The sequence below is a fragment of the Convolutriloba macropyga genome, chromosome 7 (assembly GCF_964194025.1).
Source record: "Convolutriloba macropyga chromosome 7, txConMacr16.3, whole genome shotgun sequence".
Classification (NCBI taxonomy): Eukaryota; Metazoa; Xenacoelomorpha; order Acoela; family Convolutidae; genus Convolutriloba; species Convolutriloba macropyga.
In genome coordinates, this window is record NC_134474.1 from 43,526,738 (window position 1) to 43,598,826 (window position 72,089).

The 72,089-nt window shown below is 33.0% G+C and overlaps 2 protein-coding genes across 7 annotated transcripts; one reads left to right on the forward strand and one right to left on the reverse strand.

Annotated features, from left to right (window-relative positions):
• Window positions 1-21,209: 21,209 nt before the first annotated feature.
• On the reverse strand, window positions 21,210-25,371 carry LOC142342889 (nitric oxide synthase 3-like). The gene is made up of 3 exons (XM_075394537.1): window positions 24,254-25,371; window positions 22,141-24,027; window positions 21,210-21,783 (listed from the first exon to the last, which is right to left on the reverse strand). The coding sequence occupies exons 1-3, from the start codon at window positions 25,070-25,072 to the stop codon at window positions 21,457-21,459; spliced, it is 3,033 nt and encodes a 1,010-aa protein (XP_075250652.1). The 5' UTR covers window positions 25,073-25,371; the 3' UTR covers window positions 21,210-21,456.
• A 23-nt stretch (window positions 25,372-25,394) lies between these two features.
• LOC142342890 (uncharacterized) lies at window positions 25,395-53,985 on the forward strand. Of its 6 annotated transcripts, XM_075394541.1 has the most exons (7): window positions 25,395-25,573; window positions 34,282-34,486; window positions 35,432-35,570; window positions 43,454-43,616; window positions 44,229-44,387; window positions 48,862-49,049; window positions 53,380-53,971. In XM_075394541.1, exons 3-7 carry the CDS (start codon window positions 35,442-35,444, stop codon window positions 53,515-53,517), a joined length of 777 nt encoding a protein of 258 aa, XP_075250656.1. In that variant the 5' UTR covers window positions 25,395-25,573; window positions 34,282-34,486; window positions 35,432-35,441; the 3' UTR covers window positions 53,518-53,971. The 6 variants fall into 6 exon arrangements, with proteins under 6 accessions (XP_075250656.1, XP_075250658.1, XP_075250655.1 ...); XM_075394540.1 differs by lacking the exon at window positions 34,282-34,486 and having other exon boundaries at window positions 25,396-25,573; window positions 53,380-53,970; XM_075394539.1 differs by lacking the exons at window positions 25,395-25,573; window positions 34,282-34,486 and adding an exon at window positions 25,611-25,678 and having other exon boundaries at window positions 35,462-35,570; window positions 48,889-49,049; window positions 53,380-53,985.
• Window positions 53,986-72,089: the final 18,104 nt, after the last annotated feature.

Consider the following 72,089-nt stretch of genomic DNA (forward strand, 5'->3'; position numbering starts at 1 on the left):
GTTGCATATCAAGTCACATGCATGGACACGAACTGTGAGCGATGGGCAAATGAACAAGTCTTTCATTCAAAGTGGGGTAAATATACTCCCTTTAAACATAAATTCTCTTTTCGGCGGTTTCATGCTAAATGGTCTCTTTCTGGCAACTTTATTCATAGCCGCCGTCTGCCTCTCAACGGCTATTTAGGCGCTCTCCTGTTTGCACTTCAAAGAATTTGATTTGTATTGGGGCGCTGTCTATTGTCATTTCAGAGAATTTGGATTGTATTGGTGTGCAGTCTTTTTTTAAAGATCTGTTCGCACATTTTTATCTTTGAAGTCAAATTGAAGTGATGATTTTGATCCCGCCGAAAGAGGAAGTGGAGCGAAAAAGCGAGTGGTTTTGCGATGTGAAATTGTTTCGCTCTCATTTTACTTCTTTTAGAGAAAACGGCAGTTGAACAAAAATTCGCTTTCTCGCTAGTGTTCTTTTGTTATGCGGCATTTTGACCTATTTATTTAACTTATTGCTGTCTTATCACTTAACGGCATTACTAACAGGTTTCATCGGTTGATAATGGGAACCAAGGGAATTTTATTAGTGACTTGAGATCTTAGTGGTCGTTTTTTTTGACCAGGTCTTTAAAAACATAGATCTGATTTTTTAGTATTTCTTTTTTGTGGTTAAATTGCTTAATCTCAATGGTGTCAAACTAATTGTTCGCGTTGGACATCTAACGGCTTATTTTTTGTTAGGTCAAAGCTAAATCAATTCTTTGGGTTGTATTTCAGGACATCTGCTATGTTTTTTTAATTCGTCGTCGCCATCGATGATTCTTGATCTTTGACTTCATTTTCAGTGACTTCTACTGCTTTGCAGTTGAAATCTGCGTGCGAGACGTCTTTTGTTCTGCTTTTAGGTCAATTGTGTGACTTGGGTCACTCAAAAAATGACTTCTGAACTCACTTTATGAACTTACTAATTAATGAACTAAAATTGTATGAACATTTACTAATTAAAGATCAATAGTGTGCATCTAAGCAGTGCCAAACGTTTATGCCCTAGTTCTTGAGTATTAGAGTCTTGAGTTTTGATTTCGAATATTAATTTTGATGAAGCTCTTAGGGATTTTTCTGTTTAGAGGGTATTTGTCTCATATAAACGACAGTCGCAAGCTAACCCAAAAAATCTAATTGTCTACTAAAGGACTGGTGGTCAATCTGTCTATCTTATTTCTTTAATTATTTCAATTCCATGGAATGGGGCAAGAGTTTTTGTGTTTACTTTCCGTCTATCTACTGGCTATGTTTTCGATTTGTCTCTTTTGTTAGGCTGTGTTTTTTCGCTTGACCGTTTTTGCGCTTTTCTTTTAGAACGTTCTTTGACTTCTCAAGTGACTTTTTCACGCTTTCATTCCTTATTTAATAGTGATCTCTTCTGCTTTCACTCCGAAGTAAAGCTTATTGCTAAGATAAAATCGATTGCAGCAAAGCAACAATAAGGGCCTGATAGCCGATTGGGCAGTGCTTCTGGTGAGGGATCGGGAGGTCCCTGGTTCGAATCTGGGCGTGGTTAACTATTTTTGCAACCATAAGGAAAAATTTAGTTAGGCTACAGCCCCTGAATTTAATCAAGTTCGAGAGCAATTCTTCCGACAGTCGGTTCGTGTTTTAGTCAAGTCGAACTCTAAGTCCAGCAATGTTTGCTTGAGTTGATAATTAGGGGACTACTCAAAGTCAAATTACCAAATTTGGCAAATTATCCAGTGCCATGATACTTAATTTATTCTCCTTAATCTTTGTCTTCATTAAGCCGATTACCACTTAGAAGTTACAAGCCTACTTTATTAAATTTACGCCGATAATTTGATTTCTTGTCCGGTTGTCATAGTTGCATATCAAATCACAGGCATGGACACGGCCCGTGAGCTATAGGCCAATCAACAAATCTTTCATTTAGAACGGGGTAAATATACTTCCTTTCAGTATAATTTCTCGTTTCGGCAGTAATATGCTAAATGGTCTTTCTGGTAACTTTATTCATAGCCGCCGTCAGCCTCTGAACGGCTATAATTTAGGCGCTCTCCTTTTTTGCAATTCAAAGAATTTGATTTGGATTGGGGCGCTGTCTATTTACAATTTAAAGAATTTGTGTTGTATTGGTGCGCTGTCTTTTTATAAAGATCTGTTAACGCTTTTTTTCGGCTTTTTCTCGTCAGCGAGAACTCAAATTAGATTGGTGATTTTAATCACGCTGAAGTACTAAGGGGAGCAAAAGTTAGAAAATTTCAGTCGTTTAAATCGTTTATGTTCAAAGTTGATGCCTTCTATGACTTTGTCAATAATTGTCTTCAAGAATTTTTTTTCCAGCTCTTGCTAGTAGTTTATCTTCACATACGGCTTTTTGACACTGATTTTGTTTTTTTTTTAATTTTTTGATGTTTTTTTAGAAATGGTTTTTCCATTTCACCGATATCCCGTTCTAGGTCTAGTTGTTTGTTTAGTCAATAAAAATTTGAATTGTACATCAGGACTTGTCCTGTTATGTTTTTTTAAAGATCTGTTCACACATTTTTATGATTTTTAAAGTCAAATTGGAGTCGTGATTTTGGTCACGCCGGAAAAGGAAGTGGAGCAAAAAAGCGAGTGGTTTTGCGGCGTAAAATTTTTTTATTCTAATTTTAAACTAGAGTTAGAAAACGTTGTTTGAGCAAAAACTTCGCTTTCTCGGTTATGATTTTTTGTTCACATGCGACAATTTGACTTTTTGCTGTTTTTTAGATTTTAGATCCGATTTTTCTTCGATTTTCTGTTTTTTTTTGTCTGATTTTTTGAAATTTTTTCCCATTAGTACGTGTTAGGCCTAGTGTTTGGTTTAGTCATTGAAAATTATTTGAATTGTAATTCGGGACTGTCCTGCTGTTTTTTTTTAATTCGCTTCACCTTTTGATCACGTCGAGTCAAATACTTGCTGAATTGAAAAACACGATTTACAGATAAGTTTCAGACGAATTTTCGGAAATGGTTTTAAGTCGAAAGAAACTAATTTTAACTGCTCAAACAAAGTTTACCCTTTTTGCTTCTCGCTGGATCGATTTCTTATCTGGTCGTTTTTGACTGGCAGAGAAATTCCTATGACTTTTTCGTAAGAAAAGAGATGAACTGGCAAAGCCCGGGGAAATTAAATTGTTGATCACTGAATTGAATTTTTACTCAAAAGACAGGCCGCTGGCCCTTGCAGCTTTTGTTCTGAGTGTTTTCAAAATGTATTCAACTGGAGTTGCGGGACTGAATCGGCAAAGCTTGCTGACAATCGAATTTTCTTTTAGAATTGGGACTACTGGAATTGATCTTTCTAAATGGTTCTATACTCTTTGAGGGGCTCGAGAATTAAAAAAGTAGGTGCTTTATTCGTCAAGAATAACAACGCCCATTATTGATAGAAAAGACGTATGGCCAAATAACGGCGAAGTTTTTGAGGATGTGGAAACTGCTTCTAGAAATAGAACTCAAAACAAATAAGAACTGAAAAAATACGGGAGAAATTTAGGTACTTAAATTTTTGTGCTGTGCTGAGAGCATTGTGATAACCTGACTGGCTCGTCAAAAGCTGAATTTGGAACCTTAATTTGAAAATAATGGTTGCTCAGAATTTTGAAATAAGCCCTGCCATGTCTAAGTGATCTTGGAAACAAGCTTAGTTACCATCTAAATCATGTGGACTAAAAATTGACAGATAATCGTGATTTTCTGGTAGAAACTAGTACTGATTCAGAAAGCCATTGAAACGCAGCGTCACTTTTAAGAGCAATTGTTCGAACTCCACCTTCCAAGGGGGTGAACCAATCTAGGCGAATGAGGTAACATGAGAAATAAAGCCGAATAGTTACCGCTCTCTGATTCTTCAACTAAACTCTAAACTAAACTGAACTCTTTTCAACTAAAATAGCGTGACCAAGGTCTATCCGTGGTCGCATCTGTTGAACGCCCAGTCGTGTAGATTTCTTTGCTCCCTAGCCAAATCTCCATCTACAAATAGCATCTTCCGTATTCGAAATGAGCAGCAGTCACAGGCTTTGAATAATTTTAATTGATAGCAGAATGGGTTGATGGCATCTGCATCCGTACCGTCACTTTGCGCTTAAAGGTAGGCCTGAAGTTCTCCACTGTTGACTCGATTTAACAAAACCTTAACGGTTTTGCCGTTCTTAGGCTACATTTGACAGAAAGTATGTTTACTAAATCAATGATCTTAAGCATGAATCTTTGAACAACGCCTATTTTCAATGAGCATAATTTATTTTGAAAGAATTCGCTATAAAGCACGGAGTCAAATAGCTATTAGCAGATTATTCGCACAGATAAGAGACAAAACACTGCACTCTCACCGTTTCGTCTCCACAAACTGTTCAAGTTGAACATCTTTCAATTAATCCCGAGGCCTCAACTGACTTGGTAAAAACGGTTGATAGCCGCACAGCGATAGCTTGGGCTATTTTTGGCTTTCTTTTGTTTTTTTTTTTACTTCGTCGTCAAGATTTTTGTTACAATCATATGACGTCACAACCACTTCAAATTTGCTTTTTGTTCATTCGTTCATGAAATTTCAACTGAAATGTCTGCGTGGCGTCATTTTTCACTCTTAGTGAAGCGAGTGTTTTGTTCATAGGTGATAAATTTTAATCACTTGACTTACTCTCAAAAGTGACTTCCTCTCAAATTGACTTTTCGTTACTTTAATTCAAAGAGATAAGGTCAAGTGAATGTGTGTAACTCAAAATGAAGGTTTTTTGAGAGCAACTAATGGAAGCAGGCAAAACTTATACAGATTCTTAATCAAAATATAAAATATCTTCCTTTAATGAAAAGAGTAATTTTTTTGGTCTTGTCTTTTTTATTTTTTTTCAGACTGTAGATCTACGAAGCTATTGCATCTTTTTTCTGGCAATCTGTCAGCTGTTTCGAATTGGCAAACGTCTCCGACATACAGAAAGAAACTTTATTCTAGAATATACTTTATTAAATTCATTGACCTTCCTTTTGTTTGCTAAGACATTGAAACCCTAAATCTAATCGAACTTAAAGAAGGAATAGAACACAGTCCAAGTGGAAGTACACAAAGTCAACATAGATAGGGAGCGATTTTTTCAATGGTTGTGCAGCCCTCAGGTTGACAGTGAAAATGCTATTAAAGAGGGAAGGCTGAAATCTGGGGACTACGAGAACCGGGTGGCAGAATTCAAGGAATGGAATAGCTTAGAAATCAAATGTTTTTGAGCGGGTATATGACAATTAGAGTTTAACGAAACTTTCGATTCTCATAGCTCATTACTTTACGTTCACACAGTCTCAATATCTACGAATCAATTTTTGAGTGTCGGATGTAACCCTTATTCAGACTGGACGACCTTTTTCTCAAATTGATTATTTCCTTCTCGCAAGAACGGAATTTTATCTCAAAATTATCGATGTTTGGCTTTTGAGATATCACCAATATCTCCCCTTGCAAATAGCTGAAGCGTAAGTTGCAAGAGTACTCTGGTGCTTCGTTGGTGGTGCTAGAAAGAAAGAATCAGGCTCATTTTTAGTGTGTTGTAATAATATGTGGATGTCTGTTTTTTTGCTGTCAAAACACTTCAACTTTTTTTCTTTTGGACTGAATCCACTCTCCGAGGGAACGAAGTATGATTGGCGACGGTTTGCACACTGTGTAAGTTTTGTTCTGTTTTATGAACCGTGGCGATGCAGATACTAGGGATTAGAGTTTGGCTGCATTAGATGTTTACGTACCAATGCCACATGAATGAATTGGAAACTGAAGCCCCAATTGCGTGGGGATCCTGTACAGTTCTTTTATACTACGGATTTCTTAGTAAACACTTGATCACATGGACGGATCAGTTGACTAAACTCATTTTAAATTTATCAGTCATTGCGAAGATATTTTTGTATCTAAATGTATCGTACGTCGCGAAAAATATAACAGTAGAAAAATGGAAGAACTGTCTGTTTAACTATTGATTTTTTTTTTGTAAAGAGGTGAACAATAATGAACTTTTGCCCCCGAGCAACCGATAGAATTTGGCAATGAATTAACAAAGAATTCCAGCTCGGAATACTGTTGCTTGTCAAGTTTTGAGAATTCTGGCTTAATTCTGAGCGGTCAATTCCAGCGAGCGAGTGAGGTATGTGAAGTAGCTGTTTCTCGTTTTTGTTCCGACACCACTTTATTGGTGAGGAAGGAATTATACTCAATCGGGTTTTTCGTTCAGTCCGTTTTGGCCGATCGATATATTCATCGTAGAGAGTTCAGAGTGGTATCGTTAAAAAGCTAGTCCAGCGTAGAACATAACGAAGATTTTGTGAAATTCAGTTTTTCTAAAGATTTATCGAGGTTTAAGTTTTTGGTAATACTCGAACGGTTTTCGGTGTTTTAGTCACATTTTTTGTATTTTAGCGCAAATTTTCGTTTATTTTACCTAAATTCTTTAATTGTTTTTAATTGATTTTATTGAGTAATTGTTCGAACTCCAATCGAAATTCAGGTTCTGCACCTGCCAATGAGTTAAACTGATCTAGCCGATTGTGATAATTTAAGAAATAAAGCTGAATAGTTACCGCTCTCTTATTGTTCAGTTTTAAATTCATCATTAAAACCCAATTTTTCAGCATTTTTTGTAATTATTTTTAAATAAAAGAGGAATTAAGGTATATCCATGGTCGCATCTGTGGAACGCCCAATCGTGTAGATTTCTCCCTATTCAAGTCTCTAGAAATAGTATCTTCCGTACTCGAAATGAGCAGCAGTCACAGGTTTTGAATAATTTTGGTTAATAGCAAAATGGGTTGATAGCATATGCATCTTTAGCGTCACTTTTTAGTCAAAGCTAGGTCTGAAGTTCTCTCCTGTTGCCTCGATATATTAAATCTTTAACGTTTTTGTCGTTTCGTAGTTCACCGCTGACAGAAAGTACAACAGTTTTAGCGAGAAAATTCCATCCGCTGAATGATGGCTCATTGACTTGAGCAGTGTGACACCTGAGAAGTTTTGCAAAAAAAATTGCTTTAACTTTCAAATCGTGAAGTCAGGAACAAGATTTTGCGGAACAAACTCGAGCAGCAGTTGTCAACGCTACGCGAAGATACGATGACCAAATAATTTTTTACCGACTTGACATTTTCTGTCTATCTCGGGTCTCTGTTTGATAAGGCTGGTATTCTTGAGAAGGATACAGCTCCAGTGGTGCCGTAAATTCCCCATAAATGGGACATGGTCACCCAAAGTGCTACACTTTCCATCCACACGTGGGAGCCTTACGTATTGCACCTCCTTTGCTGAGTCTCGCAAGACTATTGTCGTGATGCCTAATAATGATGATGTTTTTACCAATGATTGAGAACTTCATTAGTTGCCCCAACCCGCAATGAAAACCCGCAATCTCTGTGATACAAAATCGACTGATGAAAAGAATTGCATTCGAAAGATTTCCAAATCATGCAAGTTATATCTACGTTTAATAATTCAATGATATTAAACGATGAATCTATGAACAACGCTTATATTCAATGAGCATAATCTATTTTGAACGAATTTGCACATGAAGAACCAGTCAAATAGCTATTAGCAGAACGTTCATACAGATAGGAGACAAAAGACTCTACTCTCTCACCGTTACTTCTCCACAAACTGTTAAAGTTGAATACCACTCATTTAGATTCCGAGGCCTTAACTTACTTGGAAAAACCGTTTTTCTAATTGGCAAACATCTCAATACAGAAAGAAACTTTCATAGAATATACATTACTAAGTTCATTAATCGTCCTTATGTTTGCTCAGACATTGAAGCCCTAAATCTAATCGAACTTCAAGAAGGAATAGAACACAGCCCAAGAATTGACGAATTGAAAATCAATACAGGGGGCGATTTTATTTTCAATGGTTATGCAGCGCTGATTGTGACAGTGGAAATGCTACTGAAGAGGGAAGGCTGAAGTCGTGTGCGTACAAAAACCGGATGGCAGAATTCAAGGAATGGAATAGCTTAGAAATCAAATGTTTCTGAGACAATATATAACAAGTGAAGTTTAAAGAAACTTTCGATTCTCATAGCTCATTACTGTACCTTCACACAGTCTCAATAACCACATATCAATTTTTCAGTGTCGGATGTAACCCTTATTCAGACTGGACGTCCTTTTTTTTAATCAAGTCGATTATTTCCATTTCGCAAGGAAGGAATTTTATCCTACGTTTACGGATTGTGGGCAGCTTTCGAGAAATCGCCATTATCTCCCCTTGCAAACAACTGAAGTTTAAGTTGCAAGAGTACTCTGGTGCTTCGTTGGTGGTGCTGGGAGGAAAGAATCACGCTCATTTTTAGTGTTTGTTATAATAATATGTGGATGTTCTTAATTTTGGCTGTCAAAGAACTTGCTTTATTGCTGGACGGAACCTATTCTCCGAGGGGACGGAGTGTTATAGGTGACGTGTGCAGTTTTTTAAAACTGTAGATTATATGGGAAAGCCTTGATCACATTTTCATTGACGGATCACCTGACTTGAATTCATCACTCATTGTGAATTTGTTTTTTCTGTCTTAATGCATCGTACGTCGTGAAAAGCTGAAAATATAACAGTAGAAAAATGGAAGAAGTGTCTTTTAACGATAGATTTTCTTCTGTAAAGAGTGGATCAATAATTAATTTTTGTCCCAATGCAACCGATAGCATTGGCAATGAATCAACAAAGGAATCCAGCTCGGAATACTGTTCCTAGTCAAGTTTTGGGAATTCTGGCTTAATTAGAGGTGGTCAATTCCTGCGAGCGAGGTGTGTGAAGTAGCATTTCTCGTTATTAGGGTACATTTTAATTGACACTAGCCTATTTTAGATCTGTTGTTTCCATGGCCAGAAATAGTTTTCATTCCTTGGAAATTGAGCAGTCAATGCGCGCACTGTGCAAACTGTGTGTGGATGATGCGAACAGATTAGCTGAATGGCTTTTAAAAGGGGAACGAATTGGCGTTCCAATCAACCAGTCAGAAATCAAGAAGCAGTTCAGAGAACTCGAAGATATACTTAAATCTATTTCTTTGTCCCAGAAAAAGCATGATTATATAGTACAGGAAAGCGAAAATGCGGACGCGCAAAGACGTGAAATAGAGCAGGAAATAACGTCACACGAAGATTTGAGTAAGTTTGATGAGGTTGAACAGAATTTGGCGAATCGACTGGAAGCGTTCTCAGCATCGAAAAGGCGACGACCAGGTGAAGAAATTCAGGCAGATATTAAAAATGCTCTTGAAGCTATTAAAAGCGCAGAAGGTCGAGTGAAGCGTAGTCGTGGTTCAATCGAGCTAGTGAATGGTTGCGAATCCCTTACCATTGCGAAACACAACCTCATTTGCCCTCTTACTAAGAAGCAATTTGTGAACCCTGTTTTGAATCAGTTTTGTCGACATAGCTACGAAAAGGAAGCAATTGAGAATGCTATTGCTAACTCAGATCGCGGAATTTTATGTCCGTACAATTGTAATAACAAACGTGCAATCCAGTTGTCTCATTTATTACCCGATGAAGAAAAGCTTGCAGCTTTGAATTGCTCTGATTTGATCGAAGATGCCGAGCTTACGAATAGTGATGACGGTTCTAGTGATTGAAAATGAAAAATTGGACTGACTTCATTTTAACAACTGCTCAGTGAAAATCTTGTGTTCATAATTGTCTTGATTGGTTTGATTCATTTGTTGTCGATTGTGTAAAAAAATTGAAAATTCTCGGTAAATGTCTTTTCTCAAAGAATTCAGGTAATATTTCAGGTTTGCTGAAGTAATGCATTACTCGTTGAAATTATTTGATATCTTTTTGCTTACTAGTCAAACGGCTAAGTGTTTCTTCAGCTTTTAGAGAATTGGGGACAATCGTTGTTCACCTAGAAAATTGAGTAGCGTCCTTGTTAAGTCTATCGGGCTTAGGATGCTTTAATTGAAGATTCTGGACTTATCTTGGCAACTTTTGGGTTTTAAATTTGTGCTTATTTTTACCTAAATTTCCGCCATGTTAATTTGGTGCCAATTTTCCCTAAATATTGGAGTTAGTTTGTTATAACTGCAGTTTTTTTTTGTTAAAAAAAAACTCGTTTAACTGAAATATGAACCACATTTTGGTCAAACGATCTGGCACTTCTTTTAAAGGAGGTCACTAACATTTTATAACAACACAAGGTCCGATGATCTGGCGCTGAAGTCTGTTCGATTTCATTTTTCCTGTTCATTGATAATCAGGAATTTTTCGTACAACACAAATGGTACAATTGTGGTATGCTACATCGAGAATTTTCAATAATGTTACGCACTGATTTTAAAAGGTTTTATCGGATGAGATAATAGTTATTTTAGACATAACAAGGAGGCTCGGTAATGTGCGTTTGCACATAAAGTTCCGACCCCACTCATCTACATTTTTCACGTAATTGTCTACCAAGCGTTCAACAAACTAATAAATGAAGAAAACAATCTACCTTAGAGGGCCGATGAGACCCTTGACTACCATAATATGACTACCAGAAAAGAAGATAAAAATTAAATAATTACAAATATTAATTACGACCAAAACTCGTTGTACATTTTTGGAAAACCATTAATAACCAAATCAAAACGGCATCAGATAAAAACTTATACTAAAGAAGATAAACCTCTACTTCATGAGAGAAAAATATGGGACTTTTCCTGAATGCGACTTGTTGACAAGTCCACAAGAAATGAGCAAAGTTCAATGAAACGTTGCTTTTTTCAAAAGAATTAATGTCAAACTGATTAGAAACAATTATCAGTTATTAAGTTAATTTATATATCAATAGTTGGCCACTGAGACCTTTAATTAACCAATATTTGGCATACAACAAAATTTAGCTACAAATACGTGGCAAAAAACTACCAAATTCTTCAAGAGAACGGTCAGTTCTTAAAACTACATGTTCAGAAAACAATTAATATGTTCAGTTAAAATTTTTTAAAGCTTTTTTCAGTTAGATTGTTAAGTAATGCGACAATTTACGAACGAAACAAAAGCAACATCAAAAATGGGCAAAATTCACAAAATTTTGTATGAAAACTCGTAGTACCAAAACCAAGAAACGTTCTTTTGAAGCAATCCGCCACAAAATTATTTTGTATTCTATAAGAAATAAAGTTTGATATGTATTTACTGAAAATAAGCTAAAAGTTGACAGAAATAATATAAATTGACAAGTTCAAAATATCACTGAAATTCGCTTTAAAAAATACATTCAATAACATTAGAGACATTAGGTGACAACCGAATACATGGTAAAGGTCCACTTACACCTCTTGAAGAAGCCATTTGGACATGTGAATGATTAGATTGAGTATTCAGAATGCAAAGCGGATAACAAATGACGGCAAAAAGTACAATTCTGTTAAGTTCACTAAAACTCTTCTTCAAGCCAAAAAATCATCAGTTTCTCTGAACATTCAGCCTCATTTGTCAGTAATTAACATTAAAAAAACAAAGCAAAATTTTTTGAAAAGGCAGCACCAAAATAAACATTTCAAGAATTTCTATTTGTTGCAATCCATAATAATATCAAAACGATCGCTGATTTTGCTGCACGCCCAAAAAATCACTCACGTGTTCCAATTGTTTGCGAATTAGTCCAATTGTTGAGTGAAATACTTCAAATGTTTAAAAAAACATGCATTTTGTATAACTATCGAGTTAATTTTGTAAAAAAACGGCAAAATTTTAATACCAGAAGACTTATAGGGCGCCGAGTTTCAGCTAGCTTTTTTTGGAGTTTACAGAAATTGTGTCAGCGGTTTCTAGGTCTCCACTTTCGGCAAACTTAAGCAAAGTGGACCAAAAAAGCATGTTGTCCAATTTAAAATTTTAGCCAAAGAAACTCAAATTAAACAATTCATTGACGCTCTTTTGTCTCTGATGGTAACAATAACACTCTACCGTTAAAACTTCTTTGAAATACTAATTGCAAAATTGTGCCAAGTTTTAGCAAAAACTACTGAAAATGTGAATAAAAACTGTCCAATATTCACAAAACTTTAAACATCGATAACTCCCTGTAAGAACGAAATTCAAAAAATTCTTTTTAAAAATTCTAGGATGTAACTAGGATCCACTCAAAACTCTACGATGAATATATCGATCGGCCAAAATTGTCTGAAAAAAACCCATTTGAGTATATAGTTCCTCCCTCCCACTAAAGTGGGGGTCAAAACAATTATGGAAATTAATTTTTTATGTTTTTAGGCGGATAGTACTGTAATTTAAAGAACAGAAAAAACGGTCAGATCTCAAAGTTCACTAATTTTACTGTCAAGCCATATAAACAAGATGGCTCGTGCAAGTCTGCGTAGCACAGTAAAAACAAATCCACCGCAAAAAATTTTTTATGAAACTGTTTTTTTGGCAACTGATCTTTACTCAAGGCTCCTAACGTTCAATTGGGTCGTCTTCAACTTTTCTATATAACTAGATTTTGACTGGTTTAGGCAATTGTGTCGGTAATTGCAATTTTGTCGCTATAATTTCAAAAAGAACTATTATGGAAAATTTCCCCATGTGTTTAACAGAAATTTTCATTCTCAAAATCTTGCAGATTTAAATCCGCCGTTTTTTTTTTTAACAAAGATGTAAATTTTATAAATCTTATTTTTGAAAGTTTTTGCTATCTGCCTCTATTTTTTTCTGAAATTATGAAGGATTTGACTTTCTGAGACTAATTTTCTTTCTCTCTCTCTTCCCCTTACACACAGATAGCACCAACGCACTTGCATACATACACCCACGCCAACGCACGCACACACCCACAATTAAATCCCCGACCCAAAAGATTTCTGAAATTTCTGTTTTTGGCAACTTAACTTTAACCATGGCTCGAATGTCTTGTTTGCTTTATCAGAAAAACAAGGTGTGGACTTCTTGACGCAACTGTGCTGTATTTGTAAAATTGACCTTAAAGATTGAAATGAGCTTTTTCGAAAATTTTTCTAAAAATTATGTTTCTTGAGCATATAATGGACCAATTCGTTTCTTTTTCAAAATTTTGCAAATGTGATAGCGGCTAGATTCAGCACAATTTTAGTTTTCAACACATCTAAATTCCCAATTTTAAGCAATTGTTGTTTGTTTTCTAATTGATGATTTTGAGAGTTTCGCACTCCGCCTCTGCTTGTGTCTAACATTTAAAGGAACTTACTATCTCAGACAAAATCTCCTTTTCTCTCTGTCTAACACATGCAATATGGAAACACACTCTCACATACATGCACACGAAAGCACGCATATACAAACAAAAACTCGTGAAAAGACCGATCCATTTGAGGCAATTACATTGGTAATTTTAAAATTGACACAAAAATTTTTAATAAACTTTGACACCTTTCTCAAAAATTTTGTCATTTATGTGCCGCGAGCATAATGGACCACTTCGCTGTTTTTCAAAATTTCATAGATCTAATACCACCTAAATTTTAAAAGCACTTTTTTCGACAATTTTAAAACCGGCTTTCGTAGAAAATATTAAGTAATTTTTCTGACAGTTTTTCACTCTGTATCATCTTGGGTCTATTATGCCATGGAACGTTAAAGGGAAAGCTGTCCCTCAAGGCTTTGATTTAGTTTTATTCAAGAAAACTGGGTAGTATAAGTTTTACGTTTCGGCTTTTTCACTTTCGGAGTATTTTTAAAGAAATAGACAATTTGAATAATTTTTAATTGAACTGAAAAAAGGTTTGTTTTTACACTTTCTTAGAGACTTCGGTTTTTATACGTTGAATTACGCAATCAAAAAGCTATTTAGTTTTTCAATTTAGAGGAACGCTCGCGGTCTGGAAACGACCAATTTGAGGAGCAATTTCGAAATACAAAGTGAAAAATAGCTCTCTAATTTTAAAAAAAAAACTCATTTGAGTATATAGTTCCTCCCTCCCCACTAAAGTGGGGGTCAAAACAATTATGGAAATTAATTTTTTATCTTTTTAGGCGGATAGTACTGTAATTTAAAGAACAGAGAAAACGGTCAGATCTCAAATTTCACTAATTTTACGGTCAAGCCATATAAACAAGATGGCTCGTGCAAGTCTGCGTAGCACAGTAAATACCAACATAACTCTAAAGGTTACAAAAACAACCAATAATTTCCGCCCGAGAAAACGTTGCGAGCATCCGAAAGCAACTTATATGCTTTGGAGAAAATGACTTATACTGTCTAACCAAAAAATATGCCGCATTGAGTGTAAAACATTTTGAAAAACAGACACCATACAAACATGCACATTAAACACAAAGAAAATAACACAAAACAAACCCACCGCAAAAAAATTTTTATGAAACTGTTTTTTTTGGCAACTGATCTTTACTCAAGGCTCCTAACGTTCAATTGGGTCGTCTTTACCTTTTCTATATAACTAGATTTCGACTGGTTTAGGCAATTGTGTCGGTAATTGCAATTTTGTCACTATAATTTCAAAGCGAACTATTTTGGAAAATTTTCCCATGTGTTTAGCAGAAATTTCTATTCTCAAAATCTTGCAGATGTGTTGGTTCTGGACAAATTTAAATCCGCAGTTTTTTTTAGCAAATATGTAATTTTTTTAAATCTTATTTCTGAAAGTTTTTGCTATCTGCCTCTATTTGTGTCTGAAAATTTGAAGGATTTGCTTTTCTGAGACTAATTTTCTTTCTCTCTCTCTGTTCCCCTTACACACAGATAACACCAACGCACTTGCATACATACACCCGCTCCAACGCACGCACGCACCCACAATTAAATCCCCGACCCAAAAGATTTCTGAAATTTCTGTTTTTGGCAACTTATCTTTAACCATGGCTCGAATGTCTTGTTTGCTTTATCAGGAAAACTAGGTGTGGACTTCTTGACGCAACTGTGTTGTATTTGTAAAATTGACCTTAAAGTATGAAATGAGATTTTTCGAAAATTTTTCTAAAAATTATGTTTCTTTAGCATATAATGGACCAATTCGTTTCTTTTTCAAAATTTTGCAAATGTGATAGCGGCTAGATTCAACACAATTTTAGTTTTCAACACATCTAAATTCCCAATCTTACGCAATTGTTGTTTGTTTTTCAATTGATGACTTTGACAGTTTCGCACTCCGCCTCTGCTTGTGTCTAACATTTAAAGGAACTTATAATCTCAGACAAAATCTCCTTTTCTCTCTGTCTAACACATGCAATATGGAAACACACTCTCACATACATGCACACGAAAGCACGCATATACAAACAAAAACTCGTGAAAAGACCGATCCATTTGAGGCAATTACATTGCTAATTTTAAAATTGACACAAAAATTTTTAATAAACTTTGACACCTTTCTCAAAAATTTTGTCATTTATGTGCCGCGAGCATAATGGACCACTTCGCTGTTTTTGAAAATTTCATAGATCTAATACCACCTAAATTTTAAAAGCACTTTTTTCGACAATTTTAAAACCGGCTTTCGTAGAAAATATTAAGTAATTTTTCTGACAGTTTTTCACTCTGTATCATCTTGGGTCTATTATGCCATGGAACGTTAAAGGGAAAGCTGTCCCTCAAGGCTTTGATTTAGTTTTATTCAAGAAAACTGGGTAGTATAAGTTTTACGTTTCGGCTTTTTCACTTTCGGAGTATTTTTAAAGAAATAGACAATTTGAATAATTTTTAATTGAACTGAAAAAAGGTTTGTTTTTACACTTTCTTAGAGACTTCGGTTTTTATACGTTGAATTACGCAATCAAAAAGCTATTTAGTTTTTCAATTTAGAGGAACGCTCGCGGTCTGGAAACGACCAATTTGAGGAGCAATTTCGAAATACAAAGTGAAAAATAGCTCTCTAATTTTAAAAAAAAAACTCATTTGAGTATATAGTTCCTCCCTCCCCACTAAAGTGGGGGTCAAAACAATTATGGAAATTAATTTTTTATCTTTTTAGGCGGATAGTACTGTAATTTAAAGAACAGAGAAAACGGTCAGATCTCAAATTTCACTAATTTTACGGTCAAGCCATATAAACAAGATGGCTCGTGCAAGTCTGCGTAGCACAGTAAATACCAACATAACTCTAAAGGTTACAAAAACAACCAATAATTTCCGCCCGAGAAAACGTTGCGAGCATCCGAAAGCAACTTATATGCTTTGGAGAAAATGACTTATACTGTCTAACCAAAAAATATGCCGCATTGAGTGTAAAACATTTTGAAAAACAGACACCATACAAACATGCACATTAAACACAAAGAAAATAACACAAAACAAACCCACCGCAAAAAAATTTTTATGAAACTGTTTTTTTTGGCAACTGATCTTTACTCAAGGCTCCTAACGTTCAATTGGGTCGTCTTTACCTTTTCTATATAACTAGATTTCGACTGGTTTAGGCAATTGTGTCGGTAATTGCAATTTTGTCACTATAATTTCAAAGCGAACTATTTTGGAAAATTTTCCCATGTGTTTAGCAGAAATTTCTATTCTCAAAATCTTGCAGATGTGTTGGTTCTGGACAAATTTAAATCCGCAGTTTTTTTTAGCAAATATGTAATTTTTTTAAATCTTATTTCTGAAAGTTTTTGCTATCTGCCTCTATTTGTGTCTGAAAATTTGAAGGATTTGCTTTTCTGAGACTAATTTTCTTTCTCTCTCTCTGTTCCCCTTACACACAGATAACACCAACGCACTTGCATACATACACCCGCTCCAACGCACGCACGCACCCACAATTAAATCCCCGACCCAAAAGATTTCTGAAATTTCTGTTTTTGGCAACTTATCTTTAACCATGGCTCGAATGTCTTGTTTGCTTTATCAGGAAAACTAGGTGTGGACTTCTTGACGCAACTGTGTTGTATTTGTAAAATTGACCTTAAAGTATGAAATGAGATTTTTCGAAAATTTTTCTAAAAATTATGTTTCTTTAGCATATAATGGACCAATTCGTTTCTTTTTCAAAATTTTGCAAATGTGATAGCGGCTAGATTCAACACAATTTTAGTTTTCAACACATCTAAATTCCCAATTTTACGCAATTGTTGTTTGTTTTTCAATTGATGACTTTGACAGTTTCGCACTCCGCCTCTGCTTGTGTCTAACATTTAAAGGAACTTATAATCTCAGACAAAATCTCCTTTTCTCTCTGTCTAACACATGCAATATGGAAACACACTCTCACATACATGCACACGAAAGCACGCATATACAAACAAAAACTCGTGAAAAGACCGATCCATTTGAGGCAATTACATTGCTAATTTTAAAATTGACACAAAAATTTTTAATAAACTTTGACACCTTTCTCAAAAATTTTGTCATTTATGTGCCGCGAGCATAATGGACCACTTCGCTGTTTTTGAAAATTTCATAGATCTAATACCACCTAAATTTTAAAAGCACTTTTTTCGACAATTTTAAAACCGGCTTTCGTAGAAAATATTAAGTAATTTTTCTGACAGTTTTTCACTCTGTATCATCTTGGGTCTATTATGCCATGGAACGTTAAAGGGAAAGCTGTCCCTAAAGGCTTTGATTTAGTTTTATTCAAGAAAACTGGGTAGTATAAGTTTTACGTTTCGGCTTTTTCACTTTCGGAGTATTTTTAAAGAAATAGACAATTTGAATAATTTTTAATTGAACTGAAAAAAGGTTTGTTTTTACACTTTCTTAGAGACTTCGGTTTTTATACGTTGAATTACGCAATCAAAAAGCTATTTAGTTTTTCAATTTAGAGGAACGCTCGCGGTCTGGAAACGACCAATTTGAGGAGCAATTTCGAAATACAAAGTGAAAAATAGCTCTCTAATTTTAAAAAAAAACTCATTTGAGTATATAGTTCCTCCCTCCCCACTAAAGTAGGGGTCAAAACAATTATGGAAATTAATTTTTTATCTTTTTAGGCGGATAGTACTGTAATTTAAAGAACAGAAAAAACGGTCAGATCTCAAATTTCACTAATTTTACGGTCAAGCCATATAAACAAGATGGCTCGTGCAAGTCTGCGTAGCACAGTAAATACCAACATAACTCTAAAGGTTACAAAAACAACCAATAATTTCCGCCCGAGAAAACGTTGCGAGCATCCGAAAGCAACTTATATGCTTTGGAGAAAATGACTTATACTGTCTAACCAAAAATATGCCGCATTGAGTGTAAAACATTTTGAAAAACAGACACCATACAAACACGCACATTAAACACAAAGAAAATAACACAAAACAAACCCACCGCAAAAAAATTTTTATGAAACTGTTTTTTTTGGCAACTGATCTTTACTCAAGGCTCCTAACGTTCAATTGGGTCGTCTTTACCTTTTCTATATAACTAGATTTCGACTGGTTTAGGCAATTGTGTCGGTAATTGCAATTTTGTCACAATAATTTCAAAGCGAACTATTTTGGAAAATTTTCCCATGTGTTTAGCAGAAATTTCTATTCTCAAAATCTTGCAGATGTGTTGGTTCTGGACAAATTTAAATCCGCAGTTTTTTTTAGCAAATATGTAATTTTTTTAAATCTTATTTCTGAAAGTTTTTGCTATCTGCCTCTATTTGTCTGAAAATTTGAAGGATTTGCTTTTCTGAGACTAATTTTCTTTCTCTCTCTCTCTCTCTCTCTCTCTGTTCCCCTTACACACAGATAACACCAACGCACTTGCATACATACACCCGCTCCAACGCACGCACGTACCCACAATTAAATCCCCGACCCAAAAGATTTCTGAAATTTCTGTTTTTGGCAACTTATCTTTAACCATGGCTCGAATGTCTTGTTTGCTTTATCAGGAAAACTAGGTGTGGACTTCTTGACGCAACTGTGTTGTATTTGTAAAATTGACCTTAAAGATTGAAATGAGCTTTTTCGAAAATTTTTCTAAAAATTATGTTTCTTGAGCATATAATGGACCAATTCGTTTCTTTTTCAAAATTTTGCAAATGTGATAGCGGCTAGATTCAACACAATTTTAGTTTTCAACACATCTAAATTCCCAATTTTACGCAATTGTTGTTTGTTTTTCAATTGATGACTTTGACAGTTTCGCACTCCGCCTCTGCTTGTGTCTAACATTTAAAGGAACTTATAATCTCAGACAAAATCTCCTTTTCTCTCTGTCTAACACATGCAATATGGAAACACACTCTCACATACATGCACACGAAAGCACGCATATACAAACAAAAACTCGTGAAAAAACCGACCCATTTGAGGCGATTACATTGGTAATTTTAAAATTGACACAAAAATTTGTAATAAACTTTGACACTTTTCTCAAAAATTTTGTCATTTATGTGCCGCGAGCATAATGGACCACTTCGCTGTTTTTCAAAATTTTGTAGATCTAATACCACCTAAATTTTAAAAGCATTATTAAAGCACCTATATTAAGTAGTTTTTTTGACAGTTTTTCACTCTGTATCATCTTGGGTCTATTATGCCATGGAACGTTAAAGGGAAAGCTGTCCCTTTAAGGAAAGGCTTTGATTTAGTTTTATTCAAGAAAACTGGGTAGTGTAAATTTTACGTTTCGGGTTCACTTTTCGGAGTATTTTTAAAGAAATAGACAGTTTGAATAATTTTTAATTGAACTGAAAAAAGGTTTGTTTTTACACTTTCTTAGAGACTTCGTTTTTTATACGCTGAATTACCCAATCAAAAAGGTATTTAGTTTTTCAATTTAGAGGAACGCTCGCGGTCTGGAAACGACCAATTTGAGGAGCAATTTCAAAATACAAAGTGAAAAATAGCTCTCCATTTTTTTTAAAAAATGAACATTTGTTTCAAGTTGAAATTACACCTGGCGATCACGAAACTCTCCAACTCTCGAGTTGTTGTCTATTTCATTATACTAGAGAAGCTCCGTGTGAACGATCTGCTGTGACAACACAAGGAGTTTAAATAAAAACGATTAGAAAAGATTTTCATCTTTACTTTTCAATAATGAATTTGATTGATTTGATGTTTTTGCTTGAAACTGTTTTCTTACGTCTCCGTGGTTTTGAAAATACTGAATTGGTTAGTTTAATTAATTCCGATTAATTGGAAAGAATTGTTTGAAAAAGAACTCCACTATTTGGAAAATATTACTTTTTTCTGTTTTTAGTTACTTTTTTCTGTTCTATTTTGTCAAAAAATCTGTTCGATACAAAGAACTATTGGTTTCTATAATAGTTTTCAATTGGCAGAGAACAGAGATGGAAAAAAATTTTTAACGAAACTTTGAGAAAAACAAAAATGATTGTTTTCAAAATTTTTGGTCAAACAGTTAAAATCGTCAATTTTTAGGCTTTAAACTGTAAATAGTTAATCGTGACAATCAAAACTCCCTTTAACCCAGGTAATTTTGCTAAAAAGTTGTCCGTTTTTTATCTCAAATTTCAACGCGGTTTGTCACAAATGTTGGAATTATTATTGGCTATTAACTGCAGTCATTCATAAGTTTCCTTTATTCCACTCTTGCGATTACTCGGACTGCAACAGACCTACAGAAAAAAACGTCTAAAGACAAAACTCTAAATTAACTATTTTGTTTACTAAAACGAATAGTTTCAAAGTAATCATTAGCATAAAATATAAAAAAGACATGTAGGTTTTTAGAGCTTGTTAGAACTTAAACGAGACCTCTCAGTATTAGGAGTGAGTAACAAACAATTGAACAAATGTTGGAACAATTGCGATCATCAAATCGAAGAGTTGACCCTTCGATTAAATTTAACATCGATTACGCCCAATAATTGTCAGTGCCCCTTTTCGTCACGGAGAGAACTTTTCTTGTGCTATCTCTTATTGCCATCATTTGTATTGGAAAAGTTGCTTCGTTTCTGTTCTCAATCTCCGCGCTCATTGTGTGAGATGAAAGTTTTGTTGTGATGTTATTATCGTCTGGCGGTTGTCCTATCTCATTGGGTGACAAAAATTATATTTAGGCTTTAATTGTGAGCTTGTGAAGAAACAACAAGAAGCTCTTGGGGCTCTGGCCGAAGGCATAGTATGTTTTCAAATCATTGAGCTTAATCAAATCAGTTGTTTTGAGCTTAAGCGTCCAATACTGGCCCATATTGTAAAGCAACCTGGCCGCAAAATATAAACTTCCTGAGTTCTGCGTGTGTTTGTGATTCACATGCGTGGTTTTAAATGGATGCCCCATAGATGGTTTTAAGACGCCCCTGGGACTAAGACATAGTTCTCAGTTCTAAAAGGAAAAATAATGGAACAATAAATTAATTATAAGTAATTCTAATCTGAAAACAGGAGAAAATGTGCTACATTAGATATGAGAAATCGAACAGAATTAGTATGCATGAATTTTATCAAGTTACTATACATCTAATGAAGCAATTTTCAAACAAATAGTTTTAAACTGAATGTCTAATTTATGTTCTCGGAGTTTTGAAATCAGTAGCATGCAGCTGTGGATTCAGTGTTTTTCTAGGTCAGGTTAATTCAACCAATTCACCCAAACATCTCTTGCCTGATTCGACCGCCTCGTTTCATTCCGTATAACCAATCTTTTGCCTCTTTCCCTGATATTCCTACACGGTGCATGCTTTGTAAAATAATCACAAAACGTTTTTCAATCTCCTGGCATGGGTCGTCTTGTGTGCCTATATGGCGGTTTCGAGGAACTGTGTTCTTTAAGAAGTTGGAACACATTCCTTGACGTTTGGTTCCCTGCACTGTCTCATAGTCAGTAACTCGAACGGTGATCTGAATTTTGACAGGATCTTCCAAAGCCGATGAGGAAATGGAGTATGGTCTAGGCTGAATTGGTGGCAGGATCTAAAACAGAAACCAGTGGAATTTGACAAATTAAATATTGATTTGTTCTCAAGCACAGTTCTTACTGACTTAGTGATTAGTTATCTCTGATATCTTGATATGGTTAGTTTTCATGTGACCTGAGTCCTAGGATTTGGACGTTTTTATGTTTTTTTTTAATAGTTGATTTAACATTTTCCGTCGTTTTTCCACAAAAATAGCTTCAGTTGTTTAGATATCATAGCTATTCAGCTATAATTTTTGTTAAACATGAAGATTTGATTGCGGCAGATATTGAGAATATTCTGTCGTGAGTGAAAACCACGTTTGGTTTGAATTCATTTTTATTATTATATTAATTATTATTTTTGATTATACCTTTATCAATTCATCCAGGGGAATTCGTATTGAAGAAAACTGCTGAAGAGTCTCCAAGACGGTTGGCATTTCTTTCGACCAATCAGAATAGAGCTCGTGGTCCTGACTTAGTTGTGATAACTCGCTTTTATCAGAGTCAGCAGTTGCGTGGTCAATTAGCATCTCCAAAATGTTGGGTCGCATAGGTTTGAGTAAGTCAACATGTTTAGCTACCAGTTCTCTCAAAGAAAATTGATGATCCTTTGACAACAGGATTTGATTGTCTAAGATTGGATCGTCCAGTTTTAAACCGCATCTTAAAAACAGTTCGTTGACAATTTGTGGTGGGTTTTCTGGGACAATAAATACGTGGTCGCCAGGATCGTACTTCATCCCACCGGATTCGAACTCTATCATCCGAACTGAACAATCTCTTTCTGAATCCGATAAGTTCACGAGCTCTTCATTCTGCAATATGGTTGACAAGAATGGCTTTTCTTTTGTATATTTGGGTACTGGTGTCTGTTGGCTGTGATTTAGCGATTTTTGGTCCGTTTTATCTGCAATACTGGTGTCGATAAAACCCGAGTCAACTGATGAAAGGTCAAGATTAGAGCCAATAGTGCTTTTTGGCGATTCCGATCTCGGCAGTGATAATATAGAGGAACTTATTGACATAGTTGATACCTTTTGTTCACTAGTTCGAAGCTCGTCGGTTTTTGTTGGGTTTCGAATACAGGGGAATGTGGACTTGAGTGCAGTCACAGCATTTTCTTGCCATTGACAATATGATTTGTATTGGTCGTCGAGTGCGTCGCATATTCCCAAAGGAGACATTTTATGAGCACCTGATGCAAGCAGTACTTGGTTAAGCGAAATTCCAAATTGACAGTAGTTCGTATATGCAGTCGATCCAATAGCGCAAACGCTGTAATGGAAATGGTCCAGGCTTTGCTTGATTTCTGAAAGATTAGTTTTTGTTCTTTTAAGTCCGCCTGTAGAAAGCTGTGGCGGGTTTTCTGACAATTTTTGCTGTGAAAGTACCCAATCCTCAGTTTCAAGTCCGTTGCTGGGAGCGTTCCCTTCGCCAAAAGTTGATGTCACGACAAATGCAATTATTGGTTCCGGGCTTCTGACATTAACTTTACTCCCGATGTCAAAACTGTCCAGTTCTTGTAGGTCGATTTGGTACCCTTCTTTTAGCAGTTTGCATGTCAGCTCCTCTGCATATGACTGAGCGGTGCCAGTAGTGGATGCATACAGAATGTGAACGAGAGTCCTGGTTCTTCTGATCCGTGATGACAGTCCTACAAATTTTGTCAACACGCGCACTGCGGACCATAAGTTGCTAATGCTGCCCATAGTGGAAGCTCTCTGTACCGATAGACTGTTTTGCGTTTTCTGGTGTTTCTTGAAATCGTAATTTGTCCACGGCACTTCCTGGTCCAGAACGCAAGGTTTTTCAACGTAATTGATCATCTCTTGATGGAATGTTACGTTCATTCCACTAGAAATGGGCGGAACAATCCAAATCCAATCTGCTGGTGTGTTTCCCCTATCAGCCACCTCTTGCTTCATAAATTTCATGAATCCCGCAGCAGCGTTATGGTGGTCGACGATTGTGATTTTGGCTTGCTGAAAGGAATACAGCACTGCTGCGTTGATTTCCACATATATCCTATCAATGTTTAGCTGGCTGCTAGCAGCGCTGTTGATATCCAGGTCTAGGAGCTCGGCTATTTTGGGTATGAAGTTGTATCGCTGGACATCGCACAGATTTCGCCCGACTTCAGTACCCATGAACCACCCGCTGAACGGCGTACCAGTATGAATTATACCCCCAATTTCCAGTGCTTTGTCAGCCACGAAAGGCTGTGCTACCCACCGAAGACCCAGTTTTCTAATTACCTAACGCATAAGAATTTTTTTTAAAAAAAACATTGAAATGAGAAACTATTGCCTTGCCAGATTTTTGTGCTCGAAAAATATTTTGTTTACTGAGAACATTTTTTTAATGGTTCAAAACACAGTAAACTGTTATGCGTTGTAAACTGTTATGCAAAATGAGGTTATTATGAAACTTTGTGTACTTTTCTTTCTCGTAAATGTTAACAGTTTAAGATGCATATCTTACCTTATCATAAGTTGGATTGGGATGTGACAAATGTACGATCGGTTTGCAGTCATCTGGTAGCTCGAACCATTCTGCTTTCCCGTCTGTATCGCGTTGAACTATGATGGGAAGCAAGTCCCACTGAGTTCGCTGGGATACCTCTTTGAACCAGCCGAGTTTCATCGCTACTTGAGTCAGCTCGCGATTCATAGGATCTCCCAGAAGGCTGCCATCATCTTGCTCGTAGCACGCAAATCTGAGAAACTGTGAAGTCCACACTCGAGATCGCTCAGGTAACACCAGAACGGAAGCTTTCAGGTTGCCGTTATTGAATGATGTTCGGATATGTTCACAAATTGCCTGGAACATCTCCTCGTTTGAGGTGACATCTCGTTTGTCAACGACTTCCAAAGTTTGCCAGTAGAGTCTGTTTATACATCGCGCTGCGTTTCGCCAACATAATTGGCAACCATACTTTAGCTCTTCGTAGTTGTATCGGATAGATCCGGTCTCTTCAATTTCTGTCTTAGCTTCTTTCAGGCGTTTTTCGATAACGTTTGGTGCAGATTTTAATTTTTCATCATAGAACAATGTCAAGAATCGGATCCCTTCATCGGTCAACTCTGACAAATTGTAGTTTGGAATGTTTTGAGCGGTTTTTCGACCGTCCTTTTCCGTATGAACTGAAAAGTTCATAACTGATGATGTGCAAACTTGATGTCTGCAATCCTGATACAGATTAGAAACAGGACCCTGCACGTGAATGCTTTCATTCGTCTGATGATTTGCTAATTTCATCACTGGACATCCTCTGCTATTCCAGTGCAGTTTAGAGTCCATGATTATACCCACTGTAGAATAGTTGCCTTGTTATACGTTAATATATATGTTGAGTGTTTTTGAATTAAACTGAAGCTTGGAGGCTTTCGAAGATTTAATATTGGCAATTGGTTTTGACTAAATGAAAATTAGCTCCAGGCAGGTCAATTTATATTTTCGAAGAAATAGTTGTCCTTTCGACTTGAAAATTTTCAAGAGTTATTTGACGCTTATGTCAAATGTCAATGTCGACATTATATTGCATCTGTTTATTTTGTGACAATCAGACAAACTCAAGTTCCAGTGAACCATGCAAAATTATTTGAAATTGCTTTCAAATTCGCCCGTTCTCTAGGTAGTAGAATTTCTACGCGGTTGCAAAAGACGTGTCAAAATATTACCGCATCTTTCCAAACACGAGGTTTACCCAAGTTTGATCACAGTCATCAGACTTGCTTCTCGTTTCACTGGTGATGACAGATGGCGACATTTGCTATAATTGAAAGTGCAAACTAATTGCCGGTAAGCTCAATTCTTTTCCTTCAGAAAGTAAACAGCTAATTTGAGGAGTTTAATGTTGTGCTATTTAACAAGGGGCATCGGAATTTTGTACAGTTGCAGATATCGGTCCATTACGTCAAATCCTAAATTCTTACGAAAAATTTTGAAATTGCTGTTTTCTCTGGCAATCGTAACTTCTTGTCTGCATTTTAGGAGGCTGAGAATATTCGTGCTGTTTTTCATGCTAAAATTTTGAGTAATTTTTTTCCGAATTCTCATTTAGATGTTGAACGGAAACGTGTATCAATTATTTGAATGGTTGAAGTTTTGGATAATTGTTTGCTATTTTTAATAGCCGCCCTCATCTTCTCAGTCGGCTATTATAGCGCTCCTATTTTTTTACAATTCAAAGAATTTGAATTGTATTGGGGCGCTGTTTTTTTTAGATGTGTTCACACATTTTTCAATGACTTTGATCTTTCAAAACGGGATAAACAGGTAAAGCCCAGCGGACTTTAGGTATCATTAGAGGCCCAAAGTGGGCTTTATTAGTCCTTCAAGTGCATCATTCGTGGTGCAGCTGATGGGATGGCCTGAATTTCAGGTTAAAAGGTCATTTTTAGGAGTTTCTGGGCTCAAATTGGTGCGATTTTTGCAATGTTTTTTGTGATTTTTTTGAGTTTTTAGTTTGATTAGTCTTAGGTTGAAGTTTTTGAAGGCCTTTTGCGAGACAAAATTAATTGTTATGACAATTTTATGAGCTATATGTTGTGGTACTACATGCACAAACACGCAAATTGATACTAATTTTTGCGATTTTTTTTATGTTTTTTGAAAATTTTTCATTTTTTTGAGTTTTTCCATTATCAGCGGCCAAGAATCTCCTTTAAGGTTTGATAATAGGTCACTGCATGGTTTCTGGTAACAATGGATTGGCTTTCAACATTTTAATTTCTCAAATTTTAGTATTTTTGTGATAAAATCTGCAATTTTTTTCAAGGTTTCCTAAAGTTTTTGTCAATTTTTCATATTTATCCATTCGAAAGTGTCAGAAAACCTATTCCACGGTCTGATAAAAATTTACTGAATGGTTGTTAGTTTCAATGGAATTATTTTTAACAATTTAACTTTTCCATTTTCAGATATTTTTTAATAAAATTTGTACTTTTTTTCAAGTTTTTTGAAAAGCATTTTTATTTTTATCAGTTTTTTTGCCTCAGTAGCCAGGTAGCCTCATCCAGGGTTTGATTGTATGATATGTTATTAAATAGTTGCCAGGGGCAATTGAATGGTTGTCAACCTTTACTAGAAAAAATTTCTATTTTTTGAAATTTGAAATTTTTTCTAAAAATTATTGCCTATCGATCTTTGAGCCAATGATTTCTTTAAGGCCTGGAATTGGGTTGCTGGATAGCCTCTAGAGACAAAGAAACGATTCTGAAGAAATTAATATCACAATTCGGCAACATTTCTTTAAATTTTGCAATTGATTTCGTTCATTTTCGAGTTAATCGATCTTCAAGGGCCAATGAATTTTTTTCAGGTCTTGCAGATTTAATACTGGACCGATTTCGGAAACAAAAATTGGTTGTAAACATATTTTGAAATAGGTATATTTAAAGGGGTCAAATTTTGCCTTAGAGGTGAACACTGAAAGATTTTTAGCAATGAATATATTTTTGTCTGGTTTATTTGATTGTTTTTCTATTTAGATTTTAGATGATTTTGTTTTTGTTTTGGCTCGAATTGCTCAATTGATCTGCTGGTAAGGTAGAGTTTTCTAAGTTCTTCATTTAATTCTTTGAATTGTATTTTAGGACTTGTCCTGCTATGTTTTATTTACTTCGTCAAACTTTTTTTCGCTTTACTCATTTTGCCGCTTTCTCGACATTTTGCGTGAAATCGTTTTGACTTCTTTAGGCTAGTTTTACTCTTCTGTCATTTTGCTCAAAGTATTTTTAAACAGCAGCTGCTCAGCAAAGCAATTCAAAATGAAGAGAGTCAGTATTAAAAAAATCAAAGTCAGAAATAGAATTGGGATAAACCCATAAAGCCCATTTTTAGATGCCCGGTACTTGAACTTTGTTCTCATAAGTTTTAGTTATTATCTATAATGCTTATTGGTTTTGATACTTGACCCTGTAGCCTCTCACTGAGAGGCAGGAGTATGTTCAATTACGAAATGACATTAAAAAAACGCACTTAAAAATGTTTTTATAAAAAGATCAATTTTTGTTGATATTTTCTTTTCTTTCATTCCCAATAGAGTTATAGGAATCAACGGCGGCTATTTTCCGGCAATCTGCCGGGTATGTTAAGCTTTGCAATCGGGTTTTTTGTGAGATTTATATTATTATAGTGCAAAATTGTGCAGATGGAGGCGAGGCTTACGAAATCTGATAAAAATTTTTATTGGATTATTCTCTGGAAAGGGCTCAAAACGCAAACAAATAACAGTCAAACATGAGTTTTGACAAAACGTGAAAAAGTACGACCAGTTAAACTGAAATTTAAACGAGATTATGATTAATTGAAAGCAGAAAAATGGGATCGTTAAAATTTTATTACAAAAAATCTATTAAGGTTTTCCGGGAATTACAAATTTTTGGAGAGACTGCCGCCACCACCAGCGCGAAGAGGCACGCAACAATCCGGTATCATGATGATATTATCCAACAACTTGGCTTGCGATGTTGACAGTGAATTGCGTTAAAGGCCTGTTGAGTGCATCGAATGACAACAGCAACAAAGTTCAACGAAATGAAGTTCCTCAAGATTTCTAATACTCATGTTGAGATATGAGTGATACCTTTAACTCAATAACAAATACCTTATGCCACAAATTTCTATCGCACTTTGAGAATGTTATCGGAAACGCATAATGGAGTATACTCCATATATGTTCCATTATAGGTATCAAATAGCATTATCAATGGAGGCGATCAACTGGGAAAAGCAGAGGACGCTTTTTTTTACTAATTATGAGTAAGATCATTGCGAGGCCATCTTGACCAGTTGAAACCGTTCAGAGAAGATTTTTCAGCCAAACCCTTAGTAATAGCACTCTGTGAGACCTGGTTGACAGTTAATGAACCCCACTTAGCTTTACAAACAATGTTTTTTCTAAAATAGAAAAGATTATTAGGATGAGTCAAAAAGGCGGAAAATGTGTTTTTTTTGTTAACGAAAATGTTGAGTTACCATTAAACGTATCGCGACCAAATAGAGGGCTTAAGATTTGCAATTATTATAAAACTTGAGCAACAAATATAAATTTCTTTTACCGCTCATTAAAATTTGCAATCCTAAGTTTTTGAAACTGTTTGGTTACTATCAATCTTCTCAAAGGGAATCACATTGTCTGCAGAAATTGAATATTGATTTTTTGGGTTCCCATAACAATTAGTTTTTCAATATTTTGCTTAATTCTTCAAATTTGAATCTGCAGAACCATTTTGCACCTCGCATAACAAAAACTAAAAAATTTAATTACCATATTTTCAACGATTTTTTTTTAGATGCAACACATTAACAACTGATTTTTCAGACCATTATGCTCTGTTGGTCAAAAACATTTTTGAACATTTTTGAAAAGAATTGTGTTTCTATTTTTTTAACAAACCTTAAAAAATGAAAAACTTTATAGCTACTTCTTCTTTTTAAATCAAGAACTGACAAAATCGGGCAAGTACAAGTAAATAATATAGATCAACAGATAAAAGTAAAAACAGAAACGATTCTTGATTGTGTTAAAAGCTTTGTTCCTTTAAGAACCTTGACAATTAAACAAAAACATCAATGGATGGCCAATCAAGTGAAGAAAAGATCAAAATTTAAAACGGATTGTTTTAAAAACTCAAAAACTGGCTGGGTTTTTTTCAGATGGAAACAAAAAATATTGACAAAATAGCAACTCTGCAAGCAAGGCTATCAAAAAAAGAACTATTGATTTGTTGCGATATTCTTCCTAAAAAGAAAGATAAAACGAACAAAAGCCTTTTTGCTGCGTTCAGTGAATTGTGTATTGACAATAATCCGACGATTTCCACATAAATCCGAAGAGTTATATTGAGTATTTTGCTGGCATCGACAAAAGTTTAGCTTCGCGGTTCAACGAAATTAACATCAGTACCAGGAAAAATTATTAATAGCTTTGTTATGTCAGCTGTTAGCGAAAAAAGTTTCACAGATTTCGATGTCAGTAATTTCACTTCCCTTAACTGACTTGTTTAATGAATTTATTACACTTGGTTATTTTCCTTTAGCGTAAAGTTGGCAGAAGTAAAACTGTTGTTCAAAAATGGTTCAAAGACTGACCCGAGTTGTTACAGACCCATCAGTTTCTTAAGCTCGCTATCGCAGGTTTTTGAAATTTTGTTTAATAGTATGTTGCATTTCATCATAATCGATGCATGTCAAATTGGTTTTCAGCATGGCAAATCATGCACAAACGCTTAAATCCCTCTTACAGAATATTTAATGTAGTCGGTAGACCAAAATTTAACACTATGACTATATTTCTTCCACCCGAAAAGTATTTGATACCATCATAAAACAATGATTACAAAATCGAAAGTGGCGATTTCCCTGAGAACCTTTTGAACTTAATGAACTTTTTCTTTTAAAATCGCCAGCAGTATGTTGAATACAATACTTCTATCTCATAAAATTTTAAAAATTGAATTGGAGCTATGGCGTTCCACAGGGGTCAGTCTTGCGTCCACCATTTTTCTTTCTACATATTCTAGGCGGGAATGTGCAAAATATAATTAAAGTTACGTACTTGGGGATCTTTGTAGGCAGCAAATTGAATTTTAAATCTCGTGTCGAAAATTAAAGCAATCGGATGAGCAAGTTTTGCGGAGTTTTGTATAAAGCAAGACACTACTTTAGAAAAACCAATTACTACTTTTCTATGAAAGTTACCTTAAGTCTGTAATAACCTATGGTGTTATTGTTTACGGTTGTAGAACTAAAACAACGAAAACTATCTTCAACGATATTTTTAACTCGCAAAAAGAAGGTTTCGAGCATTTTTTTTCAAACGGAGATTTGATTCGGTTCATTCTTTTGACAAAATTCAAATTTCTCAACTTATTTAAACTCTATGTACGAGAAATTTTCACGAACTAGTTTTGCAGATTGCAGACAAATCTGTTCATTACTTGCTTAATAAAGAAGAACTTTTTGCCAGATGGAAAACTCAAAGGGAATTTTATCAAGCAAACGATTTCATAAAGAAACAGGAATAGAATCTTTACGGTGACAGATCATTTTGGGTTACAGTTATGCAGCTCAAAACAACTTTATACCAGAAAATTTAGTCAAAATGAACCGCCATCAGTGAAATTTTTCAAAAAAATTTCAATTTCCTGTACATTTTAGAAAATCAGAATTTTTTGAAAATATATTTTTGACGTGTTAGGTCTCCTCCAATAGACGTCGGGGGTACCTGTTTGACGAGACATAAGTCTGTTTGAAATGCCCGGCAGGCAGTAATATTTCATTTTTTCCTTATTTTTTGCTGCTGTTTTTGGTGAAATTCAAATTCAATTCAGGCTGGAAGTTTCAAAAGATACCGTTTAATTTAGATATAAGAAGATGGTTATAACAACTGATCGATTACAACGAAACGTATCTTTTCAGCGCCAATTTTTTTCATTGATTGTATAAGCATATTAATCAAAACCATCAAAGCAATAAAATAATGAGCGTGTTGTTTGCTGATGGTACAAAATTTTTTTATTACATCCAAACAATAAGAAAGCAAGCTGTTGAGTATCTTAAATTTCTTGCATTTTCTCAGTTTTCGGTTTTGACAGTCAGTTAATACCGCGAGTTATTAAATTTTTCTACTCAGTTTGGAAGTCTTATTTTTTCAGCTCAGTTCAATCTTCTGGTATGCTGATTAAAAAACTATCAATCTATGCAAAGTATTATCTGCCACAGGATACTTGTCCTTTATTGCTTCTTGTTGTCTATTGCTTTTGCCGTTTTATTGACTAATTGTCAATTGTTTTCGTATAGGACGATGTTCTATCAAGAAACACAGTCAGCAAATTCCCAAAAATATAGCCGCCGTCGACCCGTTTGACGCATATCCAGATTCACAGAAAAATAAAGAGATAGGAATTGACAGAATTTTTTTCTAAGTGTCAAAAAACGTGTTCTAATTTGGGGAGCAGTTTCAGTTCGATTCCGCAATTATACTTAATTGAATTTCTAAACTGAAAGATATGAATACTTATATCAGCTAGCAATTGCTAAAATGAACTTTGATAGATAATGCACTATGATTTAATGACCGGGCTTTATCGATTTATCGTGTTTCTCTTGATCTTGATCTTTGACAGGACGGTATCACTATATTGCAATATTCTTCAAGTGAATGAATTAAGCATAGCTGGAAGATTGCCACCAAATAGCCCCATTAAATTGGTAGAGCTGCGATCTGAAAAAAAGGCGAATAAGTGACCGAAACAGAAATTTCTCTTCTTTTTATCAATTGCTAAGATATTTCAATAACTTTTTTGAGAGCAGCTTATAGAAGCAGCAATAACCTTCAATTAGAGTTACACACACACGCACTCATTTGAACTTCAATACTGTTTTCTCGAAATTGCATGTGTGCAAGTGATCGTGACGTCATAGGCTTGTAAAAAGTCTTAAAGACGAAGTTTAAAAAAACACACAACAGGACAAGTCCCGAATTTTATTGCAAAGAATTTTTAATTACAAACTGAAAAGATTAGACCTGGGAGTGAATTTCAAAAACCATATAGAAAAAATTCTCATTAGAATCAAAGAAGTCAATAAAAATCCGTCAGATTTCCGAACAGAGATCCACAATCTAGAAATCAAATTGTTGTTGAAACATTCTACGTTTTCTCAATCTACTTGAAAATTAGGATGAGAAAATCACGCAGCAAAAGCGCTCCACTTCCTGTTTCGGCGTGATGAAGACCACTACTCCCATTTGACTTCAAAAATCATCAATGTGTGAACAGATTCCAAAAACATAGCCGGAACACGTGCCCTGTTGTAGCACACACCATAAATTAATCCTAAACAAGCGATAAATAACAACAGGAAATTCTAAATTTCCCCAATAGTAAAACAGCCCATGAATTAATTCTATATAAATAAGCAATAAATAATTCCACGCAAAAATATTCAGAAAAGCAATTATAAAAAATCGGCAAAAAAATTAAAATTACCATACAGAAATAGCTCAAATCTAATTGAAATCAAATGAAAATGAAATGACTTCAATCAAACAACTCGCCAAATACAGAAACACATTTAAGGTTACAAAAACTGCGAAAAAAGCGTCTAAGCTGCAAAATAATTAAAACAACTGCTCTAAATTACATGTTAAAGTGTACTATTTGCTGCGAGTGGTGAAAAACACTATAGTTGAGAAAAACAACTTGGCTCAAAAAGTTATAGTTGAAACAACTGCTTTGAAAAAGCGGCATTTGATCAAAAAATTTTGCTCGCTTAGAGCGAGATTTTTCACCTGCGTCTCTCGTTTTTCACCTGCTTCTCTCTTTTTCACCTTCTTATTTGTCAAAAACCTGAATGAGCAAAACCACCACGCTCTTCACTCTGAGTTCTTCGGTTTTGTTCATCAAGAAACAAAAATCATAGTTTTAATACGTGCGACTTTTACATCCTGGTTCAGAACAACTCGAAGTGCAATTTAGTTTACACCGTTGCGTTACAACCGCTAACTGATGAAACAATTGACTTCATTATGCCGTTGAAATTGAAACAAGAAACGGAGGAAACAAATTATCAAGGAAAATTAAATTGTAAAATTATTTTGTAAGGAAAAACATTTTATTAGAGAAACATTCTTTGAAAGCATTGTGTATAACAGAACTTTATTGTGTTCTACTATTGATGGGACCACTAACTGATGAAACTATTGACTTCATTATGCCATTAAATTGAAACAGGAAACGGAGGAATTAAATTTGCTTTTTCAGAGAAAAAGCAAATTGTAGAAATATTTTTATGAAAACTTTGTGGGGGAAAGCATTGTGTATAATAGATTGATTTAATTATGTTCTACAAATGATGGGAAATATAACCAACGATACATCTCGAAAATAAGTATCATATTAATTAGCATGGCATTTGATCTCATATCTATCTGATTAAACGGAAATTTTAGAGGAGTCTTCAATGATTTTTATTAAAAGGGAAGAAAATTTAATTTTTTAATGAAATAGGAAAAAAATTATTCTTTATTAACGCAAAATGCGTTTAAAGCCATGTCCTTCAGGTATTTAAGGGTTCCCTTTGACTGTAAGTTGGAGCGATCACATGAGGGAATTTTGTAGCAACATCCTCCGTCCAATTGATCCAAAATTAATTAAAATCTGAAATCATTAAAAACCATAACCAGCGTGAATTAATTTATATACTAAAACGTTAGTTTTTCAGTTGGATTAACAGAAAAGCTTCATGAATTTTCCTTAAAATGTAACGTAATAGTTGAAAACAAAGGATAAATCGCTTTGTTATGTTTGCTTTTAGCTGTTCTTAATTTAAAATTGTGCTAATATAGGACGCATGAAGTAAAAGAACTTGAAATTAACTTCATTAACTTTTTGCAAAAATCGAAAACTTGACAAATGTTACGAAATAATTTAATGTAATTGCTTTTTCATGTGTTAAAATTATGTCATTTGAGGGTTCTGATTTGTTCTTTTGTTTCAAAGTAAACTCGTACTCAATGGTGGTGCGGAGAAATGCTTCAATTTGAGCTATAAAAAATTGATAGTCATAAGAGCTGTTCGTCTCAGAACGAAGAGAAGTTTCGCGCGAGTCGTCCTGCTTGGTATCTGTTCAGTGACGAGCAAAAAGGAACTGTTTTTGCATACCTTGTTGAAAGCCGAACCGGAAAACCATCAGAAAATCCTGGAGGTATGACCTTAGCAAATTTGAAGATAAGTACGAGCGCAAGTAATGCTGTTTTCATTATTGTCAATCTTGCTGATCTTTTTAAGACACTGATTTTAGTTCAAGATTATTCATGGCAGCGTTTTAAGAACTGCAAATTTATATCTCTTCGAATTCCTTCTATTTTGTTACCGCATGTCAGTAGTCTTTCCTATTTCTGTAAATAATAGTTGCAAAAAAATACTTGAAAAGATATCTATGACGATGCTGAATTTTGATTGGTTGAAAAAGACTTTTGTAAATTTATACAGCACGCGTTTATTATCTTGAAATTCAGACAGACGATTCTGCTCAGTACAGTTTAGTTGCTTACCAGAATACTTGAATAAAAACTTGTAGCAGAAAAGAGCGTTTTTACCGAACCCGCGCTCCGAATAGCACTTAGCAAAAACTTGCAATTAAAAGCCTTTATTAGAAAGGATATTGCAACGATAACTCTGTGTTCATACAATATAGCACTTGGCACTAGCACCTACATAGCCGCCTCTAAAAAGATAGAAAAAGTATAAGCAAACTAAGAAGAGAGATCATAATATCCCTTTTCAGTATTTGTAACTTGAAATCTAACTCATTAATTGTTCTTTTTTTGGCAGAGAGCCTTGCTTGAATACATTGCGCTTTGTCGTCCACATTCGCGGAAAATATGCAAAAATAATTTGTTTAAAAGGCTGTTTCTTTAACCTGACGTTTTCACGAAGTCTCCATGAATTATGCTATTGGTTTATAATGCAACTGTTAAGACACATTCCGTAAATAATCAAGCAGAGCAGCTGAAAAATTCATTCTTCATTGCGAGTTCTGACAAAACCGTCCACTGAGGTCTTGTAGGGAAAACATCAGACAAAAAATTTTGTTCACCTATAAGTTGATTAGAAACGAAAAAAATTGATTATAAGTTTGTTTTTTGAGATTGGATTTGATGCAATTGACGCTGCAAAGAATGAGCAGTTCTGTTTTGAAACGTGAATTACGGTCAAAAGTTGCTTCTAAACTGAAGAATTTGGACGAAGTGGCATGGAGTGAACAATCGGAGGCTGTTTGTGAACAAGTAAGTGCAGAGAATGATTGGTCGCAAACGTGAATAGGCATTTTTACGTATGTTGGGAGTTAGGGTGAGTTATGTTTGAATGGCTACTGTAATACAATCATTGTAAAGACAACACGTAAGTTAAAGCTAGACAAGTTGCAATTGAGTGCATATAGCAGTCACGTTGCACTGAGTCGTTTTTTGAAAGTCGGTGCTTTGAATTTGACTGAAAACTGGATGTGCAGACCAAATTCTGCAAAGGAGGATGAAGTTATGAAATAGCGTTACTACTGAGATGCTATGAGACTAGCAATGAAGCTTGAACTTGAAATTTGAGTGAAATATGATTATTCTGCAATTATGTACATGTCATTGTCTTTTAGGCGATAAGTTTTTACGTGGTCACAAAATAAGAAGTTTAAACTTCTGACTCGAATTGCTGAAAACAAAAATTATTCCCTTGACCTGCGAAAAACGAAGTGTTTTTTTCCAAATTTACCTGTTTTGTTGTTGCAACATCATATATATAACTTATCAGCAGTATGATTAAAGCAAGTGATTTTAAACTGCAATCGCTTTCTGGTTCTTATTTGACTGATCTTAGTAGGAATCGAATTTTCAAGACAAAAACAGTGGTAATCAATACCTGCTATGTTTAAGTAACATTACGTTAAGAAATTTTTTTCGCCATTTATATGCAATTTAATAAATTTGGTACGAATTAAAACTAATTTTCCAAAAATAGGATGCCTATTAAGCAGCAGCTGTTATCTTCCGGGCCAGAAATTGATTTGGGGAACATTGGTGTAAGCTTTAGCATTGTATAAATTAGCAATTTGGTCGGAGTAGATGCAACGGTGTAGCGTAACCAACTATCGTAGGGAAATTCGTCAACCTGAGCAACGGGATAGTCTCCCCTTGCGTTGTTCTCCACAACTACCCAAACCAAATGACTTGTATTGAGGATGGGCTTGGCTGTTGTCTGCAGCTTGGAACTTTTGTTTAGGTTTTGTACCTGCTTGTTAATCAAATACGACCAGATTTAACGTACGAATGCGGATTTGCCTACAGTTTAAGGTGTATGAAATAGTCGGTTCCCTTAATAGTGGGAGTTTTGTATAAAGTTTTTGAGTCTCATCAGGTTCATATCGAACGTCTCGGCACAAGAAATTCAAAGCCTGCTCAGTGAGATTAAACCTTGTTCAAAACGTCATCAGTGGTGAGACAATTTGTACGGAGATGGTGTCAGACATGCTCGAATTTTTTACCAGCCTCTCAAGATACCATCTTAGTGGGCTCATAGCGCCGATTCAGTTTCAATGGCGATTGAATTCCAATTCTCAATGTTTTCCCCGTTCCATTAAGAGGAGTGGCAGTTCTCGGTGGATCCATACCATGCGTGTTCGTCTTGACGGATCTCCTTTATATGGCTAGTATCCACAAACGGAATAATAGCAATGTTATCAGACGCAGTCGTTAAGCAGTTGCAGAGGAAATGCTACCTTTTTTCTGTGATCCGAGTGTATCATGAATTGGTCCAAAATTTCTAACGCTGGGGTAGTTGAAGGGAGGACAAGTGTGAGTCAGTCTATCTTGTGTGTATTCAGGTTGGTTTAAAAGACTGAAGATGGTAGCCCTGAGTCTTGTGTGTGAGACGTGATTTGTTCAAACAATTATATGAGAATAGTTCTAGCTCAGCATAACTTTCCTTGACAATTAATCTTAAGTAGTGGACACCCTTGTTTTTTTTGTCAGAGCACTCAATATGATTCGTAATTTCACATTCATTTGATACTGCACTGTGATTTCAAATTCCACTAACCTCCTATTCCAACCAGAGGAACAAATGGGACGTTGGATTCATTAAGCCGCGACTACGAATCAGATTGGCTCCCCGCTCAACGTATCTAATGCCACCTCTTGTTTCGATCTTAGAGGATTTGAGCCAAGTACTGGAGAGCGCGCTCTTAATCTTTCGGTAAGCTTTGCATGCATGCTTTGGCTGTAAACAGGGAGCGTATGCCGGCATACGCAAGTGCGTTCAATGAGAGTTGAAGTTAAAAGATAAAAAAGGCGGGGCCAAATCTAGTTTTTAAGAGATGTGGCGGTGTAGTTGGGATTTGTCTTGTTTTCCGTTCATAACGCGCAAAATGTAAGATGGTTCACGGAAATCAGGACCTTTAGCCCAACTCAAAGAAAAAAATATCCATGCTTACTTTCACACGGGACATTACCAACGTTTGGAGCGTGGTTCAGCTGTTATGCTTTAAAACTTACCTTGCACTTTGCTTTCGGTGGTTTTCCGGAGTTGTGTTGTTTATCCTGGAGTAGACCCCTTGTAGTCAAGTGCATGCTTAGCTTCGGCTCACCTGATGGAATAATTTGTTGTTCTCCAAGAGAAGGTATTGCGCAATGAATATCCTATGAAGTCTCACCAATTATACGCACTCCTTGTTGTCAAATTGTCCGCAGCAATAGCTTTGAGGGACCTTGAATTTTAGAAGTTTACAGAAATTTGGACATCTGGGGACACCCGGTTGTTGAGTTGACAATTGCAACAAGTACAAACTAACCCAATTAGCCAAAAAGCATTGGATTGCACCCTTTCAGGGATATTTTTTTTCTAACAAAAGCATGAGTTACTAGGCTTTTGTGAAATGACGACATGAGATGATACATGATACAGGGAGGTCCTGATGTCCATGATGCGGGACTAACGAAATTGGATTTTGATTCTCACAAATTACCGATAAAGTAGATATTTAGCATTTTGCGGTGGCAATTAGATCCCGCGTTCAGTGTTTCTTCAAGCCTCAAGTATTAACTTGGTACATTGAGTGAAAATTTCATTTCTGACGGTGGTTAATTATTAATTATTACTTCGCGTAATTGCACAATTACAAGGTCTAGTTATTTTTTTTCCGACCCCTCTTGAACTATATACTCAAATGGGTTTTTTGTTCAGACAATTTTGGCCGATCGATATATTCATCGTAGAGAGTTGAGACTGGTATCATTAGAAAGCTTGTCCAGCGTAGAATATAGAATTAAAAAGATTTTTTTTATTTTCGTTTTTTAAATGGAGATATCGAGGTTTAAACTTTTGAGAAAATAGAGTGAATTTCGTTGATTTTATTCGCATTTTCCGGAATTTTTGACTGAAATTTCGCCAATTTTGCTAAAATTTGATAAAATTTTTCAAGAAAGTGTTGTTGGTTTTATTTTTTCAAAAATATTTCAAAATTTTTCAAAAAATATTGTCGGCTACTTTTATTTGATTTTTGTCAAAAATTCTGGCTAAATTCAGACTTTTTCATCAAAAACAGCACGAAATAAGTTCCTTCAGTTCACTTTGATTAAATTTGCAGGAAGTGCACACCCAAACACCACTAACAAAATCTTTGTAGACTCAAAAGGGGGCTATTTCTACTTCAACTTCCGTTGCGAGTGCTCTGTAATAAAAACTTTGCCGTTTTTCGGTAACTTTATTTGTTGATTATCAAAAACGCAGCATTTATTTTTGATTTTTTAACTAACAAAATATCTATATCTATGATATTAGAAATATTAAGTGTTCTTAATGGACGAACAGCATTAGCAGGGCTAGTTTTGGACAAATCTTGGACTGTTACAATCCAAAAATGATTCGGATTGCAATCAGTCGTTCTTTTTTATTAAAAAAATTCGATCTTTTTTATATTAATTAAATAACAGAACATTTCAAATCAAAGCTCACTAGTGATAGGTCCAATTGGCTTCCTAATTATCTCCAAATCAATTTATCTAGTTTATTGAATAAAAACTCATGGTCGTTTCGATTTTGAAAATATTTGATTTTTAAATAAAAAATGACTTATTGAACTTTGCCTTCATTTTTCTTTCAATTTGATCAACTTGTAGTTTAGTGTTAGCAATGAAAGAATGCTTCTTCGTTCTACTGAATTCAAATTCATTATTTATTGCGGTTTTACGCCTTAAGTTATGGTTTCCTGGCTTTGATATTAATAGATTTCACATTTTTTTTAATTTTTAGGTAATTGCCCATTTTTCACGTTTTCCAGATTTGTCACATTATCACGTAATTGACTGGACATATATCACGTTATTGGCGTTCAAAATGAGGCAAATGTGAAAATATTAAAATCCCTAAAGATATAGATTCTGGTTTTTTACGGCTTCGACACTACTTTCTCGAAGAATTTAATTGAATTTTTTAATTTTGTCTTCAACTGTCGTTTTTAATTTCTTTTTAGTCCTATGCAATTTCCTGAACAATGACCCGGTTTTATTGGCTTTTCATGGAGGAATAGATGAGCCGATATTCTGATATTAGAAGATAGCTGATGGCTTTCATGACTTTGAAAACAATTGTTTTCCAAAATAAAAAACAATTTAACTTCGAAATTTTGTTCCTTTTATTGTCTGTTCGATACCTAGTCTCGTTAAATACAGGCCAAATATGGCATTTCTGTTACCAAGGAAAGGTGTCAAAAGAGATTGGTGTCACAAAATTTAATGTTTTTAAAGAATTCGTTATGAATTTACTGGCTTCGACACGGGTTTTTCACAAAAAGGTAAATTAGCTTTTGATTTTTGTCATATTTGGCGTCATTTCTTTAGACGTATAACATATTCTGGATAATTGCAGGTCTCAAGGGCTCCCTTTGGAAGACTAAACGAACCTATTGAATTATTTCATTTTGTAATTAATGGCTTTCATGTCTTTGGAAATAATTTTTCGAAAAAAACAAGTATTAATTAAATTTGCTTTTTTTTCTTTTTTGTCTACCTGTTACCTAGTTTTTTTGAGGAGAGGTTGCAACATACATTATTGGTGTTCGAAAAAGGTGCAATCGAACATATTTTGAGGACCAAAATATGGCTTTACGGCTTCGAAAGTGTTTTCGTGTTTTCTGGCAAGTTTTAATTGATTTTTTGTTTGTTGTCTAGTTGTTCTTTTTTAATCGCATAAAAAATTGAATACCGACCGTTTTAATTTCCTTCTATAGAAGCATTGGTTATTATAAATCAAAGGTATAGTTTAGTTGATTTCTAATGGTTTTCATTACTTTGAAATTAATTGTTTTTTTAAATAAGTGAATTTTTCAACTTCACTGTTTTTGTTTGTCCAATTGTTACCAAGCCTTATTATTAACTCGTCCCATATCTTTTGTGGTGAATTACAGGTTACGTTGGTTGTTTTCTGTTTTATCTGACGCTATTTTGACTTTGTTAATAAGTTTTGTTTTTTAAAACGGACATAAAGTTTTTGATATAATTTTTGTTGTCATAGTTTGATTTTGCTGTTCGTCTTGACTCGCTTCCTTAGTATTGGCATATCTCATTAATCTAATGCTTCATTTTTTACTCCTCTGAGTTATTTGCTTTGGAGCCTATATTATCGTCCATACTAATTTTTTTTTTTTTTGAAAAATACTTGTATTTTTGGGTTTTTCTACCTGTTCCTCATTTGGTAGACAATTATGCCAAAATTGTGGATGAGCGGGGTCGGAACCTTATGTGCGATCGCACATTAGCGAGCCTCCTTGTTGATCTAGACTTTTAATAAGGTTGAGTAGCATAGTTGTTGTTTACATAGGATCATATTAGTGGAATAAAAGGTCCCTTGGCAGATTTTTTTTATTAAAGAATTGTTACATCAGCGTTGTTACAATCGTCAAGACCTTTCGGGATGATTTCTGTGGGGGACTATATGCTCAGCTGGTTTTTTTGTTCAGTTAATTTTGGCCGACCGATCAATTCGACGTAGGAAATGAGTGAGATAATCAAGAGTCCAATTTAACATAGAATTGTAAATTAAAACGCATGTTTGAAGTTTCGTCTTCTTCGAAGATTTATATGGCGTCTTACCGTAAATTTGTTCACTTTTAGCGTAATTTCGACAAGTTTTAGATATTATTGCCAAATTATGTTGAAGTTACCACAATTTTTAGTCGGAAAGAACCGCATGACACAAGGTTGTTATAAATTTCATTATGGTTTTTACGATTGAAGGAATTTGAATTATTTTGAGGAGCCACCTTTGTTTTAAGATCTTCAAATTTTTTCCAACTTTTTAACTTCGGTGAGACCTCAAATTAACGCACTGATATTGGTAGCAGAATAGTAAGGGTAGCAACCGAATGAGTTTTGCCGAAGCGCAAAATTCTTTCAAGATGCTTTTAAAGTAGACGGAAGTTTTGTTCAAACAAATCTGGTAGCTGTTTCTATTTTTTTTCTCTTGGAAAATTTTAGAGTCCCTGGCGATGAATGATGTTAATTTGTTGTAAAGTGGTTTATCGGGATTATTTAGCATCATTATATATATCGGGGAAATTTTTCCAGTTTCCGGGTTCATTTTATCATTTGTGTCTTAGTCCTTTTGATTAGAAGTCGTGACCTGTTTTCATATCTCTCAGTTAGTACTCTTTCTCGATTTTATTTGCAGCCACCGGATTACGCGTCTAGATGTTAATAAGCATTTTTGCTGAATTCTAACACTCTGCTGATGAATTTGTGTTCGACGCCATTTCTGTGTTATTAAATCTTCTTTGAGAAAAATGTTAAGTAGGGGCTAGCCAGTCTGGATAATCAGAAAACTTTTTTGAAGGACTTTAGTGTTTGAAGTTTAGTTTTAATATTGGATAAAAGTTAAATTCAGAATCTTATTTTTTGTTATTCGGTAATTTATTGTTTACTTGACCAAGTCACCTTTTTTCTGCTCGAGAAATTGTATTAATGTTGATTTCTTTTTGGATAAATGAGTATAGTACGACCCAGTTCACTTTTTGCTATATCTTGTGACAAAAAATGGCCCGAATGGGATTAACCTGACCTGACTGCTATTTATGCTTGCAGAAGGTTTTACATTCCTAAGCATGATCTACGCTCTTTATTATTTTTACCTTTTCCATCTCTGCTTGATTTGGTATATATTTAAGCCAAGAATGTAGATGAGCGAGGTCGGAACATTATGTGCAAACGCACATTACCGAGCCTCCTTGTACAAAAAATTATATCTTCATCGTCCGAAGATCGTCGCCCGAACAAACTGTTTCTGGCTATTACACATCACTGAAGCCGCATTGGATTGGTCTTGTGGTTGTTATCTAACGCTTGATCTTGGATCGAGATAAGGTAGACATGTCTAATATCCATCGTTATCATAATGGTGATAATAAATTTGATCGGTTGTTAAAGCTGCTCAGTAATTTTAGTTACAACGGTCTCTGTTGAGTTCATTAAAAGAGATGGAGAACATTAAGTGATTAAAACTTCGATTAAATCTTTAAAATTACTTTTTTGTTGGTCTTTTGTACATCATAATTGGTTTGAGCTATCGTGTAACTCTCAGTGCCTAACTAACTCGTCAATGTTCCACAAGTCCAGCGGAGTTTTAAAAAATATATGTAAAAATATTGTTCGATATTTCGAAGCCGCTTTTTTGAAGTGCGGCTTTTGAAGTTTCCAGTTTGTCTATTCCCTGAAAAAAGTATTTGTTTACTGATTCAGATTGATCTGTTGAACGCTAAACTCATGCTTTGAAAATTAACTACACCAGTCCTATTCTTGCTATTTTAAAGCCCATTGGTTCAACTAATACTCTGATTGCTTTGTGACTGGGAACATGGGTCAGTCGTTACATATTTAATGTGCGAACGCACACTACTGCACCGCCTGGCCCAAGTTACCAATCACAAAGCAATCAGAGTAGAAGTTGAACTCATGGGCTTTAAAATAGCAAGAATAGGACTGGTGTAGTTTTGTTCATTGCAGTAGTGTGTGCCAGTAGTTGCTAATAAAAAAGATTGAAAATTTTCTTACAAATTAGTAGAGATATGATTAGTGAAAGAACGTTAGCATGTCTTTATTTGTGTTAAACAATTGAAAATCTGTTATTTGAGGTATTGCAACATCCCAAGTTCAAGGAAGCTTCACTGGTTTCTATCTATTTGAGCATGAATGGGAAGGAAATTGATACTGCGCCTCTCATTCGTAACATTTTCAGCCCAAACTGTTTGCAGGGATCAGCAAAACGACTATTTATTCCTCGAGTCCTCACTTCAGGTTAGAGATATGTTGTTTAGATATTGTCAAGAGCATTTGACAACTATAGACAATAATAGATTTTTCAGAGCTTTTTCGGTGACATATTCTACGATCTACTATATATTGCGTAAACACGCTCTCTGAATCTGCAATCAGAGAAAGCCTTCTTTATATTGTTCTTAAATTAAGTTTGTACCGGTTGTTTGGGTTATAGTGGTATTTTCACAACTCCAAAAGTTTAGCTTTTCTCCTCGTTTTGACGAATTAAAGAAGAATTTTTCTTTGCTTTGAGTACAATTTCCACGAGTCTTTGTGTTGCACCGTTTATGTCTCTGTGTTTGTGTTGCACCGTTTACTAGTCTCTAAGTATACTGGTCACCAAAACCGAAGACGCATAAACTCATGGTGTAAAACACAATCACGCACACACACCCACTACATAAATACAACCGCGCACTCGTGAACACTCGCACAAACGCACTTTTTGCTCCACCTCACTGAAGCTAGCCTATTCAAATATGAATCTTAATTTTTTAAACAAATGTTAAATGTTTTCTAAATAATTTGGATAGGAAATTCAGAAACCTGCAACTGAAGCATTGATACTTGGACTTTCTCATTGTGTTGTAGTTTTGGATACTAAATCCGCTTCTGTGATGACAATGGTGGAACTGAAAAGCGAGCAGGACTGGTTGACTCTTCCATTGAACAAATGGGGCTTCAAGGAGCCGCCTTTAGAAAACCTAGAGAACCGGGATTCACTAGAAGATGTTGTCATCTCTGATCCAGGTGAAAATATTTTAGTGTTTACGATTTCTGAATTTCTATACATGAACTGCACACATCACGATCTTCAGATACTTTGTCGTGTGGCTAAGTAATGCTTTTGTGCCGACTAATGGTTTACTTCCTAAATTTTCCCTTGCAAATAGCTCTGCGATGTGTTCCTCTCATTGCTTTGTTCAGAAGAAACAAATGTAGGTAAGGAGCGTCTGCATTTATTTATTAATAGCCGCACAGCGATAGCTGGGGCTATTATTGGCCTTCTCTTGTTTTTTTTACGACTCGAAGAGGAGTATTGGTTTTTACGACTCGAAGAGAAGTATTGGTTTTCTCTCGTTTTTTTTTTACAGGAAGTAGATTTGTTCACGCGGCATTTTGACCTAAAAGCGAAAGTGAGAAAAGCTACCTTGATGAACAGATTTTCGCTAAGCGAAAGAAGTTTTTTGATCATGCGCTGCGTTTTTTTTGAATGACTTTTTGACTTTGAAAAGTAGTTTTTGACTGAATGGCACATATAGATAACCGTTTTTAACCGTTTTTTCGTCTAAGTGGTCCAATTTTTTTGCTTTTAATTTGGTTTCTTATAGAAATAAATTTTATTCGATACTATAGTGAAATGCCAACCTCGGAAATTGATGCCACAGTGTTTTACAGAGCCTGAAAATGCGTTTCAAGTGGAAAATTGGTGCATATTTCTTGATTTTTTAGTTAACTTTTGGCTTTCTTTTTCTATAATTTCTTCTTTTTTTATCTTTTAACCGTTTTTTGTCAAAAATCAGTTAATATGGCAACTTCTCTTTGATAGTTCATGTACTCAAGGCCTCTTTCTACCTCGATGTAATTTTGTTTTTATAAAATAGTACATATGCTAATCCGATTTTGATAGTTTTTTTCCGATTTTCGTCAGTTTTTTGTTTGTATTTTGGTTGTAATTGCTGCAAATAGTCACCTGAGGGACTTTAATTTCGTTTCAATAAATATTCAATCATTTTTGGCGTTAAGTTTTTGAAAAACAGTAAAAACTTCTTCATAAATGCAGTCTTAAAAGTTTTTTGACCATTTTTTTGCAAAATGTTTCAATGTTTCGTATTTATGAATTCTGCTTTTTGTTATCTTCAGGAGGATAGACCTTTGTATCGGATGACTAGTTATCCTTTCTATGTCTTGAATGCTGAACAATGAAATTCGTTTTTCTTGAATTTTTTAAATTGATTTTTAACTTTAAAAAATCAAGAATATCTTTGTTACGGTGTTGCTTACATTGTACCAATATTCATCACATTCTAGTTAGTATCATTCTAGCTTTGGCCTGGCACCTAAATTTATTTTCGGTATATTGATTTTTTTCAGTTGTTAAAAATGAATGATTTCAGCTTTTTCTTAGATTTTCGTCATTTCTTTGGTTTGCAATTGATTTCATTCAACATAAGGCAGGACTGAAAGTTTGATAGGAAGCCTTTTCCAAAATTTCCACTTATGACTATTTACTGCAACCTTCTTCCGGTCTTGTTATTAATTTAAACGATTTTTGGCCTTTGATTATTCTTCTGCTGCTTATGTCTTTTCTATGACCAATTTAATTTTTGAATTAGTATGAAATCATGTTGTCTGGCATATGTACAAGGGCAAGTGTGTGTTGTTTTTTGGCTTAATTGCATTGATTAGAAGTGTCATTATAGATTTTATAGGTGTCATTATAGCTGTTTTCTTATTCTTAAATTTGAGCTTTCTTTTTTGAAAAGATTTAACTTAGTTTTTAAGATTATTATCTGCCGTTTGTTTTCGCAACCTTTTTCAGATTGGAATCATATATTATTTGAGGGCAACTGATAACCTTGTCAGCTTTTACAGACTATCAGTTTTCTGACCACCTCAATTGTTTCCGATTCTTTAACGTTACCAAACGTTTTCAATAATAAAAATTTTGCTGCATTTTAATTCTCTTGGTTACAGTGGTTTAAGTTTCACCAATTTTTAGAGCAGACCTGGAGAGATAGTGAGTTAATGGTTCAATACAAAAGGTAGTGGCTTTCGCTGCATTTACGGTTTTGTTAGTGAAATTTTGACGCTTCGAGTCGCTTCCGGATTTCTTCCGGCTATATTCTTAAGGTTTTTTTTTTACCGGAAGTACTATTCGTTCAGACGATGTTTTGACCTAAAAGCGAAAGCGAGTAAAATTGCAGTGTGAACTAATTTTTTCTGAGCGAGAGAAGTTTTTTGATCATGCACTGCGTTTAGTGAATGACTTTTTGACATTGAAAAGTAGTTTTTGACTGAATGGCACATATAGATAACCGTTTTTAGCCGTTTTTTCGTCTAAGTGGCCTAGTTTTTTGCTTGTAATTTGGTTTTTTGTAGAAATAATTTTTAATCGATGCTATGTTGAAACGTAAACCCCGGAAATTGAGAGCACAGTATTTTGAATAGCCTGAAATTGCGTTTCAAATGCGAAATTGGCACATATTTCTTAATTTTTTAGTTAATTTTTGGCCTTTTTCTATTAATTTCTTCATTTTTGGATCTTTTAGCTGTTTTGTCAAAAATCAGTTAATATGGCAACTTCCCTTTGATAATTTATATACTCAATGCCTCTTTCTACCTCGATGTAATTTTGTTTCATAAAATTGTACGTTTGCTAATCCGATTTTCGTAGTTTTTTGCCAATTTTTTTTCAGTTTTTTGTTTGTATTTTGCTTTTAATTACTAGAAATAGTATTTTGGGGAACATGAGGGACTTTAATTTTGTTTCAATAAAAATGCAATCATTTTTGGTGTTAAGTTTTTGAAAAAAAACAGTTAAATTTTTTTCATATGTGCAGTGTTAAATATTTTTTGCAAAATGTTTCATTGTTTCGCATGTCTGAATTCTGCTTTTTCTTGTTTTATTCTCATTAGCAAGTGGGTTTTTTGTCTCGAATGACTCGTTGTCTTTTCTATGTCTCGAATGCTGATCAATGAAATGTACTCGTTTTTCTTGATTTTTTTAAATTTTATTTATATCTTTCAAAAATCAAGAATTGGTCTTTTTGTTGCGGTGTTCCTAACATTGTGTCCATATTCTTCACATTCTCGTTTGTATCATTCTAGTTTTGTCCTGGCACCTACTTTTGTATTCGTTATATTGATTTTTCCAGTTGTTAAAGAATTGAATGAATTCAGCTTTTTCTTAGATCTTGGTTTCTTCGGTTTGCAATTGATTTAATTCAAAATAAGGCAGTACTGGGAGTTTGCTAGAAAGTCTTTTCCAACATTTATACTTATTACTATTCATTGCAATTTTCTTCCGGGCTTGGTATTGTTTTTAGACGATTTTTTGCCTTTGAATATTATTCTGTTTCTTTTGTTTTTCTGTGATTAATTTAATTTTTGAATTAGTATGAAATCATGTTGTCTAGCATATATACAACAAGGAAGAATCATGTATTATTTTTGTCTGAATTGCCGTGATTAGAAATCTAATTGTAGTGGTTCTCTGATTCTTAAGTTTGAGCACTCTTTTTTGAATAATTTTGACTTTCCTGTCTTTTTTGAAAAGTTTTTATCTGCCGTTTGCTTTCGCGATCTTTTTGAGATTAGAATCAATAATTATCTGAGGGCAATTGATGGCCCTGTCAGCTTTGTCAGGCTATCAGTTTTTTGACCATCCTAAAAATTTCAGACTTTTAACGTTACCAAACGTTTTCAATACTAAAATTTTGCTGCATTTTCTTTCTCTTGGTGACAGTGGTTTAAATTTCACCGATTTTTAGATCAGACCCGGGGAGGTAATGAGTTAATGGTTTAATACAAAAGGTAATGGCTTCAGCTTTTTGTGAAGTTTTGGTGCTTCGAGTCGCTTCCGGAATTCTTCCGGCTATGTTTATTTCGTCGTCATGATTTTTGTTACGACCATATGACGTCACAGCCACTTTTTGTTCATTCGTTCATGCAATTTCAACTGAATTGCATGTGTGACGTCATTTTTCGCTCTAAATGGAGCGAGTTTTTTTGTTCATGCGCGTGATTAAATTTTTGGTCACACTTGACTTACCTCACTCTCAAAAATGACTTCCTCACTTTGAAATTGACTTTTATTTACTTTAATTCAAAGAGATAAGGTCAAATGGGTGTGTGTAACTCTAAATGAAGGTTATTTGAGATCAGCTAATAGAGGCAGCAATAACTTATACTGATTTTTAATCAAAATATAACAGATCAGCCTTCAATGAAAAGACGAATTTTTTTGGTCTGTCTTTTTTACTGTTTTTTTTAGACTGCCGATCTACGAATCTATTGCGGCTATTTTCTGGCTATCTGCCAGCTATGTTGTTTCATTTATCTATCACTTCGTTTACCTCATATTGGACGCCTTGAAAACGAACGAACTTGGAACTTTTTAATAATACGAAAAATCCAGTTTCCTGTTTTGATATTTTGCTGTTCTCCGGAATTCACTTTTTACAATTTCACAACCCTCAAGCTTAATAAGAAACTACTCTAGGTGCCAGCGTGCTGATGCTGGTTCCAGGTGTCGCGTTCGGACTCCAGGGATCAAGGCTGGGCCACGGCGGAGGCTATTACGACAGGTACCTGAGGAAGCATCGTTTAGACCAAAGAGAAGACTGCTATTTAATGGGACTCGCCTTGAAAGAACAGATAACGGAATGTGTTCCCATGGATGATTTTGATGTATATCTTGACGAAATTCTACATCCTTAGTTTTAATTTGAAACATCTCGTCCACGACTGCGAGGATCATGTTATAAGCACGTATTTTTGAGTTGGTTACGCTGAACGGTCGGCCACTGTTTCAAGTTATGATATCAGTATGACATAAATGAGTTATTAATAGCCGCACAGCGATAGCTGGGGCTATTATCGGTTTTTTTATTACGACTCGAAGAGGAGTATTGGTGAAGCCTTTTTTAAGACTCGAAGAGGCTTTACGGCTTTCTGTTTTTTTTACAAGTGAGCGAGCAAGGAAACCGGAAGTTCAGTGAATGAATAAAATTTGAAAAAGTTGTTTCAGTGAAAAAATTAGAAGAGCGGACAAAAGAGCGAGTGCATTTTTTGTTCATGCCTTCTTTTGAAACGGAGCGAGAAATGTAGGTGTGAAGAAATTTCTGCTAAGCGAGCAAATATAACGAGAAAGGAACTGTTTACTGTAATTGATCAATTACCACAAAACAAAGCCGCGGGTCCTGGATTACTTACTACGTTGTCCTTCAAGTGTAGCAAAATGTATATTGAAACACATCTACAGTTTGCAATAAACAAATGCATATCAAAAATATTTTTCCCGACGTACTTCAAAAAACATATGTAACTCCAATTTACAAAAAAGGTGACCCACTGGAAGCAGAAAACTACAGACCAATTTGTTACACCGACTCTTGCAAAAAATTTTGAAAGACTTTTGCTCCAACAAATGCTAGAACATGTTGAAAAGTATGAAATAATCAACAAAAATCAATTTGGGTTTCTGAAAAGAAAATCGTCGAGTGACAGATATATCGTTGACAGAATCAGTGAACAGTTTGTTAGAAGAAAATGAAACTGTTTTTAGTATACTCTTGGATTTAGCCAAAGCTTTTAACTCAATATCTCACAAAATTTTTCTCGAAAAAATTACAAAATATGGATTTAGTACGGAATCAATTGCAATGCTAGAATCGTTTGTCTAACAGAAAACAATGCGTAAAGAACGGCACTGAATATTCGAACTGAGTGACAATCAATCACGGAGTACCTGAAGGAACAGTTCTCGGACCCTTATTTTTTATGTATATCAACAATTTCCCAGAAAAAATGAGAGAAAGAGGACGTTTTACAGTTTGCAGATGACACATGCATTATTTGTCATTCCAAATCCGATGTAAATCTCGTATGCGAAAATACCAATCTATTTGAAAATACTGACAATTATATGAGGCAAAATATGTTAACTTGAAACAGAGATAAAACAGAAAGTGGTTTTTTCAAAAAATGGTCAATAAAAAATTGTCGTTATTTAGGTATAACGGTTGATAACAATCTAAATTTTGACACAGCTAAACAAAACGTTAACAAAAGTGGCAATTGCTATTAGGTCAATTTACTTTGTAAGACATCTAGCATTAAAAGCCAGAATCGTTCTTTTTAAATCACTTGTTTTGTCCCATCTCAATTTTAGTGCAATTTTTTCCAATCGTTGTCGTTTATATCACTTCAGAGAGTTAATAGACAAATAAAGTGGGGAATAAAGGTTTGCCACCTGCGCAAAAAAGTGCAAGAGATCTATTATTGAAAAACAAAATTTTACCAGAGCTTTTTATCAAAAAATTGTCTTCTTAAATTTTTTGACCTTATCTCACAATAAAAAGAGAGCAGTCGAGAAACCAAAAACTCCTTATTCAGGATTTTTGAAAAGTACGAACTGACTAAAAACTCCAGAAATTTTTCAAGGAAGTGGAATAATGTACCAATTGAAATCCGAAAAGAAAAAAGTAAGAATAAATTTAAAGAACAACTAAACAGCGAAATGGTCAAAACTGCATGAACGTGGTCCAACATATAGACAAGTAAGAGGCTTTACGAATTTTTTCTACTGAAGTATAACGACCAAACTATTCTGATATATATGAGTCGATTTTTAAATTGTAAATATTTAACCAAACGTTTATGTCGTGCTTATAACTACAAATTTACATTTTTTAAGATTAAAAAATTTTTTTGTTCACGTGCGGCTTTTTTGAGCTGTTTTTTAAAAGTATTTTGAAAGTTCTATGTTGTCTCAAAGGTTATTTCATACTAAAGTAATAATTTTCAGGTTATTCTGATAGCGTTTTCAAAGATTTTTGACAATTAAAGGAAGTGCTACGCTAATTTGAAGGTTTTTAACTAATCCGCCGGTTTTAAAGGCTATTTTAGCGATTTTGGGCTTTTTATTTTATTTTATTGCTTTTACTCTCAACTGAACGTAAGATTAATGTTCGTAGGCAGTTTCTCTTACGAATTAAATATCGGTTCTTTGGTACCAATCAATTTTTTCTTTGAATTTTGACAAAAAAATTGTTTAAATTTTTCTTAATTTACATTTTTTTGGTTCATTTCAAAATTAGGTGTTTTTGTGGTGTTTGTGGCTTTCCCGAATTTGTGTGAGTAATGAAGTTGTCTCGATTACTTGAAATATTGCTTTCCCATTGTAGTTGTAATTGTACAAATTGAAAAAGTAATTGAATTTCTCTTTTTTCGTTTGAAATTAATTTTTAATTTTAAGTTTAGTTAATACAGTCTTTCTCTTTTAGAAAATTAGAAAAACAACCAATTTCTGCCAAAAATGCCCAATTTAGGCAAAATAACCAAGTTTTACCAATTCCTGCAAAAAATGCTCAATCTCTGCCCAGAATTACCAATTCTTGCCACAAAATAACCAATTTCTACCATAAATCAATAGTTCCCAAAAATACCCAATTCATGTCAAGATACCCAATTTTTGCCAATTAATATCCAATTTTATAAAGTACACAGTTCCTGTCAAAAATATCCCTTTCTTGCAACAAACGACACATTTCTTGCCAGCAATAACCAGCTCTTGCCAAAAGTTCAGTTCTTGCTGCAAAATACGCAATTTTTGCCAAATTATACCCATTATTAACTATCCTTGACGAAAAAATTTTAACAAATTATCGAAAAAACCAATTATTAACCACTTTCTACCAAAATTTTACACAAACTTAACTTCCGGATTTATCAATTGTTATCAATTTTACCCAAAATCTTTAACTTTTTGTTGCAATTTTGACGTTATTCACCCAAAATTTTCCAAATTTTAGTGAATTTCGTGAACCCAAAATTTAATATATACAAATTTTAATCAATGTCTCCAAAAAATTTCCCAAAATGTATCAAAAAGTATTTAATTTTTTGTCAATATAAACCGAACTTAAACCAGAATCTTCCAACTTGTACCAATTTTGACCAAATTTTCAATCAAGCTTTGTCCAACTTCTACAATGACCACGTAAATCATCCAAATTCTTCACAACGTTACATACTTGACTCAAATTTTTGACCTAATTTACACAATGTCTTTCCAATTTTTTTTGACTAACCAAAACTTTACAAACTTAACTATTTTAACATCTTATTTTTAAACATTTTCATCATCGCTGACAAACGAATGTTCATTTATTGTTCTACTTTACTTTCTATTCGGTCATTAAACTATAAATAGGTTTTACTCATTTACAGGGAAATTTTGAATCTTATTTTTACAATAAGCTTGAATTGTCAACTTTGAATTCTCCGAAGACTCTTCATCTCCCGAGCCTCTTCTAAATTCTCTACTTTTCTTTCTCTTGAGTCAATAATCTATAACTAGGTTGTACTCATTTACAAAGACATTTTGAATGTCATTTTTATCAACTTGAATTGTCAACTCAACCCTCCGATGAAGATTCTTCATCTCCCGGACCGCTTCCATATTTCGATTCGGCGTGAGTCATTTTTACTAAAAAAATAACAAAACAGACCACACAAATTGAATAATTGGCCACTGTAATTATCGCGACGATTCACTAAAAGGCATATTAGTTCTTAAGTTAGTAAAATGATGTGTATTTACAGTGTATTTAAAGTTTAGTTCAGTTTTGTTTAGATTTTTTTTGTGTTCAACCGGAAAAAGCCTGAATGAATTTCAAATCTGTGAACCTGAACGAAAATCTGGGCGCCCATTTTACCCCTAGTTCAATAATATAGAAATTATTAAGAAAAATGTGCTTGGGTTGGGTAGCTAACTCACCGTTCTCAATCAGTCTTTTATCATTGCTACCAAGAATAAACGAAAAATTTTGTTTACAAACATTCAATTGTAGAATTCTAACACAACCACTAAGAGAGCACAACCTTAAAACTCTCAGACAACATGAAATTGAGCAGATCTGTCCATGCTCAATTCTGTGATTACTAGACTACCAATTATCCCATAGACCACTGTATGAAAATCAGTCTAAAATTTCTCTGATGTTTTTCTTACCAGGATGACAGGAACCAGGCTTATATTCTCAACAACAGTGTGACGAGTGGGAAAATGAGTCTAACCGTGAACATGATTGAAGCTATAGAAAGCAGAACATATTTGGCCTCGACATTGGTGACAAAAAAGTTTAAAAGATAACCAGCCCTCCGGGTTTTCTGAGGTAATTCGAATTGATTCAATGGATCCAATGAATGAGGTACAGAAAGCAGCAGTCGTTGAAAATACATATCTGAAGTTTACCAGAATCTAAAGTCGATAGAGACTAGGATTATCGAGATCATATTAACCTTAATGAGATATTTGGAAGTATATCCGCGAAACCGTCCGTCAAATCTCAGCCTTCGACAGTCACGATGAGATTTTGCTGGTTAACATGAGGCTGTGAAAGGTTTGAAAACAGAAGGGGATCTAAACGAAGCGGAATGGTGTTCTCCAAGGCAGAAAGTCAGACGAGCTGCTGCGTCATTTATAAACTAGTGCTAGCGAACTCGAAAAAGTTTCTGTGACTGAATGAATGGCTCATATTTATTGCATACTTTAGTAGTGGATAAAACAAGGCTTCCAGCCACCAGCAAAATTTGACCCTTTCTCCAAGCGCTAATCACGCATGTCGAATCTGGCCAAATTTTACTGATTTCTGGAAGCCTTGTTTTATCCACTACTATATGTTAGCTCTAAATTTGATAAAAATTAAAAAATCGGAACCAAAAGTAAAGCAAAAATCAAAAAATCAAAGCAAAATTTACATTTCACTCTTAAAGAGTGATTCACTCTTATTCGGAGTGATCCCCCAGTAGAAAAGATCGCTCTTTTTCGCTCTTAAAGAGTGATTCCCTCTTTTTTGATATTTTTTATTTTTTTTATACTTTTTATTTCAAATTATCTATACTCTTCAATAAATTTATATTTTCTTTCACTTTTTCTATATTTAATCCATTATTAATAAGAAATGATACAAAATTATAGTATTTACATGAACAACTATCAGTATAACTGCTCAACGGAGTTGTTTTGCAAATTCGAAGATCCCCAGTTTGGGTAATATCAGATCTGGGAACCAGCTCCACTGATCTTTCAGTTATATCAGGGAACCTGCTTTGCAGATTTCTACTAAATCCTCTAGTCAATTCTATATCTGGATGTTGTTTTTTTACATGAGCCCGTATCCCATCATATCTCACAACAGAAGTACAATATGGACAATTAACTTTAGCTGAAGTACAACTTCTACATGTATACTTACCCTCATCAAAATTATTTAGTGGTTTTATATAATTACACTTATCTTAATTACAACATCTAGTTAATACTTCTGAGCTGGGGTTAAGGTTAGGGTTAGGGATAAGTTTAGGGTTGGGGATAAGGTTAGGGTTGGGGTTAGGACCTGAGTTAGAGTTATAGTCATAGATAGAACCAGAACCAGAGCTAGAACTAGGGTTAGAACCAGAACTAGAACTAGAACTGGAACTAGGGTTAGAACTAGAGTTAGAATTAGGGTTAGAACTAGGACTAGGGTTAGAAATAGAACTAGGGTTAGAACTAGAATTAGAATTAGAACTAGAATTAGATTCATTTTTTAAAGAACAACCCCATGGGGAAAAATCATTAGCACAAATACCACTTAGTATTATATTACCACACATACATTTATCAGTTTTATCTTTATGACATGATTCATAATGATATTTTAAAACAGCAATGTTTCCACTTTTATAGTTACACTCTAAACATTGTAAAAGCATTTATAATAGGGTAAACTATAAAATTTACCTAATCCTTCACAGGGTAATATTTAGCCATGATTTCAATTAAATCTTTAGTATTATCTTTAGATGTGATACACTCTGTTTAATATTTATTTCCTAAAGTATTGAATGTATTAGTTTTACATCTCTTATCTAAGATCAAATCAAGGTCTAATTCTTTTTTATCTTTAACAAAATTTATAATCTCTTCTCTAAATTCTTCATTATTTATATATAGTTTGTTTAAAAACTTTCCTCCATTTCTATTCAAAATTCCCGTCTCTTCATTGACGAAGTCACAGTTACATTGATCAGTATAACTGCTTCGTGTTTCACCTTCCAACTCTTCTCCATATCCAACATTAACTAATGTATTTACTCTACTCAACATTGTGCTTGCTCCCATTGCTACAGTTCCAGCATTTCTTGATATTGAATCAGGATAAATATCACTAAATATAATTAAACCTGTGCCTATAGTTCCACCAATATTTGATAAAATTTTCATACCCTTTCCCATAATCATTTCTTTAGTTAGAACATCATTCTGAATTTTAATATTATTTAAAGTAAGAAGTTTATTAAAATAAAACTGATAATTATCATGATTAATAACATTTCTATCTGTTGCATTAATCATTAGTGGTTTCATATATGCTATAAGTTTATTTATGTCTTCTCTTTCTAATTCATCTTTTAAACTAAGAGCTTTTAAATCAAGGAGACCAACTCTTGAATCATATATCATTGTTCTATTACTACTAATAATAATAATGGTATTTTCCTTTTTATTATATTTAATTATACCATAACGAAGTTCATCTGACATTCCATCTGTATAATTATAATAGTTACTATTTAATTCACTAATTATTTTACTAAAGTCATGTTCACATTTATATATCTCATTAAAGTTTTTAAATAGGTCAGGTCCATTATAAGTTGTTAAATAAATAGTATCACAACTCATTCTTGCTGCATTAATTATTTGAGCTGGTTTATGACACATTACAATCATTTGAATATTATAATGTCTACCTTCAGTAAAATAATAACCTATATCCTTATTTAACCTATCACCCATATCATCAAGTACTATTACACAATTTTGAAATTTATGCATATTATTTTTTGTGATCATATTTATATCACATTTATTAAACCCAGTATAAAACTTATTAGACTCAGGATCTATCCAGTCCCTGTCATCTTTACAAACTATAACTTTATTTTTAGCTTGGTCTTGGTTTTGGTTTTGATCTTGAACTTGACCATGGTCTAAGTATAACTTCTATGTTTTACCCGTTCCAGTTCCACCATAAACAATAGTATGTAGTGGTGACTTTTCATATTCAAATCTAACTAGACTCCTATTCATAAATCCACCATAGCTTTCTTCTAGTTTTGTATATTTACTTGGTCTTGAATCATATATTATATAACAAATTCCAATTATAATAATAAAAAAACTGCACTACCTGTTTCCATTTTTATATAATAAATATAGATTTGATTTATATTTAGACTTAGACTTAGACTTAGATTTAATAAATTTATTATATAAAAATGCTCATCCTAACTTTTGAGGAATTCAATAATAAATTTAATATTGATAATAATGCTATGAGTGATATCAGAATAAAAGATATAGGTAAAGATATAAGTCTAACACCAATTGAGATTGTAATGAGAGATGATAAACCAGAAATGGTAAGTGAACCTAACTCTAACATTATTGTAAATCTACATCCAACTGAAGGTACACATTGGGTTTTAGTTATAAGAAGAGAAGATGGTCCAACATATTACTTTGATGGTTTTGGTGTAGAAACTCCACCATTATTCCTAGAAGAATATGTTGATCTAGGCTTTAATGAGAGAATACAACAATATGATGAATCTTATTGTGGGGCTTATTGTTTATATATGATCTATCTTATTGATAGAGGATTTAGAATTAAAAGTGCTTTGAATATTCTAGTTAATCAATGTAAATATCCAGGAATATATAATGAGTGTTTTTGTTTAAGTTGTAGTAAAGATAATGATGAGATTAATGATAATGATAAAGATAATGATAATGATTATGATCTACGAAGTAGCTTTGCTAATAATGATAATGATGATGATAATGATAATGATCTACGAAGTAGCTTTACTAATAATGATAATGTCAATCTCAATGATAATGATAATGTTAATGATATGGTTAATGATAATGTTAATGATAATGTTAATGATAATGATTATGTTAATGATAATGATAATTTTAATGTTAAGGACAATGTTAATGATAATGCTAATGATAATGTTAAGGATAATGATATTGTTAATGATAATGACAATGATGAGATTGTCTATCGGAGAAGTAGTTATAATCAGAGAAGCAGTCCTAATCTACGAATTAGTTATAATTCGAGAAGCGGTTTCACCGACCGATCAGGGGAATATATCACCCCCAAGAAAAAATATAATCCAAACAAATCCTATTGCTATTAATATAAATAATGATCTATATTCATGGTTAAATGATGATGATATAATTACTGAAGCTGCATTCCCAGATAACTTTAGATGTATAATATCTGGTCCTAGTGAATGTGGTGAGACATTCTTATTGAAAAAACTAATTCTAGCTAGTATATACTTTGATAAGCTATACATCATTGGACCTGCTGGTGATCAGTACCATGGTATAGAAAGAATAAACCCAAAAGCAGATGTTGAATTTATTAAAGATATAAAAGAATTACCATCTCCCGATAAACTACCCAAAGACTTAAAGAAACTAATGATATTCGGTCATGTTAGAGCCAAAGAACCAGTTATTAATGAATACTTTTGTAGAGGTAGACATAATAATTGCAATATGATATATCCTAATCAAAACCTGTTCTCTCTGGATAGGCAGAGTGTTAGAGAGGACTGTAATCTATTTATTTTATTTGAACAAAGAGGTAAAGTCCTCATATCTATATATCAAGATTTCTTTGATAATATTGAACTTAGTTATGATTTTGCTAATATATGTAATAAGGTATGGAAAGAGCCTTATAATTATATTGTCATTGATATAACTAAAAATAAAAATATTAATGGTAAATTAAGAACTAATTGGGATCGGCGAGTTTTGTAGTTTAGTCTAAGTGTAAGTATAAGTATAAGTCTAAATCAAATGCAAAGTAAAACTTAATACATCACCATTAAAGTCTATAGGTCTTCCATGCTCATCTTTAATATGAAATTCTATATATTCTATTCTATCTTTAGTTACATTTTGATACAAGATATTAGTTGGCATAATATTTATCAAGTAACCTGGTGGTTCAGTTAGATTAAAAGTATATGGTATGTCTGTATCTTTACCATTATCTTTAGCTCCAGCTATCACATTACAATGAATGTTAATAGTACTAAAACCCATAATATCAATAATTTTCTGAGATTTATATCTACCTTTTTTATAAATTATTTTTCTAAATCCTAGTAATGAGGCTAGTGAGTTTTCTATATCAAAGCTGAGTGCTCCTTGTTTTATTTCCATTAAACATTTCATCGTATTCTTATCAGGTTCTATTATAACATTACCATCAGTTTCTTCTTTTATTAATTCTGCTATGTCAGTTAAGTCATATGCTCCCGGTGTAATAGTTGAATATAGCAATGGATAGGGTTAAGGTTAGGGTCAGAGCTAAGAGCCCGAGGTAAAGCTTCATCTTCTATAACAGTTTTAGCATATAAGAATTGATTATTTCTCCTATTCACATTAAACACCGAATTATAAACAGATAATCTAATTAAACCTAATTTTGTTGTATTAAGTATAGGTTCACTAAAGTTAAACTTTTCTGTTGGTTTTATCATTCTAAAGTTAAGTGTATGCTCTTCTTTAGTTTTAGTTAAAGCTTCGTGTATATTTTGTAGTTCATATAGAATCAAGTTGTCTGTCATTTTTTTATCTAATAAAAATGGATTTTAATTTGGATACAACTTATGGTTATAAAAATAATATACATAAAAGGAAGATTATAAAATATAAACCTAATAATCTAGCAACAATGAATACGGTTAATACTAATATTAATATCATTCTCAATAGAGAAGAGAATCACTTAAATTTGCGTGATTCATATCTAGAGATAGAGTTTGTTGTATCAGATGATGCTGGTGGTGTATTTGCCAATGATGCTAATATCAGATTAGTTAATTATGGTATGATGGCACTGTTTAGTTAAGTTAAGCTTGAAACTAGTGGTGGTAGGACTATTGAATATATAGATCATTGTCATCCTAATCTATTGATGTATAAGTTATTAACTAGTACTGGTGATGAATATGAGAGTGGTTTTGTTAGAAATCAGGGCAATAGAGATAGTCAACTTGAAGGTGACCATATTGCTGCACAACGAGGTCATATGTATATGATGGTTAAGATGAGTGATCTATTTGGTTTCGTAAATGATTTAGAAAAGATTATATATGGTTTAGGATTTAAAGTATTATTAAAAAGAAATAATAGTGATAGAGCTCTTTATAGAGTTTATGCTAATCCTGGTGCGGTTGCTAATGATGGTAATATAGAAATTAGAGATATCATGGTGTGTACCTAGTATTGATCCTAGTAATGATAATAGAATTATTGTGCAAAAGGGTTTAAGTAAAAAGAATAATGTAGACTTTAGTTATTATGAAAGAAAGACATTTTATAAGAATGTACCCAATGCTACTAACTTCTTGTTTGATCTCGGTATGGAAAGTGGTATGGAAAGACCGCAATATATAATAGTTGGTTTTGAAAATAATAATGTTAATGAACAAACTCAACTTAATGAACACTAATGCAAGTACATTTGATATAATGAATGTTACTGAATGTTATTGTAAGATTGGTAGTGAGTTTTATCCCGAGGATAGAATGAATATTAATTATGGAAACAATAATTATAATGAGGCTTTTAAAGAGATTGTTAGCTTTAATAAAGATTATAATGGGCTACCACATAATATAAAACCATATATAAATCATAGAACATTCAAAATAATTATAGAATATATGTATTTGATACTAGATATCAAAGGGATCATATAGGTCCACAACCAATACAACTTAATTTTAAATTTAGTGCTGCAGTTGCAGATGTTATATGTCATGCTTTAGTATAAACTAGAAAGGTTATTAGTGTGAATAGTGATGGTAATAAGATGGTTGATATAATATCATAGATATAATTTAAGTCATAGATATAATTTAAGTCATAGAAATAACTCTAGCGATAATTATAAATTTAGATATAACTTTAGCGATAATTTCAAATTATAGTATAATATAGTTATTGTTGTAATTATATACATAACCATATACTTATACTTATAGCTAGTCAGCTCTAATTGTTACTCTTGTTAATACCCAACTAATTCTTATTAGTATTAACAAAACCTTTAGCATAAATAATGTCTAATTTCTTTTTATTCTCTAGAGCCAACTCTCTAGCTTCAAGCTGAACCTTGGGCTTAGGCCCAGGCTTGGGTTTAGGCTTAATAATAACCAAGGGATTATACTTTTTAACTTCCATTATTTTTTATAAATAGAAATGAGTCTTTTAAATAAGTTCAAAACTAATTCATCTTGTGTTGGAGGTAGACATGAAAGTGGTACTGTTAATATAAGAGGAGCTATCACTTCAAAAGGTACTAAAATGTTAAAAGGTAATTGTGTTTTATGTAGAAGGAATAAATCAATGACAGTATCTGATGCAACAATAGAAGCAGAGGGATTGAAAGATTTCTTTAAAAGTGTTGGTAGGGCTACAGTTAACTTTGGAAAGAAGGTTGCCAATAATCCAGTAAGAGCATTAGAAATAGCAAGTAAAATAGGAAGTGCAGCTGCATCTAGAAACCCTAGAGCTGCTTTATCAGCCACACCCGATTTAATAAAATTTGCAACTACTGGTGAAGGTATAGAAGTAGTACAAAAAGGAAGAGGGTTATACTTAGGTACAAAGAAAAGATAATTATTTGATTATGATTATGATTATGTTTATATTTATGTTTATGATTATGATTATGATTATATTATGTTTATGATTATGATTATAACTAAGATTATGATTATATATTTATCGATCGGTGTAACCGCTTCGCGGATAAATATTAATACTAATATTATTATTACTAAAAACATTGTTATTACTAAGCACTAATATCTTTAATCTAAAAAAATACTCAGCTTGGTTTTCTTATTCTTCTTATAATCCTCATATAACTTAACAAATTCATCATACTCATCATTATCTATTTTATTATCATTCATTGATTTAGTATATAGTTTATTAAACTTATCACTAAACTGTTTACTTAACATATACATTTGTGAATACTTTATAATTTTATTTCTAATTTTAGTATTAATTGTTTTTGATAATGAACCACAATCATATACATTTATATCTTAATCAAAACCTGTTCTCTCTGGATAGATCGAGTGTTATAGAGAATTGTAATCTATTTATTTTATTTGAACAAAGAGGTAAAGTCCTAGCATCGATATATCAAGATTTCTTTAATAAGGTTAAACTTAGTTATAATGATTTTGCTAATATATGTAAAAAGGTATGGAAAGAGCCTTATAATTATATTGTCATTGATATAACTAAAAATAAAAATATTAATGGTAAACTAAGAATTAATTGGGATCGGAGAGTTTTGTAGTTTAGTCTAAGTGTAAGTATAAGTATAAGTCTAAATCAAATGTAAAGTAAAACTTAATACATCACCATTAAAGTCTATAGGTCTTCCATGCTCATCTTTAATATGAAATTCTATATATTCTATTCTATCTTTAGTTACATTTTGATACAAGATATTAGTTGGTATAATATTTATCAAGTAACCTGGTGGTTCAGTTAGATTAAAAGTATATAGTATGTCTGTATCTTTACCATTATCTTTAGCTCCAGCTATCACATTACAATGAATGTTAATAGTACTAAAACCCATAATATCAATAATTTTCTGAGATTTATATCTACCTTTTTTATAAATTATTTTTCTAAATCCTAGTAATGAGGCTAGTGAGTTTTCTATATCAAAGCTGAGTGCTCCTTGTTTTATTTCCATTAAACAATTCATTGTATTCTTATCAGGTTCTATTATAACATTACCATCAGTTTCTTCTTTTATTAATTCTGCTATGTCAGTTAACTCATATGCTCCCGGTGTAATAGTTGAATATAGCAATGGGATTCCTTTATAATTATGATTAAGTATAGATGTAATGTTTGTAAGGTTAGGGTCAGAGCTAAGTGCCCGAGGTAAAGCTTCATCATCTTCTATAACAGTTTTAGCATATAAGAATTGATTATTTCTCCTATTCACATTAAACACCGAATTATAAACAGATAATCTAATTAAACCTAATTTTGTTGTATTAAGTATAGGTTCACTTAAGTTAAACTTTTCTGTTGGTTTTATCATTCTAAAGTTAAGTGTATGCTCTTCTTTAGTTTTAGTTAAAGCTTCGTGTATATTTTGTAGTTCATAGAATCAAATTGTCTGTCATTTTTTATCTAATAAAAATGGATTTTAATTTGGATACAACTTATGGTTATAAAAATGATATACATAAAAGGAAGATTATAAAATATAAACCTAATAATCTAGCAACAATGAATACGGTTAATACTAATATTAATATCATTCTCAATAGAGAAGAGAATCACTTAAATTTGCGTGATTCATATCTAGAGATAGAGTTTGTTGTATCAGATGATGCTGGTGGTGTATTTGCTAATGATGCTAATATCAGATTAGTGAATTATGGTATGATGGCATTGTTTAGTTCAATTAAGCTTGAAACTAGTGGTGGTAGGACTATTGAATATATAGATCATTGTCATCCTAATCTATTGATGTATAAGTTATTAACTAGTACTGGTGATGAATATGAGAGTGGTTTTGTTAGAAATCAGGGCAATAGAGATAGTCAACTTAAAGGTGACCATATTGCTGCACAACGAGGTCATATGTATATGATGGTTAAGATGAGTGATCTATTTGGTTTCGTAAATGATTTAGAAAAGATTATATATGGTTTAGGATTTAAAGTATTATTAAAAAGAAATAATAATGAGAGAGCTCTATATAGAGTTAGTGCTAATCCTGGTGCAGTTGCTAATGATGGTAATATAGAAATTAGAGATATCATGGTGTGTACCTAGTATTGATCCTAGTAATGATAATAGAATTATTGTGCAAAAGGGTTTAAGTAAAAAGAATAATGTAGACTTTAGTTATTATGAAAGAAAGACATTTTATAAGAATGTACCCAATGCTACTAACTTCTTGTTTGATCTTGGTATGAAAGTAGTATGGAAAGACCGCAATATATAAAAGTTGGTTTTGAAAATAATAATGTTAATGAAAAAACTCATGATGCAAGTACATTTGATATAATGAATGTTACTGAATGTTATTGTAAGATTGGTAGTGAGTTTTATCCCGAGGATAGAATGAATATTAATTATGGAAACAATAATTATAATGAGGCTTTTAAAGAGATTGTTAGCTTTAATAAAGATTATAATGGGCTACCACATAATATAAAACCATATATAAATCATAGAACATTCAAAATAATTATAGAATATATGTATTTGATACTAGATATCAAAGGGATCATATAGGTCCACAACCAATACAACTTAATTTTAAATTTAGTGCTGCAGTTGCAGATGTTATATGTCATGCTTTAGTATAAACTAGAAAGGTTATTAGTGTGAATAGTGATGGTAATAAGATGGTTGATATAATATCATAGATATAATTTAAGTCATAGATATAATTTAAGTCATAGAAATAACTCTAGCGTTAATTATAAATTTAGATATAACTTTAGCGATAATTTCAAATTATAGTATAATATAGTTATTGTTGTAATTATATACATAATCATATACTTATACTTATACTTATAGCTAGTCAGCTCTATAAGTTACTCTTGTTAATACCCAACTATTTCTTATTAGTATTAACAAAACCTTTAGCATAAATAATGTCTAATTTTTTTTATTCTCTAGAGCCAAGCCTCTAGCTTCAAGCTTAACCTTGGGTTTAGGCCCAGGCTTGCGTTTAGGCTTAATAATAACCAAGGGATTATACTTTTTAACTTCCATTATTTTTTATAAATAGAAATGAGTCTTTTAAATAAGTTCAAAACTAATTCATATTGTGTTGGAGGTAGACATTATAGTGGTACTGTTAATATAAGAGGAGCTATCACTTCAAAAGGTACTAAAATGTTAAAAGGTAATTGTGTTTTATGTAGAAGGAATAAATCAATGACAGTATCTGATGCAACAATAGAAGCAGAGGGATTGAAAGATTTCTTTAAAAGTGTTGCTAGGGCTACAGTTAACTTTGGAAAGAAGGTTGCCAATAATCCAGTAAGAGCATTAGAAATAGCAAGTAAAATAGGAAGTGCAGCTGCATCTAGAAACCCTAGAGCTGCTTTATCAGCCACACCCGATTTAATAAATTTGCAACTACTGGTGAAGGTATAAAAGTAGTACAAAAAGGAAGAGGGTTATACTTAGGTACAAAGAAAAGATAATTATTTGATTATAATTATGATTATGTTTATATTTATGTTTATGATTATGATTATGATTATATTATGATTATATTATGTTTATGATTATGATTATAACTAAGATTATGATTATATATTTATCGATCGGTAACCGCTTCGCGGATAAATATTAATACTAATATTATTATTACTAAAAACATTGTTATTACTAAGCACTAATATCTTTAATCTAAAAAAATTCTCAGCTTGTTTTTATTATTCTTCTTATAATCCTCATATAACTTAACAAATCCATTATACTCATCATTATCTATTTTATTATCATTCATTGATTTAGTATATAGTTTATTAAACTTATCACTAAACTGTTTACTTAACATATACATTTGTGAATACTTTATAATTTTATTTCTAATTTTAGTATTAATTGTTTTTGATAATGAACCACAAACAGTTGCTGTAGCAAAAGCTGTTGGTATAGAATAAGCTAATCCTATACCTGTTAATGAAACTGATGTTGTTGTTGCAGTTGTTGCTATTGATGATAATACTATTTCTGTTATCTCAGCTATGTTAATATAATTCCTATATCTACTTAACTTCTTATTATAGTTATTAGTTTAAGTTTCATAATAATTTCTAATATCTTTTATAATGTTAATAGTGTTGTTAAATTTATTATTAGCCTGAATCTTTTCGTTTATCAATCTTTCTGATACTGATGACAAATCTGGATATAGTAATCTCTCACTCGGTGCTGTTGGATTGGTCATTGCTTTGCTTGTTTTCATTAGTAAAAATTCTTTCTATTTCTTTCATTATATCTTCTTGATTAAAACTATAATGCATCTCAAGTCTGTCTTTCTCTTTATTATCAAGTAACTTACTTTGTAAAAGTATAGCAATTATATATTGTACTATAACACCTCTAAGAGATTTATTATATTCTTTCATTTCTCTCAGACCGTTAGTAAACATTTCATCTAAGTGTATGTTAGTTATATTCTGATTAAACTTATTATTATCAAATTCTTGCTTTAATTGATTATATTTAGAGATAGTATCTGCAGCAACTTTATTACAAAACTTAACAGTATTTCTGACTTCATTTGTTGATTCAATAAACTCATTAATTAGTTCTTCATTAAATTGTGTTTCATTTAGTTGTAATGTTTTAGTTGTAACTTTATCAAAGTCACCCTTTCTTAGTTCAGTTATGTTTCTACTTAAAATGTCTATTTTATTAGAAGAGCATAATAAGTTATTGTCACAATACTCTTTATTAACAACATCTTTTTCATCTATCGGAGGATGTACATTTGTAATTTTATAGGTATCCTTCATATCAATATTATCATTATCTTCTAGGAATAACCCACGAGCCTTACTTAGTGTTAAGTTGTTTCCATTCCCTATATGATGTTTCGCTTGATTGATTCTGTTTCTTGTCATTATTTATTTTAAGAAATATATTTAATGGTTCCAAAACCTTATTATTAGATTCAAAATCAAACTCGGATTTCAATAGTTCCTGTTCATAATATTTGCCTTCTATTATCTCTCCATTAATATCTTCTATTTTATATGTTGGTGGATGTGTTTTTAGAACTTCATTCACTTTAAACAATTCTCTATTCCAATTAGAAGTGTAACCTTTAGAGAAGATATTACGTTTATCTACATTTCTAACATAATCACCAACGTTAAGTTTACCCTTAATAATGTTACAACAGCATCATTTAATATATTTACCCAATTACCATCGCCATTGATGAACATAGGTTTATCTATTATGTGTAATAATGTTCTATTAAATCTCTCTATAAACACAGCCTTTAAATCACTAAGTAGAATATAGCTCTATCCCTGAAGCGGCTTTGCCGGTTCCATATTCTTTAAGTAATGATTTAAATGTTTTATTGTAAAACTCACTACCTCTATCTACCCATAACTTTTCTGGTTTTCTAGATTCAGAGCCACCTTGTGGATGTTCACTTAATACTATTTTAAAACCATTAGTTATAGATAAACCAGATTTATTCTTTAATGGAATAGTCCATGCATATTTTGTGAATATATCTATAACTGTTAATATAAACTTATAATTATTATTGTATTTACTTAGAGATGACTTATCAATTAAATCAGCTGACCATGTTTCATCTTTATATAGTGGTATTATTCTTTGTCTTTTAAACTTTGTTATTTGAGGACTGAATACTTCTTTAGCCAGTTGTTGTTGTTGTTTTTCTATCGTTTTATTTATGGACATAGTCATCTGCGAAGCAGGTTCCCTGATGGACGTAGTCATGGTTTCACCTATTTACCATAATTAAAAACAAAATTATCTAGTTGGTTTTGATTAATAATATTCATAGATAATAATTGCTTAGATATATCTAGCATTTCATCATATAACCCATCAGTACCAGCTTTTGTTTCTAGTATTAATAATTCTAGTCTTTCTACTAAATTATTTGGGTTGCCATTTAATCCCCTGCCAAATATATCATCTCTTACCTCCATTATACGTTTTATTGTTCTATATCTAGCACTTTTCTTATCCCCTTTTCCTAAATCATATCTAATATCTTTTAAAAACCTTTTAATTTTGTTTTCATCTTCCTCAACCTTATCATCATATGTTACATTTGATTTAGTAAGGAAATCAGTAAATCCTTCTGAAAACTCATATACAATATCCCTAACTAAAAATGCACACTGCTCTAGAGTTATATCAACACCATTCATTTTATATCTCCTACTAGGTAAATCTACGAGTTCTAATTTTAATTGAGGATTAGTTTGAGCCCCCATGTCATGAAGAAGTTTGGCTGTTTTTGTATCAACATAAACTGGTGCTATATCTTGAGTTTGCTTTATGGTCCCCTTTAACGTTTCACCCATCTTGGAAGCAGTTTCATTAAACTGGTAACCAGCTTGCTCGATCTGCGAAGCAGTTTCACCAATCATCTTAGTTTGTTTATCTAACTCTTGATTTTGCCAATCTATTGCTCTTAATGTTTGTTCACTTAATGCTAGATTCTGTTCATTGTTTGCATTTAGTGTTTTAGTTAAAGGATCAAATAACTCTTCTATTTCACCATAATATTCTTGTTGTTTTAATTTATCTTCTAATCTATTCTTTCTGTTTAGTTTTTCAAGATAGTTTAATTCTATATGTTCATCTAGCTTAGTCATTTTATATGTATTGAAAAATTATAATAAGAGTAAAAAATGGATAATGAAAATAGCTTCTCTCTTAATCTAAAAAGATGTTTAGCTTGTAAAAGAAGTTGTAATACTATAGATGAGTTTATTGATCATATTAAGGAATCAAATCATGATGATTTAATAATTTCAACTTATTCTAAATATGTAGATGGGGCTAAGAAGATAATAAAATTTCTAGAATATAATAAAAATATAATAGCTGGAGCTACACTACATAAGAATACAATCATGGGAGACACTATGGAAAATTATATGGCTCAGATAATGATTTATAATATACTAACTACCGACCATATGGATGTAATAAATGAATTAGGTCTATAATTATTTGTTATAAAAATTAACAAAGCTCATTATATAATATAATAGCAACTTCAATTAACTTTCTATCATCATTAATGGTTAGTTCTAGAATATTATTAACCAGTAGGTCTTTGTCTCCATCTAATGATCTGCGAAGCAGTTTCACTGATGCTTGGCGGATCATTTTTATTAAATCTCTTTTGAATAGATATAGATTCTCATCATGAGGATAGCTTTTAATATTATTTACATAAAATCTTTTATCATCAAATGTGTTTAGACTAATCTTACTTGTTTTTGTTGTTGTCATGTTATCACCAACTTTTTGTATTCTACATTCATCTACTGTTCTCTGTGTATTATTCATTAATGCATCATAATAATCTATGTGCCTAGCATTATTATGCTTCTTTATTCCTTTTTCTTTAGTGTTTTTTGGATAATTTTTGAAACTATATGTTTTGGGGGACAATGCTATAAATTCCTCCATAATCCTACTCCCCAGCTCGTGCTTAAACTTGCCGGGGACTTTATTATTAGTTTTCATAGGTATGTCTAGATTACTTAAGTCCATATGCTCATCACTAACTTTACCTTCACTATAACTTGATACGAAACTGTCCGTATCCATATAGTGAAGTGTTAGATCTTTGAGGGATGGTTGTAGAATATTATAGAATACATCATACATGTGTAATTTACTTAATTCTAAGATAGTAACACCTACATATGCTGGAGAATCATATTCTATTTTTTTCTTTATATATTCTATTTGGCTATAATCTCTATATCTAGTTATATTCTTAAATGTTGGTTTACTTACACTTTTCATTATCTTTTCTTCATCATGCAAGAACTTGCTTTGAAAGAAGTGTAGAGGATTCATGCACATTCTTCCATATAATGAGTTATTCATTAATTTCCTTACATCCTTTTCTGCTTCACTTTTAGCTGTTGCTCTTTTATTTGTATTGTTTTGTATATAATCGCTACATATATAATCTTGTTTAAGTTTAATTATTCTATGTATTTTTGTTACTTTTACTCCCATCTTAACATAGAACTTTAACATCCTATAATGAACCATATATTCTGTTTTGTTGTTTTGGTCTAAGATTAATTTCTCTGTTCTTGCTTTACTCTTCTCTCTTTGTCGGTATCCCAATTCATTATCATTTATCTTTCTCTTATTAGGCATTAGTGCTAACTGTTCTGTTCTCTCTTTACATTTATTAATATAATCAATATCACAAACTATATAGTAACCATGATCACTATCATCTGGAGTATTCAATATTACATCTAGAGTAGTAGTAGTAATAAACTCAAAATCCTTATAAGGTAACTTTTGCATCATTGCATAACCATATAGGTTGTTTGCGTCTATGTATCATATATTTCTATTAATAACTTTCTCATTAAAATTTGCGAAGCAGGTTCCCTGATTAGTATTAGTATTAGTACTAGTATTAGTATTAGTATTATCATTAATATTAGCATTAGTATTACTATCTGCGAAGCAGGTTCCCTGATTATTTATATATCTATCACCCATTATTCCGCATATACCACCTCGCTTTGCTCCAACAAAATCATCGAGCATTTGTTTATCTTGTAATGTATCTAATGTTACACCGCTTGACATTAACCAACAACCAAAACTATAACCCGGGAGACTAACGTAATGTAGTGGATTGAGCTTGAATTCTTTCATACTTAGTTTAACATATTCATTCATGCAGTAGTCTAATATTTCCACATCATTTTGTAAATACTCTATAGTTAGATCTTTACCAGTTTTATGACTGTTGTCTTTATTAAAGATATCGACATCTTCTTGTGTTGGTAATTTATTATGTAGAGAGGATTTAAAGTCTTCTATTTTTAGATTACCTATAACTTCTTGGTAATCATCCAAACCAAAGTATTCATATGGATATAATGTTTTAGTTTTACATCCGTATATCTTTGCCATTTGATCTAGAGGCATAGCTAAGAAGTTATAACTGTCTAAGAATTTGAGACAACCAATGCTAAACATCTTAGATTTACCAGCAGCTAGTGGTATGTTATCTACTTTTCTTTTATCATTATTCTGTTTAAAGAGTTCACTGTATAGTAGGCTGAAGTTATAGCCAGAGCCATTATGGATCATTACTGGAATGAAGTTTTGCTGTTTGTATCTTAGGTTACATATTTTACATGCTGGTCCTCTATATTTACCAGTTTCATGACAATGATCTCTTACTTTATTAATACATGTTTTACTGCAGATATGACAAGTGTTATTAGTTTCATGATATAATTTATCTTCTTCTGTGAATATCATCTTTTCGTTATGTTTGAAATTATTCTCAGTTTCTATTTCTAACAGATCTCTAGCAAATCTTTTGATGCAGCCTAGACCGAAGTAGTGCTTGAAGTTACCTTGCCAGGTGTAACCCACAGCTATTGGAATATGTTTAGCTATTACATATTTTAAATCATTAGTTGAGACATCGGTGAAACCGCTTCGTGGATCAACAATGCAACATTCTATATCGGCAGTTATATTTTTTATATTCTGACGTTTGTGTTCATTTACAAAAGTAATATGTTTTTTCTTAGGACAAACAATCTCTGGTTTGAATAAGGTGCTGCATTCGTGTTTATCATATTTAATTTGTGAGTTAAACCAATAGGTACACCTATCACAATAATAATATTTAATGTTGTTTTTATTTGGTCGTTCTAACAAGGTTTCTATATTTTTTATTAGGGCACAGTGTTCTATTTGACCATTACTCCAAACTAGTATTCTTACATCTGTTCTATCTTTATTAAAATCATCCACTTGTTTAAACAATTCTATTTTACCATTACCACAAGGTGTGTATACCCAAATATTATTATTATACAATTTCTGTATTCTTATTATATAAGCAAAATCATCTTCATGTTGTTGTCTTGGTTTAATTAGTTTATCTACATATTTACTTTCTCGAGTTGCATGGCGTGGGGCGGGATGTAGCCAAGCAGTTATAGTTAGTTGTAAGCAATTGTATTTATAACTACGTATATTTAATATCGATTTAGAGTTTTTGAGATCTGGAGGTAAATCTATATAACTACCAATAGATGCTTTAGTTGGTTCAATGTTTAACTGAATACTTCTTATTCCAAGAAACTCAAAATCATAACCATAACCTTCATATATTTCCTTTTCGAAATCTAGCCACCGATTGAAGTCACCATATTCATATATTGCATTATTATTAATATAATCAGTATTGAAAAATATTTTAGTACTTTTAACTTCTTCTTTGGTTCTCTTCTTATAATCACATTCAGCCGTGATCTTATATTTAAAACTCTTAACTTTACGAAACTGGTAACAGTTTTTAATTTCTTCTAAAGAGTAATTAGTTGCTTCATCTATATCTTCAATGTAATTCCCACCTTTATCAGTAATATAAAATTCTCTCATATTCTGACTTGAGTTTATATCGAAGTCTTCTGTGTTTTCTAGATACATGCGATTGTGACTATATGAATGAGTAGTTACAGCTACTTTAATTCTAAATTCTTCATGACATTCTTTACATTCATACTTAATTCTGGTGTAGATATCCTCTTCAGTTTTAGTTTTAGGTTTGGTGGCTGGTTTAGTTTTAATAATATAATGATCTTCATCCAAATTATACACCCTCTCCGAGATTTCCTCTTCTTCAGACTCAAACATTTTCTCCAATAGTTCCTTATGTTTGAGATCGTATGATTGATGCCTGTATAAAGCCTTCTTTGATTCAAAGGATAGATTACAGACATCGCAGAAGTTTATGACACTAGTATTAGTTGATTGA

Excerpts from the sequence above, each read along its gene's own strand:
- LOC142342889 (XM_075394537.1), bottom strand. The coding sequence starts at position 25,072 with ATGGACTCTAAACTGCACTGGAATAGCAGAGGATGTCCAGTGATGAAA. Across the intron at positions 24,028-24,253 it reads CCAATCCAACTTATGATAAG|GTAATTAGAAAACTGGGTCT; the intron begins GTAAGATATGCA and ends CTTATGCGTTAG. Across the intron at positions 21,784-22,140 it reads CCCTGGATGAATTGATAAAG|ATCCTGCCACCAATTCAGCC; the intron begins GTATAATCAAAA and ends TTTCTGTTTTAG.
- LOC142342890 (XM_075394538.1), top strand. The coding sequence starts at position 25,626 with ATGTTGTGCTATTTAACAAGGGGCATCGGAATTTTGTACAGTTGCAGA. Across the intron at positions 25,679-35,461 it reads TTGTACAGTTGCAGATATCG|AATGAGCAGTTCTGTTTTGA; the intron begins GTCCATTACGTC and ends GACGCTGCAAAG. Across the intron at positions 49,050-53,379 it reads TTCCCATGGATGATTTTGAT|GATGACAGGAACCAGGCTTA; the intron begins GTATATCTTGAC and ends TTTTCTTACCAG.